General features: G+C 44.6%; 1 protein-coding gene across 3 annotated transcripts; it reads right to left on the reverse strand.

Moving 5' to 3' along the window:
- Positions 1 to 662: 662 nt before the first annotated feature.
- PARP11 (poly(ADP-ribose) polymerase family member 11) lies at positions 663 to 35267 on the reverse strand. 3 transcript variants are annotated; one of them, XM_024733210.1, is made up of 8 exons: positions 35082 to 35267; positions 17576 to 17704; positions 16571 to 16691; positions 14164 to 14239; positions 11052 to 11124; positions 10842 to 10972; positions 3146 to 3297; positions 663 to 1384 (listed from the first exon to the last, which is right to left on the reverse strand). In XM_024733210.1, exons 1-8 carry the CDS (start codon positions 35097 to 35099, stop codon positions 1068 to 1070), a joined length of 1017 nt encoding a protein of 338 aa, XP_024588978.1. In that variant the 5' UTR covers positions 35100 to 35267; the 3' UTR covers positions 663 to 1067. The 3 variants fall into 3 exon arrangements, with proteins under 3 accessions (XP_024588978.1, XP_024588980.1, XP_024588979.1); XM_024733212.1 differs by lacking the exons at positions 16571 to 16691; positions 35082 to 35267 and having other exon boundaries at positions 17576 to 17708; XM_024733211.1 differs by lacking the exons at positions 14164 to 14239; positions 16571 to 16691; positions 17576 to 17704.
- Between the last annotated feature and the right edge of the window lie 36822 nt (positions 35268 to 72089).

A 72089-nucleotide genomic window follows, 5' to 3' on the forward strand; every position in this document is an offset into this window, starting at 1 on the left:
CTTAGCCCTCCTTAAAACAGAATAGCCAAACAGATGCAGCAGGCAAACAAACTTCCACTGGGCGTGATTATGCATTCTACCTAACTTTTCAAGAGAGTTAGCAGATTGTCAACTGCTGCTCAAAAGAATAACCCAGATTTGTTCCAAGCATCCCAGGCTTTCTGCAGATGATTCAAAACGGGGAGATACAATTTATAAGTGTGAATTTTATAAATCATTGCTGAATAGCTGTGTGTGTGGGGGCGGCAGATAAAAAAATCTCTTAGAAGTAATCATTGTAGGGACCCCAAAACAAAGGGAAAGTATGTGTTTTAAATAATAAATAGAAGTTTCATTCCGAAGATGCAATAAAAGCCTCGTGCAGTAAGTCTTGGTACAAGAATTCAGGAGCGCTGGGGGATGACGCGCGGGCGGATCACAGTCAGTTCAGCAGAAGAGGAGGAGAAGGGCGAGGCCGGGTGTGCAGCCTGCCGCCCGAAGGCACCGGGAGCAGGGCGCCCTGTCCTGACCCTCCCCTTCTGGCTTGTCTGGCAGCACTGCCAACGATTCTCTTGTTTCTATTTCCCTCAAGGTACTCAGGCTGCTTCAGGGTTTTGAATTCCACCCCCCTTCGGAAGACTAACAAGGCAACACGCAGACCGGTGGACCATCATCTCTCAGAATTCGTTTACAAAGGCTCAGTTCCTCTGAAGGGACACCTTTATGCCTATATTTTTATTTTTTGAACATACATGTGAATCAGTCTATTTGAGCTGAAAACATTTACCCTGAAGACACGGATGTAAACGTTAAAGATGGAGGGACTCAGCTGATTGCGTTCTGAGCGCTGTCCTTCACCCCGGGTGTTAAAACGGCAATGGTTATCGATCTGTAACAAAGATGAGTAATGGACAAAAACAAACAACAAACCAACCCTAAAGTCAGCATGTCTTTTTATAGGGTGGCCCCTTTCTTTCATATCTGTTTCAAAACGATCAGACAATTAACATTGAGCAGCTAGGTGACCGGCAAGCAGATCTCCCTGCGAAAAATAAAACTTCTTCGACCATGGAAGCTTGGAAATGAAATCAATGAAAGTCTATCAAGTATTCGGGGTAGATCTGGTTGGCGTCGAACACCACGAAGACCCTGGGATTCCAGGTGTCATCCACACAGCTGTCATACAAATTCACGTAGCTCCCGTCTTTGGAAGGAGGGCGCACGTATTTGGAGTCTCCGTTTATGTAATCTCCAATCAGCACTCGGGCAAGAAACATAGATTTGTACGTTCTAAACAGATGCTGCTGTTGCAGGGTTACGCCGTGAATCTGGAATGTGTTTCCGTGCTTTACGTCATCCTTGCAGAAGCGGCTGGCATAAGCAGCATCTCGAGCAAAATAGGTTCCTTAAACAAAGAGGAGCCCGAAGAGCCAAGATTACTCCAAGGAGCGCAGGAAACACAAGCAAAAAAAAACACTGGGATTGTTGCAGGGGAGAGACACACAGAACTGTGTAACAGGAATAGACATGGAATTTCCTCGCCGGTAGGTTTTAAAGAAAAGAACAGAAATCCGTCTGTTGTGGACAGCTGTGATGCAGGCTGCCACTGGGATAGATCTGTTAGTACAGACCAGAGTCCCCACCACCACCACCATCCCTGTCCCCACCAAAACGTAGCAACCAGACTTGTGTTTTCAAAAAGAGCCTTATAAAGAAATCCAACACATAAGATGGATACAAATGGTTTCTGTGATTACAAGTGACAGGACCTGCCTTGTCACTGCTCAGACCTCCCTCCCACTTCTGTTTCCTTCCACCCTTTCCCCATCCACCACCCACTCATCTAAGCATCCACTGGAGAGCACAGTGAAACCATGGGTCTGCAGAGATGATTTCAAACCCCAAGAAACCACATTTCTGTGCTACCGGGTAACTGTTCAATAATATTTCTGGAGCTGAGAGAACCCCATATCCAGGAAAAGATTTCTGGAGAGTGTGATCCTATTCACACCTGAACGTTCCAAAAGGACAAGCTCACTTGTCCGCTGCCTAAAGAGGAAACCTCCACGAAGAATCCGACTCTTCCAAAGTGGTAGGCCTAGGAGGCTGACATCATGAAGGGAATACTTACCCTAAAACATTTCGGAAATGAACTGCAAAGTCTCCTATTACCCAAATCCGACGGGACTTAATGTAACACCTTTCTGATCCTCTTACAGTTAAATAAATGGGATGGCCTTTAAAGTCGTTATTTTAAAAATTAATTTACTCTTAAAAATGTAGCACCTCATGGGCTTCCCTGGTGGCGCAGTGGTTGAGAGTCCGTCTGCCGATGCAGGGGACGCGGGTTCGTGCCCCGGTCTGGGAGGATCCCACATGCCGCGGAGCGGCTGGGCCCGTGAGCCACGGCCGCTGAGCCTGCGCGTCCGGAGCCTGTGCTCCGCAACGGGAGAGGCCGCAGCAGTGAGAGGCCCGTGTACCACAAAAAAAAAAAAAAAAAAAAAAAAAAAAAAAAAAAAAGTAGCACCTCCTGATCCTGAGTGGTAGCCAGTTCTCTTGCTGGAGGAAAGGTACGAAATAAGGACCAAGCAAAGAAATGTCCGCCCCTTACCTTTCCCCTCCCCTCCCCTCTCTCCTTAATTGGCTTGAGTAGTGAGCACAAACTGGAGAACTTAGACTTTCACGACATTAGAAAAAAGGTGAGGATTTCCCCCACGCTCATTAATATTCCTACCTATCATTTTTTTAAAAACAAAACAAACAAAAAATAGACCTACGTACAAGGTACACATTAATTGATTTATTTTATAGTGCTCTGTGTACTTGACATAAAACAGTTCAGTGTATGGGTTTATCCATGGAAAGGACTTATGCATGGAAAGTAAACGTCATAATGCAAAAATCAGCTAATCTGGACACGATGCCCCATCTGATTGACTGGGACTTGGAGGGTTATCTAATCTGGTAGAGGTGTAAAAAGTCTTCCTTCCATCTTGCACACGCAGGAAGTGGCTTTTCGGTGTCTCAGAAACTCTGAGGGTGTGCCAGGAACCCAGTACAGTAACTTTTAACTTAGTGACTCTCAAGCCCCTGAGATACAAACAGTCAATCCTCTCTCAGGAGAGGAGATTCTCTTCTAGCGCTCCAACTGGATTCTGATAGTTACCTTTTCCAAAGAGAGCACCGTGTATACCATTGATTCTCCAATCGAAGTTATGAATGCAAATTGCTTCCACAAATTCACTGCTGGTGCCATGAAATAACATCTGTTCGTTAATCTGAGGCACACCTCGTTTTTTCTTGAGCTGAGCCTTTTTCCTAAAAACACAATACACACACACAAAACACACAGATATCTACCATAAGTGGCATTATTAATTTTTCAAGGAGCAAACCTCAATAGAAAGGGTAAAACAGAACACAGTTCTTTAACATACATCATAAGTGGGCAAATAGCTCTGGAAAAAAAAATAATCTCAAATGATCTTGGACACATAAATCATCTCATCAAAAATTATTAGTTAATATTGACACTGAATGTTGAAAATTATGCCAAAAACTATAGATATCCCAGACAATGCCCCATCATAGTAAAGTGACTGATCGCCTAAACCAGCCAAGCTTTACAGACACCTAAAAATGACACTACAAACAGTAAATAATACATAGTTCGCAGAGTCTTTAAACAGTGAACTCCTTGAGCACGGACCATGCCTTAATCTTTTTATCCCCACAGTAGGACATGTTGGTTAAATTGAACGGAACTTTGCATCTTAGGGCTGGAAGGGGCATGAAGCCATCCAGTTCAAGCCTCTTGCCAATGGACAATCCTCTTCCAACACATAAAATGCTATTCAATGTAGGACTTACTGTAATAGTAAAAAAACAAACAAACTGAAAACAGCCTAAAATTATTTCACAGCAGAATGAATAATTATATGTTTATACATGAAAGTTAAAATAATGAACTAGATCTATATGTATTAACATAGATACCTCTTGAAAAATAATGTTTAATGTAAAAAGAATGCTGTAAAAAGAGACCTCTATCTCAAAATAATAATGCAGATTGTAGAGGTATACAAACATAGGTAGTAACAAATATAAAAACATGGATAAGAAGGCATCACAGCAACTTGAGGGGGAAAGAAGGAGGAGAGGATGGGGATGGGGGAAACACTCCACCTTGATCTCTAATGCTGTGTATCTTAAAAAAAAAACAAAAAACCCAGACACAAAGATGAAGAAAATGTCACAAATATTAAAATGTCAAATCTGATTGGTAGGTACATGGGTGTCTGTAAACTGCTGGCTGCATTTGCATTTAAACATATTTCATTCAAAAGATGTCTTAAAGATGAAAAAGAACCCTCCCCCGTTAGCTCTGCAATGAGAGCTGCCCCGCCCCCGGCGCTCCCCGCCCTGCACAGTGGCCAATCTACTGGCCATCAGCTGTAATAGTGAGAAAGCCACCCCGACGGTGAACCAGAACCTGCCCCCCGGTCCTTCTACTGTCGTCTTAGTTACTCCCTTCCGAACACAGAACGACCAAACACTTAACACAAAACAACTCCAAGTATCCAGGAATAACTCTGGACACTGATAGGTTTCCTTCCCCCAGGTGAACAGACGCCACTGTCTCAACTATGCCTCCCATGGCACAGCTTCTAGGCCTTTCTCCACCCTGGACAGCCTTTAGTGGGCAGGAATCTGCTGGACACCTTCTAGTCCGAAAATGCTGGGAAGAAACAGAAACAGGGCCTAGAGGTCATGGAACGGCGCCCAGCTGAGCTCGCTCTGCACCAGGCATCATGCTACTGATGGAAGCTTGCAGTCGGTTAAAACTGCTGGGCCTTCTCAAAGCAGGCTTCTCTCCGCTCGCTGGATTTGTGCAACTGATTTCTAAATCTCATGCGATAGGTTTATTTCAATTAAGCTTTATCTTGATATAGCAATTTTAAAAGTATAGAATTTATAAAGAGCAGGCAGCTTAGGGACTGTTCGGGGTTGGGGGGAAGGACGCTTGCCCTTAAATGATGAGAGAATGGAAATGTATACGGTCCTTCTCAGAGCCCTCTGGCAGCAATGTATCAAAATTCAAATGCATACGCTTTCATCTACTGGAGACAGTCTTTTCAGACCATTGAGCATGACGTTAGGAGGATGTGCATTAAACAAACATTTATTTCAGAAAAAGCCAGCATGTTTTCACAAAGAACAAATTATGCCAACTTTCTTTTTAGACCTTCATGTACTGTCTGCCTTTTTTTACAATGCACATTTGTTGCTTTTCTAACTAAGAAAAACATCTTTTTAAGAGAAGATAATCACATTTGTTTAGACTCACTGTTTCAATCTTCAAGGTCTTTCTGACTCCTGATTAATTCACCCTACAAGTAAGCTTCCCCTTCTAGTTCTGAACCTTCCACAAGTGTGATAAGCAAGCCTCCTACATTTTCATCCAAGTTCCTGACAGAGATGTGGAAGGGCTCAAGAAGAAAGCATGCATGCCATTCAAGTTACGCTTTGATAAGACTTTTAACCAGATATTACTTATTCCCTTTGTATGGTCACCCGGCACCCATCTCTCCATCTCGCCTCCATCGTAAGGACCTTTCTCAACCACTCGTAGAAATCAAGTTACACCGTCTAAGGGGCTTATCCACCTACCACTATGGCAGTCCTCTTAGTTAGTGGAGCAGCAGTGAATTCGTTCGGGTTTTTTCTGAGTGAACATTGCTTTAACATACGTCCTTCAAATATTGAGCCTCACGGTCTGTAGCGACTAGAATCCACGCTATAATCAGGATATTCACTCATCACTACTTTTCAGGCGCAGATTAGAATGAACTTTGGTTTGAAAATTCACTCGAGTCTCTCTTAGATAAGATAAATGAAGTGCTGGTTAGTGAAAGAGCCGGAAGTGTGGGCAGTGAAACTCTGCTCAGTCACTGGATAGGTACAGCGTCTATGGGATGGGGTGATCACAGCTCTGCACCCCCCATGGTGTGCACGGTTTACTTTAGTGCCCATCGCCAAGGCAACCAGGACATGCGGAGACTCACACTATGACCTTGATCTAGAAAGGCTAACATTGGGTTCCAGGGCCTCTTGGGCTCCAGTTAAACCTTCAGGGAAAGTCACAGATTGAAACCAAACTAGGTTCTCCACCACGCTGCCCACCTTTGCACCCCACACTCATCTCTGAACTTACTGAAAATGCTGCTGCACCCACTTCTCAAAGATGTCTTAAAAGTACCCTCCCCCCCAGGGACTAGGGTGCCAACCGGGCCAGGCTGGGTGTGCCCCACATTCCAAATGCAGCAGGAAGAGCTTTGCGCTCTGGACTGAACTAGGTTCGTCCAGTTTAGACCAGCGGTTCTCCCTCCTGGCTGAACACCAGAATCGCTTGTAGACCTTTTTAAAGATAAAACTGTCAGAACGCAGAGGCTCTGATTCAGTGGCTCTGGGATGGGTGACAGATACCCATACAGGTTAAAGAGCTTCCCCAGGTGATTTTGACAGGCAGCCAGGATGGAGAGCCTCGCACCTAAATCAGCATTCTTAACAAAGCAGCAGCCTTCCCTGCTCTTATTTCCTGCTGCCTTATCCTTCCCAACCCTGGACCAATCCAACCATCTCCCCTCACTGCTCTAGAATTGGGAGTGCTGGAATCAATCAAACAACATCGCCACGGTTCCCACCCCATATCCGCACGCCCCCACGTCAGCTCAGCCCTCGACACTGATGGAGACCCCATGGTTCCCAGGTCAGCTCTTTCTCCCCTCCGTGTTCCACAGTGGCTGTTTCCTCTCTTCGCTTTTCCTCTCTCTCCCTCACATCCCCCTCCCTAGCACCTCATTCTCTGCAGGAGACCTCACTGCTTCCTTCCCCAAGGAAACAAAGTATCAGGAAGAACTCCCTGACCCACCTCATCTCTGATCCCCTCCCCATCCTCATCTGTAAATCTAACTGGACCACCCTGTCTCTCTCCTTCTGACCCGTGTTCTCTGAATCCCACCCCATTACCCCTCCCTCTCTCTGCTGTCTGGGCCTCTCACTGCCGCGGCTTCTCCCGTTGCGGAGCACAGTCTCTGGACGCGCAGGCTCAGCGGCCATGGCTCATGGGCCCAGCCGCTCCACGGCATGCGGGATCCTCCCGGACCGGGGCACGAACCCGCGCCCCCCCGCATCGGCAGACAGACTCTCAACCACTGCACCACCAGGGAAGCCCTCTGCTGTCTTTTAAACTCTCCCTCTGCATAGGTTCTTTCCTATAATAACGTAAATATCCTCAGGTCTCTCCCATCTTTAAATTTGAAAAACAAAACCAAGCACCCTTCCCACGCCCACATCACCATCTTCTCACATCTCTCACTCTTCACTGTCGAGCGCCTTGAAAGAGTTGTCAGCGTTTGCTGTACACACAGTATAGCATCTACCAACGTTGCTCTCGCCTAGGGTACCAAGGACATTTTATTGCAAAATCCAAAGGACATTTTCAACATTCATCTTTCTTGGCATCTCTGCCGTATGTGACCCTGAGGATGACACATACTTGTGTCAACCATGTTCTTCCTTTGGCTCCTGTGACTCCACATTCTATGGGTTTTCTTCCACTTTATGTGGTTACTTCTCAGTCTCCTCCCTGAGCTTTCTCTTCCTCTGTTCATCCCTTTCAGAGTTTGGCCCTTACCCCCTTCTTTTCCTAATCGACATAAAATACCTGGTCATCTTATCAATTCCTTTGGCTTCTACGACCCCACACTTTCCAGTAACTCCAAAACCTTTATCTCTGTCTACACTGCTCTCTTGAGCTCCCAACCCATGTATCAACTGCTAACCCCGCCCCGTCCTCCCCAGACCAAAACCCGTTCCTACCCATTTCCCTCAGTCAATGAGAACAAATAAGTCTGAATCCCTGGAGCTATCTTTCCCATCTCCCCCACCTCCCCTGATGTGCGTGTCCCTATCACGGACATTAAATCAAGTACCAGGCAATATCATCCTACATCTTTAATATCTCAGAACAGTCCTCTTCACTGCAGTGGTACCGAGAGCACCTTGGCTCAGGCCATCCAGTGTGTCACATTTGTAACGACTGAAACAGTTTCCTAAGTTGGCTGGTCACCCTTCTGTGATCCTTTTAAACCAGTTCTCAGCCTCAGCACCGCTGACTGTTTTGGGCTGGGGGGCTCTTTGTTGCGTGGCCTGTCTTGTGCATCGCAGGATGTTTAGCATCCCTGCCCTCCACCCCGCAGATGCAGTGGTAGCCCCCCACCCCACCCCACGACAATCAAAAACAGCTCCAGGCATTGCCAAACGCCCCTGGTGGGCAAAATCACCCCTGAGAACCACTGCTTTAAACGCCTCCTCCACAGTGCAGCCTGATAAGTCATTTTTCTAAAACGCACATCAGCTCCATCACTCTCTTGCTTAAAGTCCTGCAATGGCTTTCCACTATCTCAGGGAAAAAACCCAAACCCCTTAGTTTGTTTACAAGGCCCCGCGTGGCCTGGCCTGTGCCAACCCTCTGACCCAGACGCCAGGTCAGTCCAACTCATAAGGCTGATGGAGAAAATCACACGACCACCCAGTGGGTCTCCCACAAACCCCTGCGTGCTCTACCTCCTGAGTCCTTTTCTAGCATCTTCTCTCGCCATCCATCCTATCTTCTGTCCTATTTGAAATCCTCTCAATGTTCTACATTCCCTCTTGTCATCGATCTCTGGCCCATGCTGCTCCCGATGCCTGGGGTGCCCTCCCCTCTCCTCCCGCATCCAGCCTAGATGACACTGGCTTAGGAAGTGCTCCGTGACACCCCACACACAACCTACTTCTGTCCAAGCTCTGGTCCTGTGCACTCTTACATCCCGAGTGCCTAGAACGGTGCCTGGCACAAAACTGGCTCTGGAACATGTTTCTGGAAGAAGGGAGGAAGGAAGGAAGGCCTGGACAACATGCAAACTGACATCTATCTGCTGGACTCATGTGGGCTTCCCGCCTGTATAGTGAGTCACAGGTTACGTGACAGTGGGGTGGACGAGTTTATTTCCGTCCTTCAGGCAGAGATCAGAATGACAGGCTGTCCTTAAAATGCGACCCAGTGTTTTCTGCTGTCATGGCAGGTGGCAGGTTCATTTCCCATCACAGATTTCTATAGGCCGACCTCACATAACATCATGAATGGCATCTACAGAGTAAAAACAGCTCCACTGAGATTCTTAGCATATGATGTGTTGGGGATTCGCTGGAACATTTCTACCACGAGGAATTAATTGAGGTCTCAAATTACGAGGAAGACTGACAGGAATTCCACCTCAGAGGCCCGATTAAGAAGAAGGAATTAAGTCTTCCTCAGAACATTTTAGGAAAACTTACTTTATTCACTGAGAGAATAAGATCAAAGAAGACGGAGGTTTCCATCCTCCATTATCCCCTGAATAAAACCTAAACTCAGGGCTTCCCTGGTGGCGCAGTGGTTGAGAATCTGCCTGCCAATGCAGGGGACACGGGTTCGAGCCCTGGTCTGGGAAGATCCCACATGCCACGGAGCAACTAAGCCCGTGCACCACAGCTACTGAGCCTGCGCGTCTGGAGCCTGTGCTCCGCAACAAGAGAAGGCCGCGACAGTGAGAGGCCCGCGCACTGCGATGAAGAGTGGCCCCCGCTTGCCACAACTAGAGAAAGCCCTCGCACAGAAACGAAGACCCAACACAGCCCAAAATAAATTAAAACAAACAAACAAAAAAACGTAAACTCAGTTAAACTCAGTATTGTCAGAAATAAAAGTGGGCTGGGCCCAAAGACTCAAAATTACAAAGAATACAAGCTGAAAACCCTTATTTTATAATATAAACTATTATGAAAATAAAACCTGGAGTTTACTCAGGCTGTAGGAACTGACCTACCAGAAGCATCAAAGAATTCCGCATATTATCACCAAACAAAAGTCAGCCTGATTTTCAAGTATATGAGAATGAAATGAGTTAAGGCCTGGGATTTGCTTTAAAATACTTCAGCAACAACAATAACATGGCAAAAGAGGAGATAGATTATGATGGTAAATCGAGATAAATGTTAAATCAGGATGATGGATACACAGGGTTCATGACATTAGACTCTATTATTTGAAATTTTCCTGACTAAAGGTTAAATGCTTGTATTAAAAAATATTAGAAGTCAAACCTTGAACACAGATTTAATGAAAGTATTTCAGAAAATCACTTATTTTAAGTACTGCTTATTACTGCTATTACGTTACATTGTATTATCATGTTATTCAAAAAACTACAGCACAATGTGTTCACGTGGACAATACCTGTTAAGTTTCTCGTAATGGGCTTTACTTTTAGGTTAAGTGCACACCAAGCAATCCAATGGGTCATTTCCAACCTAAATTGAGTAACGAATGGAGATTTCAAATCTAGAACATAAACTCTGGGCTAAGTAGGGAATCTGAAGGTACGTTTTACAATGTCCTTCAAAACTAAAAACGAGCAAATGACTTACAGGCTGGGAAGTCTGAGCCAACAAAGTCATAGTGACACAACTAAACACCTCCCCAGACCCCCTGGTAATGCTGATTCAGCCACGATGCCCAGCCCGAACCTCTGAAAGCAGTGCAGAAGAGGCTGTCAGACAGTGTCGCACGGGATGCTGGTGCTGGCTTACAGAGCAGCTCTCCCTGAGGATGAGGAAGAGAGCTGAAAAACCAGGTCAAAACACGCACAGTGCGTCTACACAGCTCACGTGGTGGTGCCACTGACAATGAATATGATTAAACATTTGTGCTTCACTGTCTCTGAGACTGTAAAAGTCTCAGAGGCCAAGGAGGGGGTTCAGAGTAGAAACTGTCTCACCTGCAAAAGAACTCCCACAAGTCTAGGTTCTGAATTCTCTGAATTCTTTTAATTCTGTTGCGATCCACTGTTTTCCCAAAGAGACTAGCAACTTCATTGTATTCGTGTGTTTGACTGTGCAAAGGAATGAGCTGGAAAGAGAAGTTTGCACAGTTTTACTGGGGTCCTTTCCAATCTCTCCCACCTGCAGCTGGTCAGCGCTGCTCTCACCTGGTAGGGCAGGTCGGTATTCACATTCTCCCAGTGGAGTGGCATGGGGATGGCCTCGTTTTCACAGATATAACTTTAAACAGAAAAGACAAAACAAAATATTAGAAGCTGATTAGAATCACTGTCAGTGACTTAGACGTTTTCTCCCAAGCTGAATTTCCATGCTGCGCTATTGTGACAAATGCAATTAAGTGTAGTCCTTGGTTTCTTTATTTTAAAATATTTACTGAATATCCGCTCGTGTGCAGCTTTTTAGGGGCTGAATTAAGAAATCTGATGGGAAACGTCTAATCCTATATAACATTAAAATTTCAAAAAGAGTCGTTTAATTCGGTCTTGCTTTTCTTATTTTTTCAGAATTTCTTTTAAATGTAGGAAGATTTTAGGTGAAGAAAAGGAATTTCCAAGAAGAAAATCAAAAATTCTTGATTAAAAAAACAAACCTCTTTAACGGATGTATACTGCCTATTAAATACCATCCAAAACCCTCGGCCGCGCGCTCAACATCCTTCAAGATCGAACGCAAACCTAAAAACCTTTCTCTCTTTATTGTCCACTATGCCCCGGCACGGTCCGCATGAACTCACTCAGCGCAGAAGCCAGTAAAGTTATCCACCATGTGTAAGCCACTGGACGCGAACACAGAAAGAGACAATGATCTTGGCGAGCTGGATGGCAAAAGGCTGTGGCTGATAATATTGATATGAATCCTTTCTGGTGACTGCAGGCTATGGAAGACATTCAGAAGTTTCAAGCCTATCTTTAGCGTATGTTTTAACTCGTTTTAACTTTGGGAAGATCACACAATCGTATGATTTAAAGATGAATAGGTATAAAAAGGTGAAGGGTGGATGGTTTCCCTCCCACTCCAGTCCTTGGTCTTCTCACCTCTTGCTCTTCTCACTTCTCACCTCTGGCCTCCATTCCAAGTAATCACTGCTTTTAGTCTCTTGGGTATTCTTCCAGAACTTCTCTAGGTTGACACAAGCCTTTTTTTTTCCGGCACACACGAACGGTAACATAATCATGTGTCTTTTGCAGCTGCTCTTTTTTTCACTGACTATGTTCTTAGAGATCCTTGCGTATCAGTGGGTAAGAGAGCATCCTAGCACAGAGTCTGGCACACGGCAGACACTGTTGCATGGATGCTCTCTTACCTGCTGATATGCAAGGATACCACCCCTACTGATGACATTTAGCCTTTCTCAACTCTTTGCTACTGTTAAGGATGCTGCAAAGAACAAGTCTGTCCCTTTGTCACTGTACATGGCCACGTGTCAATTTTTAGGATAACATCTTTGAAAAGGCATTTCTGAGTCAAAGAATATATTTGTTCCTGATCTTGACAGAAACTGCCAAGGTGCCCCCCTCGAAGGCTACACTCATTGGCATTTCCCCCAGAAATGGAGAGAACGCCTATTTGCCAACAACCTCTCCAAAGGAGTGTGCTGTCAAACACGAGAATTTTTGTCAATCTGATGGTAAGAAATAATCTGGTATAATTTGTATTTCTCTTAGTACGAGTGAGGTTGCATGAACTGTTCAAAGAATTCTTCTGTTCTCATCCTTCTAAGGGGTTGCTGGTCTTCTGCTCAGAGATTCCAAAACGTACTTCAAATACTATACAGGTGAACCCTTTGGCTGTGATACCGAGTAACAATACGTTTCCCAGGTTTTCTTTGTATTTTTACTTTGCCTGATATATCTTTTAGCTATGGAAAATATTTTTGTTTGTTTGCTTAATGTTTGTAGCCTTTGTTAATTATAAATTCCTTGTCGATAGGAAACGTACTATTCACTTTGCATGTCAAAAAATGCCCAATGTATTCCTGTAATAAATAAACATTTGTATATCAATACCTCCTCATCTTCATCACTCTGCTGTATCCTACCTAACTGTTCTTCCTCTTTTATTATCTTGCTTTTTGTCCTCTGTTGTCGCTAATTCTCTCCCTCTCCTATCTTTGTTCTATGGCTTGTATAGTCTGTGAGGGAACAAAGTGCTTGACCCCATTAAGTGCTTCTCCCCACCAAAGGGTACCAGATATAATAACACACAGCTACAGTAACAATTTTCCATTATTATGTCTCATTTTTCTCCCAGATTCCATACCCTTTGAAGATAAGTAATTCCTTTATTAAAACGCTTACACTTAAGAATGAGGATGTGATGTAGCTGGTAAGGAAGTAAGATTCTCTCCCTTCCACAGAAGTACTAGAGCATTCATTATATAAGTACTTGAGTAACTTTTAAATCATGACCCTAAAATGTAAGCCAAAAGTCTCAAGAAGCTAACTGACAGAAACTTTAAAAATTTCTATCTTTAATCCTTTCAAAATATCTCCTTGAAAGGAACAAATGGGCAACTCCTACAATTCACATGCTAGCATTGTTTCTGTTTCATTTTAAATTCTTTGAACAACGGGAATTTCAATACTTGATTGAGGAATCGTTCCAGAAAACAGGAGACATGCCCTTCAACTCCATTCATGTGAATAACAAATATTTATTCTCTTCTGGCATTTATACTCTCTTTTCAGGCTATAGACGGCAGGAGACAGAAAAAGGAAGACTCGCCACCCAGATCCAGGGGGCAGGAGGCTGTGCCCTTGTCCCATGCACCCCCATCTTCCCAGGTCCCCTTTAGTCACTACAGATTTGAAATTACTTCTAGGAGCTGCCCAATGGGGTTCAGTGCAGGTGAAGACAAAGTGGGTAATTACCTAGGATTTATGGCCCAAATAACTGGATGGTCCTGGGAGAGTCTTTCCAAGCTAATTAAAACTTACCTCAGTAGGTTATGTTAAGGATTTATAGCAGAGAGCATAAAGCATTTTGTAACTACCATGCAAAGTGCTCTAAAGAATTGAAAAATACAAATATGTAAGGGGAAATGAAAAGGACAACAGGAAAGGAAATGCCAGCAGAAAATAACAACACTGCTCTTGCATCAATGAATGTGAAATTCAGTTGAGAAAAGATCGATATTAAGATTATTAAAAATAACCTACCGAAACATTTTCAGTTTATTTGTTCCTCTGTTAAATATTAAGGAAGACAAGAGAGAGAAAAAGCCCACTCTTGCTTTCCACCCCATTCTCTCCACAATACCTGAAAGCACTGATAGAAAAAGGGGCTCTTTTTATTAAGCGCTGTTTTCCAGTGGTGAGATTCATCTGCTTCATTTCTGTGCAAAAAGACCAAGATGTTAGATAAGTCACAGAAACACACTGTGCTATAAATTGTCATGAAAATTTCTAGCCACACTACATGATGGTCAGGGAATCATGGAGCTTTGGGAGTAGCTACTAAGCACAGTATATTAGGGATACTTGACCAACATCTGTCTATCATGGCATAAAAAGCAGCTTCATTGCTTGATCTAAGCTCACACAGGAGGAAGCTAACCTCATACACGGCTCAGTATGTAAGGTCTATCCCTTTCTGTACCATACTTGGGTTAAACTGACTTGAAAATAGGAGAGTTCTCAACTTAGGAAAATTAAGAGTACTAGAAAGAGAAAGGAATTACAGTACTGAATCTTCTGGTTGGCTTCTTAAGTGAAAAGCGTTACTCTGGTTTCTCCAAAAATTTTGGAAATGGGTAAAAAAGATACATTACCATGATAAAACATGTACAATTCACAGAGTTTCAAAAATTTGTACATTTCTTGCCTCCTCTTTAAATTGTACACCTAAACCAAAAAAACAGAAAACCTAGCTAGACTCAACACAGACTTGTATGAAAGATTCTAGTGATGAAAGACTAATGAACTAACTAAAGTATCATTTTCTTCTTTCCTCTGTTCCTCAGCTGTGGCAATAGTTACTAGGTCCCCCTCTTCATTCCCACAAAGTTAGGTGCTAAGTCTTAACGTGAGATCCTCGTCAGTCTACCTTGTCTCACTGGCATCATTCCACTCCAAGAGAAAGGGGTTCGTTCCCCATCCAGGCCAATGCTGTGTGAAGTGCGTTTGCCCTTTCCATATTCTCCTAGGCTCTGCACACACTGGCGTGACCACCGCGCAGGGAAAAAGAAAGGTCATCCCAGCACATGCGCTGAAGCCTGTGTTGCGTTCTTCTCATACTACCCCGTTTTGAGTTTGCTTTTCACCATTTTTATAGAGAAGCCGAGCTGGCTTGTGGCAGAACCATGGGGGCTAACTTTACAAGTGGTACACGGGGAATGCTAATACCTGTGCCTCTGAAACAGTGTCATTACACAGAGGAGCGGGAGCTGGCGCTATTATGTGTGACTCCAATTCTTTGATAAAGACTTAAATAAACTGCACCGTCTGAGAGAAAACTTCCAAAATATACAGCTTACTAGAAAATATTCTTTCAGAAAATGCAGCTTGCTGGGCTACCTACCAAAAGCTCTGACAAACTCCGTGCTCCGCATGAAGCTTGATGTCTGCACGTTGCGATGTCTCAGTAGGGCTTCAACACTGACAGGGGTACTCGAGACTGAAGTGTCTGCTGACACCTTCCGTCTGAGACAAATGTCGGGCCCCCTTAAAGGCAGCCTATTTGCCTAACGTCGTAAAATATGTTATGCTTAGTCAGGAGTAAGAATCTAATGGCTTTAACTCTTGATTTAAAAAAAAAAAAACTAACTCTGGAGGCACAACAGTCATTAGAGATCTGATTCCATCAGTGTCTTAGTGGACAAATCTCCTGCAGCACGACTGGGCCTTGGATCCTCCAAGGGAATCTCCTAGGGTTTCAACACCCTCCCTCACCACAGTATAGCACTGACTCTGTCATAAGGACTCTACTCACAGAAAATAGGAAAGAACATCTAGAGGCCTGAGCTGTGTGGCAGCCCAAAGGCGCTTTTGTTAAGAAAGCCTCCCCCTCCAGGTTCTGTTTGCCTCTGAGCAGTAAACAGCTGAGGCCGGCAGCTTGAAACTGCAGGGTGAGTCCAACAGGTTTCTCATGGGGTCCCTAAAAACACGCCCATGTATCATGGATGCAATATAAAGCGGGGCTGATTTCCAGATTAGCTGGTTAATCTGTGAAAGAGCCAACAAAACCAGAAAGTGGCAGGAGGCAATGTCCACTGAAGAGTAGTTTTCTAGGAGAGACACCAAGAGATGGGTCATTCAGCTGAACTGTGGCCTTAAAACTCAATCCAGCTACCTATGACTCTGCGTGTAACCTCTCTGATTGATCCTTAAAATCTGACTGATCCTACCTATTTCAAAAAGCTGAGAGGAGGATGAATAAAACAATGGCTTAGAGGTGTTTTGTGTTCCTTAGAAGAGAAGCATTACAGGAAAATACATGACAGTCTCCATACATGTTAGTATCTATAAGCATATAAATAACCTTTATAAAAGGCAATGTTGCTCAAAAAGATTTTAAATGTTGAATTTTTTTACAGGTATTTTTATGTGTTACAAAAAGGATTTACTCTGTTGTTTGCAAGTATGTCAACTAATCCTGATTTTCAGAACTGCAGATTTCACCATATCAACATACTAAGAACACACAACTATTAGGGAAAAAAACATACCTGCAAAGTCTATCTTGTAGCTGAATTTGGAAGTAGTAAAAGAAATGGAGCCACAAGGGTTTGTTTTGAAGCTTTTTTCGATATCTTCACTGCTAACTGAACACTGAATGTTGGTATCCGGCTTTAAGACAAACCAGAAAGTTCATTTACCAGCTGTTCACAGGAATGGCTTGGCCACAAAGGCAGTAATGGGGGACGGAGACAGAGTGGAGGGACAGAGGAAACTTACTAATCACCTGTTCTAGTTCCCAATACACGGGGAGAATCACAGCTAAGACAGCATATGGAAAATGGCTTAAGGATTTCCAGCAAAGAAACTTCGATAACTGGTTATAAGGACTTTTCCCAAAGTATTACAGTGTTTCCAAATTATTGCCAAAATTACACATCTTAAGTGGCTCAAATCAAATCTTCTTTAAGTAGCCTTGTAAGCAAAAAAAAAAAAAAAAAAAAAAAAAAACCAAAAAAAAAAAAAAAAAATCCACAAGCTCTTGAATATGGGTTCAAGTCTCAGCTTAACCGTTAACGAGCTGTGTGACTCAAGACCAATTACAGTAACTTTTCTGAGTTGCACCGTCTTTGGCTGTAAGACGGAGTGCTAGCATCTGCTTTCGGGTCGCTGTGAGGCTGGAGGAGAAGACAGCTCTACACCCTCTAACCTAACACCAGGAGCACAGAGGCGTTTAAGACCGGCTTGGTCGCTTCCCCTTCCCTTTGTCCACCAAAGCAGGCCTGGCCTTGCTCCCATGTGCCGAGACCACGTACCCCTCAGTCACGCTTGCACTCTGGACACACAGAAAACACACACCGTTTCTTCTAAGTAAACACTGTGAAAACCTGGGGAAAGGAAAAGGACCAGAAGAATTTCTGATTTTTCTTTTCGTTCCACCCTCTGACTTCCCTGAGGTTTGACTTCTTTCGGGTGCCGCCCGGACTCCCTTTTCACACCAGCACAACGGTGCTCGGTGAGTCTAAACCCCGCCTGCTCCGCCCGAGGGGCGCTACCTGAAACATGTGCCACTTCCCGCACTCTGCCAGGTAAAACCAGCCCCACTGCGTGTCCGACGTGTCCATCTCATCTGTCTCGCTGTTTGCAGTCTTGGATAAGAATTCTTCTGTTCTGTGAAACATCTCCTGAAGTGCCGGGAAGAGGGAGAGGAAGAAATCGTTCTTTTAATAACCAGTGTGCTTTTCACATATCATTTTTCTTCTCACAAAGAGCTGTATTCCAACAGTGATGTTGACAAATAGCATTCTATCTCGCATACTGGCTCTGAAGATAAACATTTTAAAATGTTAAATTATCACATCTGCACATCTTTCTTGGACATGGGCCTTAACATTCCAGTTTTTTAGCAGCAACTGCTACAGAAATGATTTGGGTCTTTTGGGTTAATTGCTTATAGGAAAAATTCCATAGTGGACTGTTTAGAAAGAAAAAGGAAAGATTCAGTTTGGGATTATGAAATAAACCACAAATTTAATTTTTTGTTTAAACTGTCCACGATCTGATTAAAAACTCTGGTCTTTATTTTAAAAAATGTTGAATATCCTCACACTTAACAAATAAGACAAACAATCAGACACTTAGGTGGATATATCAATGTCCACGCAACCACTTAAGCAAGCTGTATCAACACCTATAAGCACTCCAGATTCTCAGTTTAATGCCAAGAAATTTCTGTCTTATCAAATGTTCACATATTTGGTCAAAAGGATCCACTATCACAACTAATTAAGACCAAATACAACTGATTTTTGTTTTAAATATTCATATTTTGGGAATTCCCTGGCGGCCCAGGGGTTAGGACTCAGCGCTTTCACTGCCGGGGCCTGGGTTCAATCCCTTGTTGGGGAACTAAGATCCTGCAAGCCGCTCAGCGTGGCCAAATAAATAAAGTATTCATATTTCATTTAGTGGCACAGAAAGATGTTTATAACATATAGTGTTGAGTACAAAGAATGTTACGATAAATAGAAATAGTATGATCCGATTTTAATAAAAAATACATCTATATTTACCCACATGAAATATAGATGTGGGTATACGCATATGTACATACACACAGAAAAAGTCTGGATGGATACATAAACATTTATCATAGTTTTTCCTGAATATTAGGATCATAATAATAGTAATCCTTATAGGGCTCTTACTATGTGCCAGGTGCTGTCCTTACTATGTGCCAGGTACTGCACAAATAATAAGTCATTTGGGCCTCACAACAACCCTTTAAGATATGTACTATTAATACCTCAAATTTATAAATGAGGAGGTCACACAACGTGGAAGCCAGGATTCAAAGCCGGGCAGTCTGGATCCAGGGTCTGTCCATGTAAGCACCACAGAATACTACCTTATACTTCCTTATCAATGACTTTATGATCTTGCCTATATTATGTACACATTATCTTTGAAAAGTTTTAAACATTCTTGGGTGGAGACTGTGATGAAGAAAAGGCCATCAGAAAAGGGACGAAGAAGTTAGTCAAAGATTCAACTTTATCTGGAATGCGGCTTTCTGTCCTCATTCTTTAAGGGTTTTTAAATTACTAATTTAAATTTGCACAGCTGATACATGAAAATCTCTCCTTGCAAAACACCAGAACCTTTAAGATAAAGCTAGACTCTTTTTGACTATCACCTCCATTCCTGGCGCCTCTCGCCTTCCTTCGCCAGGTTAATCAGTACTGTTTGCTTTACTGTGCCACTGTCAGGCTTTGCTCTCTCTGCGTGCGTGCGTGCGTGTGTGCGCGTGTGCGCGTGTGCGTGTGTGCGCGTTTCATCATATACACACATATAAACTTACATGGTTTCTGATTTGTTAAAAATGTGATTTCCTATATCTCTGTGTTTTTTTTTTTTAACAAAGAATATGTACTATACTTGGGTAATTTGGAAAATATCTGCTTTAAATTTCATTGTTTAAAGTGTACAGAAGTGGTGTAACCTGGGATAAGCTTCCATGGCCTTGTTAAGGCCACAGCTTCCTCCTCACAGAACGTAGATGAAAGGCTCCTTCCTCCCGGCGCTGCTGGGAGAGGTGATGCTCGGTACTGCAGTGAAGTACCAGGCACAGTACCTGAGCTCAGGGAATGGGACTTGTTATTTTCTCATTCACGTTTGGAAACTCTCTCCAAGGGATGTTCTGTGATTATGTTCGGGATTTTTCCTTCATGTTTTAAAGTGGATTGGCCACTAAGAAATGAAAACCAGAACACCCTAGGAGCAAGAGCTGCAGATTTGGGGCCCACTATTTACCTTATCTATTTTAACCCAATAAAAAAGGCAGTGATTTAAAATTTAAGATCAGTTGTGTAGGTTAACTGTTCACAACACCTGCTCTTCCTTCTATTACTTATTGTTCACATAATTTGCTCATTTTGCTAAGAGACAAAGAAAGCGAGAGTGACTTAAATTTATTTTTCTTCTGAAAATAACCAGAAAACTTTGGAAGGATGAGATTCAAGGAAATAGTTAAATATGTGGCTTATGAGTTCCATCTAGGAGAAAAGGGAGTGGGAAATAGGAAAGCCCCCTTTACACAGCATACATGCAACATGTGTGCTTTGCTACGTCACGCTGTTCCCAAGACCACACCGTGAGCCAGGTTACAAGTGGACGTGTTTCACAAAAGTCCTTTCAGAGCGTCCTGTCATAAGCAGCTCTCGCAGGGGGAGGTGGGTAGGACAGACTCATGTCATATTCATCTCTATGCGGAGAGGGCAGCACCACAGACAGCTACCACTGCCCTGAAGTGCTTCAAATTTTATAAAATTCCTTGTCAGTTTACACTAATTTTTTCCTCTACAACCCAAAGCACAGGAGAAGTCATTCTCCAATTAACTTTAGGGAAATAAAACGAAGCAGAGAAGATACAATTATGTGTCTAGAGTCACGGAGCTGGCAGTTCAAAGAAGATTCTAGAAACACCCGAGGCCTCCGGACCGTCAGCTCTTCCCTAAGTTGTCGGTCCCCTGCCTCGTTTTCCTAGGTGGACAGTTGTTCCTTCTTTCCTCTGGGGCCAAAGCTTAATGTGACTGCTTTGCTTCACAGATGCTAGGGCTTTCTTTCCAAAGACTCAGACTCAGTTCATAAGACTGACTCATGGTTTTCTACAAGTTCATCCCCCAAAGGAATGGCTATTCTGTATAATTAGGCTCAAAGAGTTAAGTCAAGCTTCAACGCATAACTTCAAAATACTGTAACCAGAGTAGTAATGGATCTAGCATAGAATACATTTACAGGCAACAAAGAGAGTGTGCGCCAGGTGTCCACCAGGGAAAAGGCAGTGAATGAATGTTAGTGGAATGAATTAGATCAGCCACGACACCATAATCTGCCATGCTTTTCTGGTTTTTAATTGGCAGACGATGATAATTCCTGCACTTCAGGCTAAGGACAAAAAAGCTAGTATAAATTGGAAAAGCGTTTTGTAAATTTTCCAGTGCAATGGGTATGCTGGTGGAACCTGTCTACAATGCTAGCTATTCCAACCGGAATATTTATGGAGCCTGGGAGCAATCAATCTGGATCATCAAATTGAAAGGCCGGGTGGAAGATGGGCTTAAAATCAAAATCCTGCTCTATGGGAGAAAAATAATGCCACCTTCCAGATTGGTTAAAACCTTTCTGATGAGTTTATTAAAATAAACAGAATATAATTTATTTTGTTAGGATAAACGTAACACCTTGAGGAAATCATAGTTGTAATGCAAACTTCCTTGTCTCTTATAGGAAGAAGGTCCAAAACTGGATACTGAAAGCTTACAAACAGGGTGGAACTTTTGGAATGACAGAGTAAGGAGTGCGGTGGGCCGCTCCCCAGCAAAACTGCATTTTAACTGGTGGGCATTATTTAACGTCTCTGGAAACTGTCTTAAGATCTAGCAAATAGAGAAATATTTATTCAAGAAAATCGACTAAATCTCCAGAACAGGCATTTGGGGCAAGATCTGGTCCACCACTCCCCACCCCACCCGCTCAGTGTTGCAGACGAGAAGACAGGGGCTCCCTTTCCCTCCAGCTCCCTTTCCCTCCTGACCCTGGAAGGGTCAGGCTGCCCACAAGTGCAGAAGGTCTACTCTGGGCAGGCAACACAGAGGACCGATCTCCTTTCCTCTACCCGGTCCCCACTCATTTGGTGGAAGCTCCAGTCCAAGCCGAGCCAGCTGTGAATGCTGGGCCCTGATTGCTCCCACCCAGGTACAGGGTGGTTTCTAGGGTAGTGGTTTCATGGCAGGAGGGCTAAGTCAAGTAGACCAGGGGCTGCCACCACCCCTCCCGCCCAGGGTGTCACTCTGGGAAGAGTGGGCTCCCAACTCCAGCTCCAGTGACACAGGGGTTCTACTGCAGGAGGAAAAGCACATCCTAAGGACAAAGAGATCCATGACTCTGCCTGAGGGGACTGATTCTACGTGTAACCGAGTATAGAGAACCTCACGTCTAAGAGCATTATCGAAAAAAATGGAAATCTTTGATGAAAAACAATTAAGGAGAGGCCCGGAGCTCTGATACAAGCAGAAGGGCACAGTAGGCAGAAATTTAATAGAGAACCAGGGACAGCCAAGAAAGCCCTCCTGGGATTATAGTCAACGGTGGGAGTCGGGAAGGCTGTGCACAAGCTCTAGGCTGTATCTACCCAGGAGCGGTCAGAGCAGGTCACGGGGCAGACATGACAGCATTCCCAAGGCTGCACACAGATCCATCAACACAGGGGGGTAGCCTCACTGGCACAAGGGGGTTAAGCATAACCTCTGACCAAACACTGAGTGAACTATCCTTTCTCCACTGAGTCTTACTTTTATAGAAAATCAGTTGTCTGTTGGTTTGTGGGCCTATTTCTGGACCCTCTATTCTGTTCTAATCAACATTTTCTCTATCTTGATACCAATACTACACCGTAGTGTTAGCACTCCGAATTTCTTCTTCTTTTTCAGAACTGCTTTGGTTAGATCTTTTCAATTTTGATTGGGATTGCATAGCGACCTATCTGGAAGAACTGGCATCGCAACAATATGGAGTGCTCCAACCCATGAATGAGGTGCATCTCTTGACTTATTTAGGTCTTATTTAACTGTTTCAATGTTTTATGGTTTTCAGTGTACAGTCCTGCATATCACTTATGCAAGATTCACGACTAAGTATTTCATATTTTTGATACTATTGCAAATCGAATTGCATTTTCAATTTCAATTTCTGATTGAATGTTGCTAGTACATAGTGATACACTGATTTCTGGATATGGTTCCTGTATCCAGCAACCTTACTAAACTCACTTATTAGTTCTAGGAGATTTTTGGACATTCCATCAGATTTTCTACAGGCATTAGATAGCTAGCTAGCTAGCTTTACTTCCTTCTTCTAGCATATAGATGCCTGTTATTTTTTTTTTCATGCCTTACTGCACTGGTTGTAGTCACCAGTACAATGCTGAATAAAGAACAGGCATTATTTCCTTGTTCCTGATCTTAGTGGGGAAGCATTTGGCCTTTGACTACTAAGTTTGATATTAGATACAGGTATTTTGCAGATGCCCCTTGTGTCAGAGGTCCCCAAGACCACTCTCTAGTTCATAAGAGAAGAACTCAGAAATTGTTCTACTCATGGTTACAGTTTATTACAGTAAAAGTATACAAAGTGAAATAAACACAGGGGGAAAAGTAGGTGGGATGAAGTCCAGAGGAAACCATGTACAAGCGGCCCCTCCCAGTGGAGTCCCACAGGACACACTTAATTCTCCCAGCAACCATGTGTGACAACTGCAAAGTGTTGCCTATCAGGGGTGTTCACCTGAGCCTAGGTGTCCAGGGTTTCTATTGGGAGTTGGTCATGTAAGCCTATAGCGCCTGTGTGAATGTCCTCAGCTGCTGAAGTTCCAGATCTCCAGAGGGAAGGAACTCACCATAAATCACACTGCTAGTATAAACTTTCTGGACAGACTGGTGGAGCATGGCTGAAGTTCTCAGGCATGCAGATACACTCATGAGACAAAACATTCCAGGAGTTCAGTTCTCTGGAGCTAGGCAAAGGACAGTCATGGAAACAGGCCTTTCTGGAGAACGTGCAAGGTTTGAGCAACCCAGGCCTGCTGAGTTAACCTTTTCTGCACACCCCATATCAGGCTGAACAAGTTCTCTTCTTGTCCAAGGTTGCTGAGGGTCTGTTATCAGGAATAGATACTGGATTTTGTCAAATGTTTTTTCTGCATGCATTGAAATAATCACAGTTTTTCATTTTAGTTTGCTTATATAATGAGTTACACTGATGCTGTTCAAATATTAAAACAAACCTTGTATTTTGGGGATAAACATCATTTGATAATGATGCATTAACCTTCTTATATACTGTTAGGTTTGATTTGCAAAAATTTTGCAAATTTTTACATCTATGTTCATTAGGGATATTGGTCTGTAGTTGTCTTATAATGTCTTTGACTGGTTTTGGAGTTAGGGTAATGCCAGTTTCATAGAGTGAGGTGTGAAGTATTATCTTTGTTTCTATATTCTGAAAGTTTGTGCAGAATGGTATTATTTCTTCCTTAAATGTTTGTTAGAATTCACCAGTGAAACCACTGGGCCTAGAGTTTTCTTTGTGGGTAGGCTTTTTCTTTAAATTTAAATTCTTTGGTAGATACTGGGCCATTCATGTGATTTATTTCTTCTTGAGGGAGCTCTGGTAGTTTGTGTCTTAGAAAATATGGCCATTTCATCTCAGCTGTCACACTGACTGACATTAAGTTGTTCATAACATTCCATTATTATCCTTTAACGTTTGTAGACTGTGTAGTGATATTCTCTCTCTCATTCTCAGTATCGGTCATTTGTATCCCCTCTTTCCTTTTGGTTTCATTTTCTCTGTTGTTTTCACTTTAGTGCTTTGCACTCTAAACTTTACTTCTTTTCTCCTGCTTGAGCTTAACTTGCTCTTCTCTCATTTCTTAAGGAGGAAGCTGTGGTCATTGATTTGTGACATTTTTTTGACATAAGCATCAGTACAGCTATAAATTTCCTTCCAAGAACTGTTGTAGCAGCACACCACAAATTTGATATGCTTTCATATGTTCTATTTTCCCTTTTTATTCCTTTCATCAATGGGTTATTTTAGAGTGTGATATTTACCAATACTCGAGGATTTTACAGATCTTTCTTTTATTGAATTCTAATTTAATTCCATTTTAATCAGATAGTGTGCTTTATAAGACCTGAATTCTTTTAAATGTATTGGGACTCCTTTTATAGCCCAGAATACGGTCTATCTTGTTAAATATTCTCTGTGTAGTTGAAAAAAATGTGTACTCAGCTGTTGCTGGTGTACTGGTCTATAAATATTAATTAGGTCAAGTTGGTTGATGATGTTCAAGTCTTCTACATCCTTGCTTATTTCTACCTACTAATTCTATCAATTATTCAGAGAGGGGTATTAAAATCTCCAACTATAATGGGATTTGCCTATTTCTCCTTACAGCTCTATTAGTTTTGTTTCATGTATCTTGACACTCTATTATTAGGTGTATAAATGTTCAGGATTGTTACTGATTAACAGACCTCTTTATCATTAGGGAATGACATTCTTTATCACTAATATTATCTCTAAAAACCTACTTTAATATTAACATACCACACAAGCTTTCTCTCTAGTGTTAGCACTGTATATCTCTTTCTATTTATTCTACTTTTAAAAAAAAATAATTTATTTTATCTGTTATTTATTTATTTTTGGCTGCATTGGGTCTTCATTGTCCCACGCAGGCTTCCTCTAGTTGTGGGGAGCAGAGGCTACTCTTCATTGCAGTGCACAGGCTTCTCATTGCAGTGGCTTCTCTTGTTGCGGAGCACGGGCTCGAGGTACGCGGGCTCCAGTAGTTGAGGCACGCGGGCTCCAGTAGTTGAGGCACGCGGGCTCAGTACTTGTGGCTCGTGGGCTGTAGAGTGCAGGCTCAGTAGTTGTGGCGCACAGGCTTAGTTCCTCCGCGGCATGTGGCATCTTCCCGGACCAGTGCTCAAACCCGTGTCCCCTGCATTGGCAGGCGGATTCTTAACCACTGCACCACCAGGGAAGTCCCCCTACTTGTGTCTTTGCATTCACTGTCTGTTTCTTGTAGACAACTTATAGTTGGGTCCTGCTTTCTAATCCAATCTGACAATCTGCCTTCTAATTGGGGTGTTTAGAGCATTTATTTTGGTACATTATTGATATGGTTAGGTTTAAGTTTATCATCTTGCTTTGTCCCATCTGTTCTTTGCTCCCCTTATCATATACCTTCTTTTCAGGATTCCACTTTATCTCCTTTGGTGGCTTATAACTCTTTGTGTGTCTACACACACTGTTTATTTCTTCACTTTCCATGCATGCCAAAACCCACTCTAATTTAGCTTTTCTAGCTTCTGGGCTAATATCTCCCACCACCGTCTCTCTCTCTCTCTCTCTCTCTCTCTCTCTCTCTCACACACACACACACACACACACACAAGGAGGCACGTGCTAGGATCTCCAATGAGCTTCAAGTTACCAAATCCCATGCACTTTTATCAGACCTTGTCTTATTTGACCTCTCAGTAACATTTCACAGTTTACCCACTGTCCTGTATTAACTTTTTTCTTGGTTTCCATGAAATCACTCTCTCCAGATCATCTTAGATTTCTGGCCACAAACTCTCAATCCTCTGCAACTTTACTTCGGTTCAGCCTATAACTTGTAGGTTACTGGAGCTCTGTCTTGGCCCTTTTTTGTCTTTCTCGGCATCTTTAAAACATGGTCCTCAAGAATTAGGAAGTAGTTCAAAGGCATTTTTCACACAAAAAAAGTAATGAAATTTGATCACATACAGTTTGCAAAGCTGAAATGTAAGATTAATTACAATTTTCACAAAAATCCTTTTATTTTCATAGCATCTCAATATGTTCAGTCTGTTACTGAGTTCATATCAGCTAGTGTTCAGCAAATACAATGGTGTAAAACCAAATAAATTTTCACATAATCTTCTAACAGAGCCCCAAGTCAATTTGCTTTGTTGATAAGGATAGAGAAAGGACCAAGACTAAAGGGGCATCACCCAGCTAAAACCGGTAAAAATCTGAATATTGCTGAGAAGCTGTCAATCCAAATTGAATGCCCAATTTAATTGTTGTAACGAAAAAAAATAAACTACTGACAAAATTTCTTTATTAAATGACTCTGTTGGAAGTCACATCTTATCAACGGCACACGACATAGAAAAGCAATTATTACCACTTGAGTGTTTCAACATGTTTAGTTTTAAAACTGAACAAACTACCGGAGCAAAAATACAAATCTGTTCTTGCAGTACAGGTAGTATGTAACGGGGTAGAAATACTCGACAACTTTTTGTTCTGCTTGTGGGTGGAAGCTCACGGCACAAGGGAAGTCAGTTTTCATTCAGGCGATGGTATTTCTGTGAGGTGTGACACGGGCTGAAAAAGGTACAATCCATTCAAAACTGACAGAGCATGAGCTATACGAATAGCAAGGAAAGGTGCGGCCGGGTTCCTAAAAGATGTTTTAAACATCTGGGCCAGTCAGAAGGCACCAATGTGCCTCCTGATTGTAACCGAGTGTGGAAGGAAACAGTGAAAACCGAATACGAGCAAATCTTGGCAACTCAGAGCATGTGCTCTCAGATGCTGAGGAAAGCAACGGCAGTGTGTGCAAGATTACTCTTCCCACCTACGTTTACTAGCTGTCAAGGACAGAAGTGCTGACAAGAGTTTCTGAAAGGAGGGATGAGATAAAAACGTTTCTTCATGACGCTAATAATACCAATGGTCATTCTTGATTTCCAGAGGCCTACTGGAGTAGATGCTGAAATAGAGTCAGCAACATAAATAACTGGAACCTACTATTTCAAGGCCAAAATACCCCAAATTTTAACGCTGAGAGTAAGATACCAGATTTCTCCAAGTCAGCAAACGTGCTGCAAATTGCTCAATTGCTGGGCTGTGATTTCTTCCCAGAATCTGATGGTTTTCTTTACTCATCAGAGAGTGAGACTGACTTTACTACTGTGGCTGTATAAAGAGCACGGCCAACGGTACAAGAAAACAGGAACAGATATCTTCCGGAGACTGAAGTAGTCCCAGAATCCATTCACTCCCTGCTTCCAAACATTCCGGCTGGGTGAAACATCCACCCCTACAGTTATTTAATATTATAAGTGCATCAAGTTGGCAACTGCCACAGCTCTAGGTATAGCCCCAGAATTCCCACAATTTCTCAGTCTGTGTTTTATCTTGGTATTCCAAAACATCTAACAGGGCCAGCAAACGCTAGTTGCAAATCTTGACAATCTATAATTACAGCATGGGATTTCCTATTTTAATAGAAATATAGGGTAAAAAATTCAAGTGTCTGGGTCTAACCCGTATCTCAAGCTACCTATCAAGTTAGATACTTTGTAAGAGGCTGCAAAAATGTCATCTTTTTAACAATGAAAACATTATTCATTTTTAAAATACATAATATAAAATTAAAATAAACAATAAAATATTGTTTAAAATTGGTGATCTGCATGGGTGCTGAAAATTTGAGAAACACTGTCCTAGGGATCTCACTTGCTCCCAAGATTTTAAGCACCTTCTGTCTATACAGGCTGAGGCCATAAACAGCCATTTCTAGCCCGGCCTTCTCCTCTGAGCTCCACTCACTTATCCAACTGCCCCTTTGACTTTTTACTTGAATGCCTCACAGGCACGTTAAACCTATCAGAAGCCCCAAACCAAACTCCTGGTCCCCTCCACATCTTCCCCTTTCCCAGTCTCCCCATCTCAGTGGACATGGTCCTTCTTCCCGGCTGCCTGGGCCCGGAACCCAGCCTCCATCACTCGAAGTGCAGCCTGGGTTGATCCACTCCTGTCTCTCTCCCGCTTAGTCCAAGTCCCCTGCACCCTCACCCCGGACTACACTATAGGTTCCTAAGTGTCTTCGAACAGACCTTCTGATGCTCTCTGTGTACGCTTTGTTATTTTGTTTGTTTGTTTTTACATCTTGATTGGAGTATAATTGCTTTACAATGGTGTGTTTCTGCTGTATAACAAAGTGAATCAGCTATACATATACATGTTCCCATATCTCCTCCCTCCTGTATCTCCCTCCCTCTCTGTGTTAAGTTTTTAATCGCTGCTGGAACAAATTACCACCAACTTGGTGGCTTAAAGGAGCACAATTTCTTACCTTACAGCTCTGCTGAAGTCTGACGTGGGACTCACCGGACTAAAACCAACTAGTGATTCCTGTCTGGAGGCTGTCGGCGGGGGGCTGGGCGGGGGCAGGAATCTATTTCCTTGGCTTTTCCTGCTTCTAGAAGCTTATCACATTCCTTGGGAAGCTTCTAGAAGCTTATCACATTCCTTGCTTCGTGGTCCCCTTCATCTCCAAAGCCAGCAACCTTGTATATCTTTGTTTTTTAAATTCATTTTTATTGGATTAGAGTTGCTTTACAATGTTGTGTTAGTTTCTACTGTACAGCAAAGTGAATCAGCTGTACATATACATATATCCCCTCTTTTTCGGATTTCCTTCCCATTTAGGTCACCACAGAGCACCGGGGAGAGTTCCCTGTGCTCTACAGTAGGTTCTCGTTAGTTATCTATTTTATACATGGCATCAATAGTGTGTATATGTCAACCCAACCTCCCAATCCCCCCCCCCCACCGCCCTTGGTATTCTTGATTATCCTCACATCGACTCACTTCTGTCTGCATCTTCTATGGATACTTTTAAGGACCCAGCCTGGATAATCCAAGATAATCTCTCTGTCAGTAGTCAGGTGATCAGCAATCTTAACTCCCCTTTGCTCTGGGGCCGAACACATTCCCAGTTCCCGGTGACGCGGACACGGTTATCGGTGGTAGGCCATCATCTGCCTCGTACACTCTCTAATAAATAACTCGTGTTCCACACAGCAGCCAGAATGATCTTTTTCAAAACGCAAGTATGTTCATGTCACTTCCTGTGTGAAACACTTCGATGGCCCCCACTCCTCCGAGGATAAATTTCAAATCCTAAACATGTACCACAAAGCCACACACGGCTTGTCCCTACCTACCTGCTGGCCCTAACTCCTGGTTCACCGCATTCCAGCCACGCCGGCTTCTCTCACAAGCTCCTTTCTGCCCCGGGGCCTTTGCTCAGGCTGTCTCGGCTGTCTGAACAGCCCTCCCCGCCTCCCACCCAGCCTTTCCGTGGCTAACTCTTGCTCAATCCTTCAGATCTCTGTAGAAGTAACTTTCACTGGGTGGCCTGAGCTGATCTCCAAGTCCAGCACTAGCTCCTCCTATTACACGTCACCGTACTTTTTCTTTCAGAGCTTCTACTACAATTGGAGCTCAGTGGTACTGTGTGATTATCGGCTTAACAGGTGTCGCCACCCTGCACAGACTGCAAATCAGTGTGGGCTGGGCCTGTTCTGTTCTGCTCACCACTGTAAACCCTGGGATTTAGAGCTGACTGGCTTATAGTAGGTGCTAAATAAATACATGAGTATTGGATTGCCCCCGAGACGCTATTTCCAAAGCAGGCCTAACTCTTAGAGGGGGAGCTGCATGAGCCAAAGACCTCGGCACCCTGCTTGAGCATCAGACCAGGTGGGTCACAATGGGCAAACTGCCTCACCCCATCCCTCAGGCCTCGACCATAAACACGTGCCTCCAGCCTGCTTCCCAAACTCTGTTTTCTCCCCTGATACCAAAAACTATTAGACTCATTCCTTAGCCTGTGCAGCATCTGCCGTGCCATCCCTGGGAAGAGGCCACAGTACTTCTCTCCTGCTCATGGGCTGCGTCACTAGCAAAGGTCCAGGCGCACAGGAGCTAGTGTCCCAGAAACGTCAAAGTTTCCTGCAGTTCGAGAACCCTTCCTTTAGCTCTGAGTCCCTGTGAGACTCTCCCACAGGGTCTTTTCTACTCACTTTAAAGCCCAGATCCTAAGTTGGACTGGGAAGAGTACCTGTTCTGGAGCCAGAAAGTTCTGGGTTTAGAACCTGGCTGTCCTCATTCAGAAAGTGCACCAACTTTGAGCCTTAGTCTCATCACTAAAAAAGAGAACCATCATTTATAAATCCCCACCTCAGAGGTACTGGAAGACCCCATGCGCTATTTAGACTGCCCCCAGCCGCCAAACACTGGCACGCGACACTCTTCTGTCAGCTCAGCCCAACCCACTGCTAGAACAATTACAAAGAATGCCACGAAGATGAAGCTGTCGGTTATGAACCTGTGAGCGTACGCTGACCCTGAGAACACACCTTCATAGACACTACATTCTCTAGAACTTTCACTGCCAGGAACACATCCTACCTCTGTCCCCCTCCAGCCCGAAGGTACGTCTATAGCATATGCTGCCTCCTCAGCCAGGATGTCCCACAGATGCCAGCTGCTGTCCTCGCAACGCCCCACCCTCCTCTCGCGATGTCCTCACCGAGACGACCACAGGACATGCGCTTTGTCCACGTCACTCCCCCATCCAAGCTGTAGCGGCCATTCTCTCTCTCACTTCCGTGGCCTTTGGCCATGCTGCTTCCTCTGCCCTTCCCACAAGACCACTCCTGGGACTTGGACACCTAGCTCAAGTGTAACTTGCTTCAACAAACCTTCCCAGGCCCCCAGATGCCCTCTGGTAACACTGTCCCCACTCAAACTGTATCTCCAGGCCCTGGAGGGCAGGCTCTGACTTGGTCCAGGTTTGCCCTGCCCCTTCCTAGTGCCTGGAATGGTGTTTTCCAGACAACAGATGTTTATTCAGTGTTTGTTGACTGACTGCGTGAAATAATGACTCAGTGACTGAGGGAGCTGGATTTAGACATACTGACTTTGAACTCCCGGAGGGACAACCAGTAGAGCTGTCCATCACCCAGTTCAGAAAGGGGGTCAGGACTAAAGACATCCATTTGGCAGGTAGAGTCACTAAAGAGATATCTGAAGCCTTGGGGCTCACCAAAAAAGGATGTGCCAAGAGAAGAAAAAGGCTAAGGTGGCACATTTCAGGGGCAGAAGAAGGCAGTGCAGCTCACCCAAGATTATGATTCAGGGATGAATCATAGAAAGGAGAAATCCAAAGGAATACAGTCCCAGGAAATCAAAAAAAGAGAGTTCTGAGAAACACCTCCGGTGGCATTACTGTTGCAAAATGACAGAAGAGAGTGAGGTGTGCAGGTGGCCGCTGGGCGTGGTGATTCGGAAACTCTCGGTGACCCCCTAGCAAGTCAGGTGCTGGGGCAGAGGCGGGGCTGGGGGGGCTGAGGTCTGAGTACGAAGGACAAGAAGTATAAGACTATTCTCTCAAGAGGCTGGACAGAGGAAGGAGAGAATCACAGTGCCAAGCGAGCGTGGAAGCAGCTGTGAATATAAAATAACAGAGAAAAGGGAGGCTCAGCGGGTAAAGCGCTGGACCGATTTACAAACGTTATCACTGCCCCAACCGAGCGGCAGGGTGGTGGCAGAGAGGACACGGGTGCTAAACGACTCTGTGGCTCACCCACCTGCGAGATCTTGGGGAATTCACTTCCTTCTCCCTTAGCTAACTCATTAGATTGTTCTAATCGTATGAATTAATAAGCGAAAAGGAATTTTGAAGAGTTTATCACTCTTTACAAAGTAAGGTCCTATCACTGCAACAGATGATTTGTTATCGTAACAGATGTTTGTCATTTTTCATTTTCTGTCGTCAGAGAGAAATTGAAACTCCCTCCTATGTAATGCTGATACTGACTCCGTTTCCTGCAAAGAGGGGGAAGACAGCGGCAAAGATACAGAAAAAGGCAGGGCAAAGTCAGGGTACACAGAGTCAAGGCAGTGACGGCATCCCCTCCAACTCCTTCCTACAGATCTGCCATTTTCATACACTGGGGGACATCAGTCCAGGGCCATGCCCCGCCCCCCCGCCAGGTGGGTGGAGAACCGCCAGGATCTCACACCAAAACTGAGTGCCTGAGCCCTGTCAACCTGCTTCTGCCTCGGCAGGGACCTCAAGGGGCCTGGTCGGTGACAGGCTTGAACAGAATCATCACTGACCTCATGACTGTCTTGAAAAATAAAATAAAATGGTGTACTGAGATAAAGTTTATTTATAGCTCCTTGGTTATCCGCCCAAGAAAATGTTCCAAGTTCAACGGTGATTTTCCATACTCAAACCATGTCATGGAGACTTTCCACGTAGAAGGGGTGACTGCTTCTGAGCATTATCACGGCCAGAGTCAGTGTAGTATTTCCTCAAAACCCTTCGAGCGGAATACAGTATCACACTGAAGGCGTATTTGCAAGAGGAGATAAATTTGCAGATCACAGGTGGCATATCAAAGTCATGGAAGCTACTAAAAAAATACAGGGAGAAACTAGCAGAAGTCTTCAGTTAAAGCAGCTCTCTGGCCCTCCTCCACAAAGCAGAACTTATTGTATCATTCAATGGGAAGAAATGGTAAACAGTAATTTAAATTGGTGGGTAATACAAAAGTCATCTGTGTTCATCTTTAGGATGTACTGTGGGTTTTGTTTTCATCTTTCCAATTGTGTTTGGCTTAGAGAAACATTAAAATTAATTTCCATCCCACAAGCACAGCTGGACAGACTATTCAGATGCCTCTTCTAGTGAAAGAAACTAACAAATTACGAGAGGAAATCCATATGCAGAATGTTCACTGTCCTTACTGACAACATCCATATGCTCAGAGGAAGAAACACAGGAGCATTAAGATCTATCAGAGCAGCGTGATGAGGGTCAAAAGAAGAATGTGGGCTTGTAGGTGGAAGGTTCGCCACTATTAACAAAAGTCAGTCTGCTCTACTGAAATCAAGCAAAATCATTAGGGAGATTTCAGAGAAAACCAAGCCTTCCTTCCAAAGAAGTGAGATAATGCTGTAACAAAGCAAATATATGAGATACTCATTAATGCCTTTATAAACCTCACAAACACATGAGTGACCCAGTAGCCAGTTCTGATGTATATATATGTGATGGAGGAGGGAGAATGAACAACGGGAGCAAAGGACTCTTTCTAGTACTGATGCAACCACTTTGTTAATTCAGTGGATATTTACTGAGTGCCTACTATATGTCAGGCTCTGTTCCCTAGTCTGAGGATATCGCAGTAAACAAAACAGACAAAAGTCTCTGCCCATATGGAGCTTCTAACATGGTGAAGGATTTAAGACATGTGACTTCGGGCAAGACATGTACTTGGATGACTAAAGGGTATCTTATGGAGAAGCCAGGAAGGAGAAGGACTGCCAATAAAAACTGAATATAACACAAACACACATATAATAATAGAAAATGAAACTTATTGATGATAGGTAGTGACACTGAATATATAAGGAGAGAGCACATTCTCACAATTTGAAATTATCTTTGCTAAAATCGAAACCCAGCAATTACTTTCCTCTGACGTAGCCTTAAAGGATTGTACGTTTGAACCAAAAAAAAAAAAAAAAGGGGGGGGTCTTAGATAATGATCATCGCTATTCGATGGCCTGGGATGTAACCATGATACGCAACCAAAAATATCCAGACCAACAGACTAGTTTCTACCGGGTAAAAACGTAAAAACAGAAGCAAATTTACGGACAAACTCTCTAACTTATCTGGAAATATATGCCAGGAATGGGAAAAAAAAGAAGTAATGATTACAGCAAAGGAGTTACTGCAAATATGGAAACAGGGTTATTAAACTAAATTTAGGAAGTTATCTCAGCACGTGGGGTAGTTGCACATATTTAGGCCAACAATTTGCTGATACGTGATTCTGCCATTTTCCCAGTCAACTCAAAGGCGTATATAGTGTCTATTTGCCGTGTAACTAGGCGACTTCAATTCTAACAGATTAATGGAATACTCTTGGCAAGCGGATTCCACTCTTTGAGGGCGGCATATTAAATAAATAAATGTACAAAAGCAAGGTAAACAAAAACGCATGCAGACACAATGCAAATACCGGAGGGAGACACAAGACTTGCAGTGGAAAAGCTCCAGGTCATCAGTTTCTGTCCACTGGAAAAAAAAAAATCTAAGAACCTCACCATCTAGAGGCTTAGAACACACGCTCGACCACCCCAGTTTTCCATGGCTGTCCACCAGGAAGGGAAGAGGAGCCCCGGCGGTTCCCCTTAGGCCCGGAGGGCGAGTCCCCTCGCTTTGGACGGGGATGGGGGTGGGGCTGGCAGTACACCTGAGCCTAAGTCAGTCACAGGTCCGAAGCCCAGGAACTCCAGCCAGAGAGCAAAACGCCAAGTTTACAAAGACGGTGGAGGGACGGGGGCGGAGAAACCACAGCGAGTCCAATCAGTGGGACGGGACAGCCGCACGGCGCTGGGAACCCACCGAGCCGTCTCCACTGCTCGCAAGGCGACTGCCCGAGCCGCCGGGGCCGGGGCCTTCGCGTCCCAGGAACTCACCAGCCGGTCTGCGCGGCCTGGGGGGGAGGGCGTAGTTCCCGGGAAACCCTCCCGCCCTCTCCCATCAACCCCGCCCATCGGTCCGCCCCGTCCCGCCCGGCTACTCACCGGATTCGCTTCCCACATAACGGTGGCGAAATCGAGCGGAGAGAGCCTGGCGGAAGGGGCTGGCCACGGGGTCGGGGTGCTGGGTTTTTCCCGAGGGCCCAGGGAGCGAAAGAACGGAGAGACAACCTCCACGCAAGCCTCCCCGTCATAAGCCGGCGTCTTCGGACCCCCTCGAACCTCCCGACTTCCGGCCGAAGCCGGCCAACCAGCGCCAGCCCCGCCCCGCCCCCGGAAGCTCGCCCCCGCCAGTGCCTCTCCCTTCCGGCCTCGGCGCGGAGTGGGCGGGGTCTGTAATGCGGTTGTTAAAGGGCTACCAGCCCAGCCACCCTCCAGGGCTGCATCCCTTCAGCAAAGTCCCCTCCAAGTGATCCTCAAGCCTCGATATTTATTGATGACCTCCGATATTTATTGATCACCGTATAGGGAGTGTAGTGGCCAAGAGGCAGACAGGCCTGGGAATTAATAGCCTGTGGGACAAGCTTCCGACTCGGTTTCCTCGTGCTCAGGGGTGATAATAATAGTATCTAAGCGTGTAGTGTGCTCATTGAAGGCACCTAGCATGGTGTCTGGTATACAGTAAGTGCTCAATGAGTGACGGTTGTTTGCCAGATACTGACACTGTGCTAGGCTCTGCAATGAGCAAGTGACCCATATGCAGTCCTCATGGAGCTTAGAGTCTAGAGAAAAAAGTAAGAAGTAATTTAGATAAAATTAAAAGGTGCAGGATGGTCTACAGGTAGTATGGCAAGTACAGGGTTCTTTGAGAGGGTGCCTACCTAGGACAGGGTGTCTGCCACCCCCCAATCCAACCCCCCCACCAAGAGGTTTAAGCCAAAGCTTCAAGGATGCCCTCCTATTGAAGTTACCTGAGCTACAAGAGGGGAAGAATCTTCCATGCAAAGAAGCACCATCTACCCATAGGAAATGAAAAAGGAACAGTTTAAGCTCCTTCTGAATTTTTCTATGCCTCCACACATTAAAATATTTTTATTTGATCAAAGAATACCTACAGATTTTTTCACCTACTATGATATAGATATCCTTCATTCCAATATGTAGAGTAATTCTATTTCAAAGTAGTGGGGAAAGAAAGGATTATTCGAGAAGTGATACTGGGGAAACTGGTTTAGCATTTGGCAAAAATTAAAGAGGGGAAAAAAAAAAAGGTAAAGTGAAGATCCCTATCCCAATCCATTTACCAGAATAAATTAGAGAGTGCAAATTATTTTTCTTTAAAGATTTATTTTTGATTTATTTTTGGCTGTGTTGGGTCTTAGTTGCTCACATACTATTTTTTTTTTTTTTTTTTTTTTTTTTTTTTGGGTGTGGGGGACCCCTGCATCTGCAGGCGGACTCTCAACCACTGCGCCACCAGGGAAGCCCAACACACACTATTCTTGAGTCTAGTTTGGCATTATATATCAAAATTTGAAATTTCCATAATCTTTTATTAAACAATTCCATTTCTAGGAACTAATTTCAAGGAGGTAAATAGACAAATGTACACAATAATCTGTACAAGAATGTTTATTGCTGAATTGTTTGGAATAGTAAAAAATTGAAAACTACTTAACTGTCACAGTGGATTATTTCAAGTGTATATGTGTGTAACATGGGTACAAGCTATGAAATGCTATGTGTATGTATCTTACATCCTACCACGCTGAAAATGTCTTATTAGTTTTAATAGCTAGTCAGCCAATCTCTCTGCAATTTCTATGTTAGCAATCACATCACCTACAAATAATGCAGTTTTCACTCTTAGTATTGCATTGGCCAAAATTTCAGAAAATTTTTGAAGAATACAGGACAAGGTAATGAGCATTCAGTTTTTAGTTAGGTATGGCAAACGTTTGCCCCTGGTTGGTGCTAGATATATATATATATATATTTTTGGCTGTGTTGGGTCTTTTTTGCTGCGCGGGTTTTCTCTTGTTGCGGTGAGCCGGGGCTACTCTTCATTGCGCGGGCTTCTCATCGCTGTGGCTTCTCTTCTTGAAGAGCACAGGCTCTAGGCATGCGGGCTTCAGTAGTTGTGGCCACTAGGACTCAGTAGTCGTGGCTCGTGGGCTCTAGAGCACAGGCTCAGTAGTTGTGGCGCACAGGCTTAGTTGCTCCGCAGCATGTGGGATCTTCCCAGACCAGGGCTTGAACCCGTGTTCCCTGCATTGGCAGGCGGATTCTTAACCACTGCACCACCAGGGAAGCCCCTAGATATTCTTTAAATACACTATCATCTTTAAATAAATTCCTTTCTATTCCTAGTTCACTATAAGCTTTTAACTGGGAAAGGATGTTAAATTTATCAACTGTCTCTTGAGCTCTATCACTATATTCCTTTTTTATTCTGACTCATTAATATAATGAACTATACTAGTAGGTTTTCTAATGTTCAACCCATCCTTACCTTCTTGAAATAAACTCTGCTTAGTCACATATTCATTATTCTTTGAAAAAACTGCTGCATTCAATTTGTTAATCTTTTATTTAGGAATAAAATTTACTTATAAGTCATGAAATTGATCCATTGTTATCGGTGGGTTTTGGTGATTGTCTTTAAGTTTTGCAAAGTGAACAGTAGCAATTTAAATAATTGAGGAACTAGCTCTTCTTCGAAGGTGGAGTGGATTTCTACAAAGCAAGTTTAATTGGAAAGATTAGGATGAAGTCCTTAACTTTTTGGGGGGGTTGGAGCTATACTTCATTTCCTTGAAGCCTTGGGGTTGCCTGGGCTGGTGGTCAGAGAGGGAGATGGAGAGAACACAACTGACGTGGATATATATCTCAGGTGGCTATGTTTTTAAAATATACTGCCGTATCCCTAATATGAAGGGAACACATTTCATAAACTGAAAAGAGCTGTGAAAAGTCTGGTAATTATCTTTATTCTTATTATTCTGGATTTATGACCACTGTTAGAGAGCAAGTGTGGGAAGGGACCTTAGATCCTTTAGTCCAGGGGCCACAAACAGAGCTAATGAGCTTCAGCCCACAAAGTATTTTAAAAGTTTTGATAAGCGCCCACCATTTTAAAACTGGGAGATTTCACATTAAATAATGTGTTTCTCCAGCTTCCCTTACACACCATTCTCCTGTGCCAACGACTGGTCATACTGACCCCTTTGGACTGGGAACGGGTTCTTAGCTTTACCTGAGTTACCTGACCTGTATCTCTTTTCCTCGTTTAAATTACCTTCCTGGGCCCCTTAGGTATTTGGGTTCATAACTGATGATAATCCACCTCTTATTTTGCTGAAGAAGTGGAATGTTTCTGGGACTTTCTAAACTGTTCTCATAGGAAACAACGTTATACACTTTCCCATAACTTTTTCCAGGGAGGGTTCAGACATGGGGATCAGCCTCTCATGGTCTTCCAAGAGATGACTCTCTGTGACACGGTCTGGGGCTGGGACGGCTTCCCTCTGCATCATCGTTCCAGGCTAAGTGCCACAGCTGTAGAAACTATGCATCCTGACCACGGTCACTAGTTTTCTCAGGAAAGCCAGACAAATAGAAGACATTTTCCTTTATCTTTCATGTGTCCTATGTGTGTTCTGGGTGATGATATCTTAAACTACGCTAAACCCAGCCCAGGGATCCTGAGGGATGGCAGCCTCCCTCGCACCTGGTTGAGTTGATTAGATCTTGGAATGCTAGGAGAGCAGGGAGGAATTGCCCAAGGGGAAAGGGGGGGGGGGAAATGGAGCAGAGGAGACCTAGCTTATGTCTGGAAAGCAAGAAAATAATCAGATGGAGAAAACAGGCAGATGAAGGAAGAGAATGGCAAGGTCAATTTGTGGTGGGGGGGAATCTACCTCCCCTAAGACAACAGAAAGAGAAAAAAGAACCAAGTAACTGGTGAGATGCATTATATAGTATTATCTATTATTTAAATGTTATTTTCATAATTGTTTTTATTTTTGACGGCCACATGGACAGCCAGAAATGGAGGGGGCTAGCTAGGAATGTATATGGGGGACAGGCTGTTTTTGACAGAAAGGGGGAAGCAGGAGACGGGAAGAGGCACAGGGAGAGATGAGGGGCCGTGAGAGGGTCCAGGAGTGAGGGAGAAAAAGCTGCATTTGTGCCCATCGGCCCTGAATATAAAGACCCAGTCTCAGTCTGAAAAAGAGCCAACAGTGAGGCAGCGCCAGAATCAGCCCTGCTGCTGGAGTCTGACAGTTAACAACTCCAGCAGGAATTAAGAGGTGAGATAAGCAGATGAAACATTTGCTGAAGCCGAGATAAGCGTCCCTAGGAAGGAATTTTTTTTTTCAAAAAATCAGAATGAATCCTGTAAATCTTCCTAATTAGGAAACAGGACAAGGAATTAAATTCAACTGAAAAAAAAAATGAAGTGCTAAATAATTCACTCACACTGAACGGAAAGGCTCTCTTGCAAATACCACTGATGATTAGTTTTTGCTGCTGGGTGGTGGGGCAGGGGGGGGAAGATGTGGACATCAACATGCAGCTCACAGCACAGTCCAAAGCGGCAGCTGAGATGTGTGGCCATCCTAATTAGAGGACGCAGAATTCTGAAAAGGTTCTCGGGCTGTGACATTCCTGGCTGGTGCTTTCCTTCCAGGAATGCCACTCTAGGGTTTTGGTCATCGCATTGTCCAAAAGGACTTAATAGGAATGATCTGGAAAGAGAGAACAGAAACGACTTAGCGTGTGAGAAGCTTCAAGGTGAGAAGCGGGAAGCAGGAAAGCACGTCAATAGGATATCATTTTTAAAATTAGGAGAGAGGGAGGCAAGTACAAGCCCTGAGTGGTGGAAAGGGTGGCTGGAGGGTGTCCCGCTTGCGCTTGGGTCACTGCAGACATTCCTAAGAATCACATCCAGGGAGGTCAGGAAACCACAGCAGATTATCTAATATGAGCTGCTCTTTGGTTCTTCATTCAGCAAATATTTAGCAAGCTCCCTCAATGTTCCAGGCACTGTCCCTAGCTTCCTAGGCTGTATCAGTGAACAAAATAGAGGAAAATCCCTACCCTTGTGGAATTTACGTGCTGGGGAAGGTGAGGTGGGGCAGGCTTGGGGCTTGGGTGTGGGGGGATGGACACAGATAACGTGATGTAATAAACAAGCACATTGTATAGTATGCTGTAAGGTGATAAGAGCTATAGAAAAAGCACAGATACGGGTAAGGGACGTTGAGAGTATTCAAGATGGTCCTCATTGAGAAGCTAAGATTTGAGGAAGTAAGGGAGCAAGCTGAGTGATATCTGGGCAAAGAGGATTCCTTGCAGAGGGAACAGCTGGTTAGAGTTCCTGAGAGAGAGAGAGAGAGAGAGAGAGAGAGTGGGAGAGAGAGAGTATGTGTGTGTGTGTGTGTGTTTGTGTGTGTATGTGTTTGAGGAGAAGGTGTGCAGATGGAACAGGGCCTGGTATAACACGAACTTAGGGCCTGACACTGTTATAAGCTCTTTATGTAATTAACAAATAGAATTCTCACAGCAACCCTGTAAAGTAGGTACTCTCTTTAACCCCTTCTACCTGAAAAGAAACTGAGGCACAGAGATATGATTGAACCTGTCCAAACACAAGAATCTGAACCTCGGTTCCTGGCCTCAGAACCTGTGTTTCCAATCACGACTCTGCGTGGTTTCCAGCCAGCCCCTTCTACAACCAGCCCTGTCACCCAATCGCAATTGGAATTCAAGTACTCCGCTAGGACAAATTTATGTTCTTTTTAAAAAAGCAGTGTTGTTCCCTGCTTTATCACCTACAACCCTCTCCCTGGCCCTTTGCTCCCTTCCCTACCAACCCTAGAACTGCCTCTCCTGCAAGTTCATCACTGCGGTCCATTGCTTCTGCCCAGAAAATTAAATAATTGTCTATGGATAGAGCTTCCGTTCAGCTTGGGAAGGGGAGTTGGGGAGCAGTGAAGGGGTGCTTCTGTGGATTAAGAATGCCCTACAGATCTTGAGGAGGCAGGGTGGAGCGTAAATTGCATTTAAAAACTAGATCTCGCCTTTCCTTCTGCTCCATCAGGCACTGTGTGGGGATGTGTGTTTGTAGCTGTTCACTCAAGACAAAGCACCTTTATACCAAAACCCACTGAATTATGCAATTTAAATGGAGGAATTGTATGGTATGTGAGTTATAGCTCAATAAGCCTGTTAAAACAATCAATTTTTTAAAAAGATAGGATCTTGGCTTTCCCCTCCCTGGTTTCCCCTCCTCCTGACCTCTACCCTCAGGGACCCAGAGCCACACTCGGAAAGATGTTCACGGTTCCTCAGCTCCAAGCACAAAAGTTACAACTTTGTTTTGACTCTGAGGGTTACAGCTTTATGCCAAGGAAGACAAACGACTCTTTCCCATTATAACTTCAGTATCAATTTTCCTTAACGAGAAAAAATGATTCTAACATTTTAATGTTAAGAGAAACACGTACATATTATGGAGTAGAAGGCAATATTCACATACATGAGGGTTTGGAGCAGTTTCTTGCTCGTGGTTAGCTGCTCCCAGCTGGGGGTGGGGAGGCGTCCTGCCTCTCCGCCACTATGGGATGTGCCATGTTAATGTCTAGGACAGTCAGGAGATTCAGGGGCTGATCCAAGTTCTGGTTCTGATGAGCCGAATGGTGTTAAGTAAGTCACATCCCTTTTGGGGCCTGTGTTTCTCATCCGATGAGATAAGTGGACCAGGTAATCTCCAGGGTGGCTGCCAGCTCTCACAGCCCATGATTTGATGCCAAAAGGAGATGCTGGGGTCAGATACGTCAGGCAAGAGATACAGGAAGCAAAAGATACACTCTGTGCCTTTGAGGAACTTTTCATTTACTGGAGGACACTAAAAAGAGAGCCACATGTAAGACTTGACAAAGATATAAGATAAACCATGTAAAGAATGCAAGGGACAGGAAGTAGCTGAGAATCAGGAGTGATCAGGTCTCTGGTCCAGTTCACCTTGCTTTGACTCACCTGTGCGCCTAAAGCGACAAGGAGGCTCTTACCCTGCCGAGTCCTGGATCTCATGGGCTGGGTGTCCCTAATACAAAGGCACGCCTTATCGATCTTGTGGATGGCCTCAAATCACCAAAAAAGAAACTCTCAGAGGAGAAAAGGGATCTTAGCATCATCCAATCCAAACACCTCCATCTCCACTTAGCATTTGGGAGGATGCTTGCCTTGTGCTTATAATAATTTGATAGAATATCCTCAACATTATCCTCAATCCTGAAACAAGAACAGGGAGGCACATAATATCCTTCTCTTCAAAGCCCAGTGGGTTAAATAAGAAACGGTTTAAGGCGAGTCTTGTCATTGGCATAGACTTGAACAATATCTGTCCAGCAACCACTTCTCAAAAATCAGTTCCCTAAAAAAAAAATTAAGCTCTTACACCACTTTGTAGCATATTTGTGCATTTTCCTATCTAGTGCCACCTACTCTCCGGGGCGGTTTCTGCAACATCTCTGCAAGTCTCCGGTCACAAGCCTTTGCATCAAGTCTTAACCTGCCCTGAGTTCTAAAAAAATTGAAATGCAAAGGAAATAGATGAGAAAAATCACTATGATCTCTCCCATTCAATTTGTTCATTTTCACCCTTCCTGGGAGCTCTGGCCTCCTGGATTAATACTCATTCTGGAGACTAGACTAGAAATTGATATCTCTGGGTGGGATCTTGGGGAAGGCTTGCCTGGATGATACACGGGTATTAAACATTTGGCCCCAAGAGGTTTCTTCCAATCCAAATATTCTGGGGTCCAGAAAAGAAGGGTGGTCCCTCATAGATGATTCAAAACTGGGTTGTTACTCCCAGGCTGGAAAAATGTGCTCATTGCATCACTAGATGGCGCTGGCAGACAGGCAAGAATGGCTCTGAGGTTAAAATGTGAGCACCAACTTCCTGATAAACCAGAGAATTCCTTTGTTTCTGGATAACCAAGATCAGCTTTTGTCAGGCACATGTCAGAATAGCTTTCTGGAATAGCGATGATCTAACTGTACTGTTTTACCCTAAATCAGCGAAATGGTCCGGACTGAATGAAAGCAGTATAATATACTTCGGGGTAAAAGTATTAGTAAAGAACTATAAATCTCTTAACTAAGTAGTGTCCAAAAACGGAGTTGGTGATAAGGTTTAGATTCTTATTCTGATACGGATGGGTCTTTGCCAGTGAGATGATGCTGACCTGAATTCGGGCAGCCCCAAATGAAATCAGGGATTACAGTAGGAACTCTCCTACTTCCCAGGAAACCATATTGTTTTAACAAATCTGGAGCTGTGTGAGGATTATTTGAAGGGTCAGTTGATGAATAATTCACTATTTGAACTCTAACGACTAACCAAGTTCCGATAAGCGAACGTCTAAGCGGGGTCGGGATTTTGGGTTTGGAGGGAAGAATACGTGACCTCTGTCTCCCTCTCAGCTCCCACGGTAACCACTTCCGCATTAACGAGGGCTCTCCAGTCTGTTTAAACTCTCACGGTGACTGCAAACTGACCACTGTCTTATATTTCCAGACAGTTCCAACAGTTAGAAAGTTCGTCCTCAGATTGCGCCAAAGCCTGGCCCTTCATAACTTCTACTCCCGGATCCCGTTCTGCTGTTTTTTTTATAAGACTCCTCATTGAATATGTGATGATTTCGGCCTTCTCAGCCTAAAATAGTATCAGCTTCTTCAACCATTTTTCATACAACATAGTTTCTGCATCTTTCTTGGTTACTTTTCTCTGATTTATCTTCAAATATGTTTTGATCATATAGCCAGCAGGACCCTTAGCTGCCTTGATTTAAACACTATCAAAATTTGGTTAACTCTCTTCACTGTTTTTTTTTTTTTCCGATGGAGCCTGTGGGCAACTAAAACCCCCAGGTCATTCCCATGGGTGTGGTAGGTCAGATCGGCCCAATCCTTGGATATGCAATTGATTTTTAGAATTAAAATGCAGGTGTTAAGCTCTGTGATACAATGTGGATTTAAGCTCATAGCTGTGGTCTGTCCAAATTACACACGATCTTTTCATTCCGACTCTGGTGCCAGACAAAAACCTGGATTCAAAATTTTGTTCCCTCCCCTCCTGAGCTGTGTCATCTTAAGCAACCGATTCATCTCAAATCATCAATTTCCTCATCTCTAAAATGGAGATAACATTCCTACCTGCCTCCCAGGGCGGTACGATTTAAGCGTGATAATTTTGTGGGAAAAGTATATTTAACATAATTCACAGAACACAGCAAGGGTCCTTCATATTAGCTATTCCTCCTTGGCCATGTCATGTGAAAATCTGATAAGTATCCCCTGTAAGACAAAAATACTCTCAGGGAAGAGTAAAGAGAGACCTCCATGGCTTACCACCGTAGCGTCCTTTCAGGCTGATGTACGCACTGATCAGCAGTCTTTAGGTACAATTCTTACACCAGCCATGGCTGTTCCCACTGGCTGTGAGCCAGTTCACGTCTTAGCCACAAGGAGATTATGATGGATCTTGTCAAGCGCCGTGCTAAAAGCAAGTATGGTTTTGACGCCACTGCTTTCTACTAGTCCAACATCCCCATCAAAAAAGGAATAAATGAAGACGTGTTTTGTTTTCTGAGATTTCGGGTTGGCTCTGAGCGATCTCTGCTTTTCTAAAGACTTACAAAGAGTCTACTTAATAATCTGTTCAGTTGATGGGTTAAAGTGGTCAAATTGTGGGTTATTTCCCCCTTCGTTTCTATCATTATAATAATGGTCGTGGAGTAAATAGCTTTTTAAAATTCTGTTCTAGAATATTCTGCCAGGGATAATTGTCAAGCTGACTGGCTTTTCGTTTTTATAATGTGCCCCTTTCCCCCTTTTTTGAGAATCGGGACAACTTTGTTCTTCTCTTGTCTGTTAACAGTTCCGCTATTCTCCATGCTTTTTCAAACATTATTGACAAGGGTTCTGGGAGTTCTTTGAGCAACCTGGGATGTGATTTGTCTAAGTCTGGAGATTTGAATTTATTAAGGGGGCAGGGGCGGGGAAAAAACACCACACTAGTTTCTAGCTCTGGCTTTATCCGCTGAGCGCACGCGGGCAGGTTTTGATTTTATTTCAGCTGTAATTTCCCCATCTGGGAAATAGGCATTTGGACCAGATGAAGTTGAAGGCCCCTTCAAGGTCTGATGGTCTCTGTTCTACATCTTGAGCCAGCTAACATTTTCTAACTAACTGTTCTCATTTATCTTGGCTTTCAGTGTCCTCTCAGTAAAATTGTTCTACCTTTTTCTTTTAACTGAAGTATAGTCGATTTACAATGTCGTGTTAGTTTCAGGTGTACAGCGATTCAGAGATATATATACATGTGTATATATATGTATATACATATATATATTTTCAGATTCTTTCCCCTTATAGGTTATTACAAAATATTGAGTAGAGTTCCCTGTGCTGTAAGTAGGTCCTCCTTTTTTTGTTTTGAGGATACATTTTGGTTTAGGATCCAAACACCTCAGTGTGCCACTCAGTGCCAACATACCTGGCCTGACATTCCATCCCACCCATGTTCCCCAGGTACCAGCCTTCTCTCCATTCAGATGGACATGCCCACTTTTCAGTGTGTGTGGGCTCTTCCCCGTCCTAAGGTCACTTCCCCAAGGTGGACTATTACTCCCAGCCACCTCACTCTGTCAGATTCTACTCCTCCTTTAAGACCCAGTTCCCATTACCAATTCCCTTGGGAAGTGTTTCCGCATCACTCCCGGGGTGCTCAATAAACCCTCCTGGATGTTGAATGAATTCCAGGCCATTATCATCGCCAACAAACACAAGAAAGAATGCTCAACATCGCGAATCATTAGAGAAATGCAAATCAAAACTACAGTGAGGTATCACCTGACACCAGTCAGAATGGCCATCATCAAAAAATCTAGAAACAATAAATGCTGCAGAGGGTGTGGAGGAAAGGGAACCCTCCTGCACTGTTCTTGGGAATGTAAACTGATACAGCCACTATGGAGAACAGTATGGAGGTGCCTTAAAAAACTAAAAGTAGAACTACCATACAACCCAGCAATCTCACTACTGGGCATATACCCTGAGAAAACCATAATTCAAAAACAGTCATGTATCACAGTGTTCACTGCAGCTCTATTTACAGTAGCCAGGACATGGAAGCAACCTAAGTGTCCATCGACAGATGAATGGATAAAGAAGATGTGGCACATGTATACAATGGAATATTAGTCAGAAAAAGAAACAAAATTGAGTTGTGTGTAGTGAGGTGGATGGACCTAGAGTTTGTCATACAGAGTGAAGTAAGTCAGAAAGAAAAACAAATACCGTACGCTAACACATATATATGGAATCCAAAAAAATACTCCAATAAAGATGTTAAAAAAATTTTTTTAAACCAAAAAAATCTCTATGTTGTAAAACAAAAAAGAACATCGAGGTAGTTCCCTAACACCAGGAAGTGCCTTTTTCATCTTAGGAGTCAAGGAAAGGTGAGCTCCAGTAGTTGAACTCTTGACCTCTTGATATATTTCAAGACAAAAAAGGGACTCTAGCACAGTTGATAATGAAGCCCAAACTGGCTCACTTTCTTCCGGAAGCCAGTGCAGATTAGGGATTGGAGAAAAGTTGCTGAATGTACAAAATTACTAATTGGTTCAGGATGGAGCCTGACTCATTGGTGCCTATGCTAGTCCAACCTTTCCTATACCTAAAGCTTTGGGTCGGAGGCCAGGTTTATACCTACCTAATAAATAGTATAGTTACATTTCTTAGTAAGGGAGAACTACTTCTGTGTGTCCTACATCAGTACCAGGTGTACACCCGCAAAGACATTAGCACATGGAAAGGCAGGACGGGCTCTCCCCCGCACCCCATTTGTGAGATACTTGTCCGTAGTAAGTTGTAAACTGTAGTGAGTAATCTTAACAGAACACTTCAGGATCACACCACTGTCATAAAAGTACTAGAGTTGTGAGGAAAGACTTGTGATGAGACTGTAACAAAGGAAAAGTCAAGTCTTTCCAAAAATAAGCTACTCACATGCTTCCTGAGCATGTCAGAAACACATGCACTGGGCATTCCCCAGGGACCAGACCCTGCTGCAGACATGGCGCTAGGGATGCAGAGATACAGAAAAGATACAGAGACTTTGCTTACAAGAAGTTCACAGTCTTGGGGGAGAGGCTGCCAAAAAACTGTGATATGAGAAGAGCTGTGACAGTGATCAGTGAGGCTACAGCCCAGAACTTAGGAGGAAGTGAACATCTCTCTTCCTGTGGGGAGTGCCCTGGGCCACACTAGCAAACACCTTCTCCCCGCTCCTAAGACCTCCCCACACAGAGCAGAAGAGGCTCTCTCAGTTCCCTGGGGTCACTACCTCTGCCTTAGGGGGAGTCTTCCATCTCCAGGAGAAGTCAGGGACGGAGAGGCCGCATCGCTTACTTGCTATAATGGAGCTGCAGACTAGCAAGTCACTCCCAGCTTGTAAAGCAGTGTTTGTACAGCACTTTCATTGCCCTGGTTGGGGGTGATAAACGCAAATTTCCCAGGCAAAGAGAAGTGAAACCGGTGCTTAGTAAGCTCGTAATAGATGGGAGTGTTTATAACTGTTAAACATAATGATAACACTGGAACTCCTTCCAGGAAAGCAAAAGTAAAAGTGTGTGAAGGAACAGCCCAGCCACATGTGTTGCTGGATGGATCGTCAGACGTGGGAACATAAACTCCTGCACCCTGGCTCCCTTTCATGTAACGATCATCCAGAAATGACACCACCTAAGCCACAGCTCCTGCTGTTGCCAAACCTTGTCACTAGGAGCTAAGGAAGTACTTTCCCTGGGAAATCTTACGCCTGGGAAGCCAGCCTTATCCCTCCCGTGCCTGAACCCCTGACCCTCGTCCCCCCAGCATTCCAGGTTGCAAATTCCAGGCGGGTTATTGCCTGGACCCCTGCTGTGCCGGTCTTTCCCCTTCCCTTCCAGCTTGGTCTCTGATACTTCCCACTCCCCTGCTGGATCTTTCAAGGCAGGAGGGTAAGATCAGCCCCTCCTTCCTCCTGAGCAAGTGAAGGGCAAGGTCAGGCTTTCAGGGGCCCCGGGACAGGACGGGGCTGCTTTGTGAGCCCCTGAGCATCTGCACAGCCGGCCTCCCACCAGCAGGAGGCTCCATTCCTGCCTCTTTCCACCCCCAGAGGCTCTCCTGAGACAGGAATGGAGGTAGTCCAGGTCCTCTTGGAACCAGGGCATCACTAGTGCAGGATGAGAAGGGATGGGTTGCAGGATTTCCTCCCACGGGGAAGCCCCTCATCACCGCGGTGGTGAACAAATGCTCATTAAACCCCATCAGGGGATCCCAACGATGTAGAAACATGCGTTCAGAGGAGCAGATGGGGCATGGGACCCTGGCTCTGCCCTTTACCAGTTCTTGGGCCGGTGAATGTCTCTGAGCCTCCTTTTCCGCATTTATAAAATAGGGACAGTAATTACGTCCCTCATCAATTTGTTCTGAAGATTAAATCTGATCACACACATCAGACACGGGGCCCAGGATTGGCGTGTTTCACGTACTATCAGTAATGTCTGTTTTATTACATGAAAATGGCCGTTCCCTTAAGTGGAGAGGCGATCTTTTCTAAACTTTATTTTCTGCACTTTAACGTATTGATGAATAAATTAATCAATGCATCAAAAATAAGTACACGTATCTTTAAAATATAAGAAAAACAGAAGTTCTTTCCCAGGGTAAACATTTTCACTGGTGCGTTAGCTCTAAAAGGTCTAATAAGACCTTCTCTAAGAGCGTAAGAGGAGTACATAGCAGGAGGGGGGCGTGAAGCGGTCCTGCTCTTCTGTGGCTGAAGGTTTTGGCTATGCGTGTCCACGAAGGCCTTCGTAAGGTGGTTCTAGGAGGATGTTTTGGGACCCAAAGCACAGTGTGTTATTATTTCCCAAACGAGGCAGGGTCCAGCCCTGAAGTCACCATCCGCAAGAGGAAACCGTCGGACTTCTCATGATGAAGAGAGCTCTGTAGAACGCCCCCCGGAGACACACGTTTGCATCCAGACTTAGGGACAAGTGGGGAAATAAGTCAAAAAGAGAATGAGGAAAGCAACACAAGACCGATACCTACACCTTCTGCTTCACGCTATCTCGTGCCAGCCGTGGAGGCTCCCACCCAGACAGATCTGGGAGATGTTAGGACACCGTGCTTCTCCTTTTTCCCATGTCCTTGTTATGCACCATCTTGCCAGGAGGCTCGGAGACAAGTGAAGGGTCTGGACATGTCCTGCAGCTGCCGGATCTGCTGGGAGGAAGCCCAGACAGAAACACCCCGGGCCGCGTGTGGGCGTGGTGACCACCGTCCCCACCATCCCGCCCTCTCCAAGGGTCCCTTTCCTGATGTCATCCTCCAACTCCCTTAAAATGTCTTGCTTGGTCCTTGGAGGCACCGTATGGCTTTTCCTCTGTTTGTTCATTTGGTAGGGACACCACTTCAACATGTGGAACCTCCCACCCACGTACTGGCTCCACTTCATCCTTTAATCAACATCTTAAGCCCCCGCGACTGGCATCTGCCCACCTTCCTCTACTGCAGCTGTTCCCTCGAAAGCCGGAGACCTTCCTCTTCTCAGTCTGGAGACTTTCTAAGCCACCATCCCCCTCTGCGTGGCCTCCCGAGGCTGGTGGCCCGGCTGGCACCTCCTTCCTTCCTTCAAGCGATGCTCTCCACTCCTTTGCAGGTTCCGTTGTCTCCGCTTCTTCAGGCAAGAAAGTAGGTCTGAACCGACTGACAAAGCAAGGCTCTTTGCTTCCTCTTCCACCCCAGTGCATGCGCACACACACACACAAACACATACACACACACACACACACACACACACACACACGGCTCCCTGAGTGGGGGCTCCTGCAAGGCGCCCCCTTGGCCCAGGCTCCTCTCTCTGCTCCCCTCTTTCTTAGAGGGTTCACCCCTTCCCCGGTTTTCAGGCTCTGATGGAAGCTTCCACGGTCTTCATTTCCTTGTGACTCCCAGCTCTCCTGTGTCTCATGGTTTAAAGGTCTGTCCTCTAGATTCAGTTACTGGAACTAAAGACGTCTCCCCTTACCGACCTCTCCGTGGGCCTTTGGTCCCGGCTCCTGAGTTGTCCCCTCCCTTCAGGCCCCGTGTTCAGCCTGGTGACCAGCCTGGCTATAGAAGCTCCGGTCACCCCGTGTACCAGCCTATCTGTCTCTGCCTTTATACCATCCCCAGGGATGGGCTGGCCTGCTCCCCCACGCGTGTGCGGGGTCCCAGCCCTCAAATTCACTCACTGGCCCAGCAGTTCTCCCCTCCCCCGACCCCAGGCTCCACTGGATCTGCCTCACGAGCGTTCAGAAAAAGCTCCCTAACTCCCTTGCCCTGCTTGAGTTTTTCCACAGCCTTATCATCAACTGACATTATATATATTTCCTTTTTAGTCTTGTTTGTTTGGTTGTTTATGGTCTGTCTTTCCCTATAAAAAGGTAAGTTCCATGATGGCAGGAATTTCTGTCTGTCTCATTCACTTCTGAATCCTCACGGCCTAAAACGTGTCTGACATGTAGTAGACACGTAATACATATGTGTCAAATGACTGACTGAATGAATGAATCTCTCCCTTCAAAATGATTTTCATATTTCCCCCTGCACTTGTCATTCAAACTTACTAGCCCCAGTTTCGGACTTGCCTCTTCAGGTCTGTATCGCTGTAATGTCCTACGCTCTGGTGTCCTTATAAGAACAGGACCAAGAGCAGGAAACGGGTTCCTGATCCCCAGCCTGGTTCCCCACTGTCTGGCCTATTTAGCCTACGTACATTTTTACTGTTCTGTCCGTAGCATCCAGCTGTGGATGGAGAGATCTCTTAGCCAGAGATTCTGGGACAGCGCAGAGTTTGATCATGCCTGAGACCTCCGTTTAAACAGTCATAGGAACAAACTCTTTTGCCCATTGTCGGAGGTTACAAAGTCTTAAATGATACTCCTACTAGACGCTGTGGTTTAAGAAACAGTACAGAGAGTTGAGTACATAACTGGGAACAGAGGAGCCTGGGACAAACAAGCACATTCTTTTGGGGACATCTTGAGTTTCTGGGAGCCCCCTTTCCAGGGCAATAATGAGGCTGGATTGAGTGTAAGAGACATATCTGTGATTTTCGTATCCTTTGCTCCCTTCTTTTGCATACGGCAGCAGTCCTTCTTTCTGAAACCAGGAAAACCAGTAGAGCATCAGCATGGCCTAGGGCATTGCAAATGCAAATACCAGCAGGACCAAGTAGAGGATGGAAATGAGGATAGGATCGAAGATCATGGCAACCTGGAGGGGGCATGGTCTCTCTAAAGGGATCGCCATTATTCAGCTTGGCCAGTGGTCACCATGGGGAGAAATGTGGGTCCAGAGATTTTCAAAAGAAGCTGGAAATCTGGAATTTGATGCAAAATCGCCTACATTGTAAATGTTGGCAATATATTCAAAAATTTTAAAATACAGGGTGGTCCAAAAACACACATCTCTGGACTGGATTGTCCTGTGAGCTGCTTACCTACAACCTGTTATGTAGAAAAAAAGCGTGAACGGCAGAATCACACTGATTCTGAGTTCAACCCTTGGCTCTACCTTTTGGACCACAGACAAAGCTGTTTCAAGTTACGTAAGCCTGAGCTCCATTTTTTCCACCTTTAAAATTGGGACGGTGCTTCCAGGATTGATATGAAGATTAAATGAAACCACGTGGTTGGTACTCAATATAATTTCCCTTGTTTCTCCATCATTCCTCTCCCCTCTTTCCCACTGCACAATAAACAGGAAAGAATAGCTCCTCCACATTCGTATTTGAAGCAAGTTAAGCAACATTTTTCATCATTTGTCATATGTTTTTCGAAGAAAATGTACCACGAGGAGCCTAAATGCCCACTTCCAGCGTCTTATCAGACCTCGTTTGCATCCGTGATGAGAAGCAAGCCTAAAGAGGAGCTTTTTGGTTGCCGCTGTTATTGTGTTTTATTTTATTATGTTGGTGTTTTGTTGTTTAAAGGTAAGAGGACAGAGGATGTATTAAGGAAACATTCTTCCTGCAATCTAAAAATCCATCGACAGGTGAATGGATAAAGAAGATGTATATACAGTGGAATACTACCGTATATACATAAAAAAGAATGAAATAATGCCATTTGCAGCAACACGGATGGGCCTAGAGATTTTCATACTAAGTGATGCAAGTCAGAGAAAGACAAATATCGTATGATATTCACTTATATGTGGAATCTAAAACAGTGGTACAGGTGAACTTATTTATAGAACAGAAATAGACTCACAGACATAGAAAACAAATTTATGGTTACCAAAGGGGAAAGGGGATCCGGAAGGATAAATTAGGAGTTCGGGGTTAGCAGATACACACTGCTCTATATAAAATAAATAAACAACAAGGTCCTATTGCATAGCACAGGGAACTGTATTCAATAGCTTATAATAAACTATAATGGAAAAGAATCTGAAAAAGAATACATATATGTATATATATACATATATATATTATAACTGAATCACTTTGCTGTACACCTGAAACTAACACAGCATTGTAAATCAACTATCCTTCAACTTAAAAAAAAATTCTTCCCGAAGTTAAATTCTGACAGTACAATCTCCCACGATCTCGACAATGGAGCAAAGGGAAGACCCAGAGCCAGCGAAGGAAGCCCTCCAGCAGCCTCAGGTTCTCCAAGAGCCTTTATAACAGCGCAAGGGAGAAGCACAGAACGAGAGGAGAACAGCAAAGAGTGTCATGGGTTTGCAGCCATCGTGTTAGCAAGGCTGGGGCTCAGAATCTAGCTGAGACTTGCAAAAAAATGCTCCGGAACAGCTAACAGAGTTTTGCGTGAGCGTGCTTTGACCTGGGAGAATAGGGAAGGGCCAGGGGCAGACGGTGTTACGCTAGAAGATGACAGATACAAAGCAGAGTTGCTCCACTCCTAAGTAGCTGTCATCTCCTCTATCTCCAAGAAGGATCTTCAACATGGTTAAAAGGAAACTACAGCCCTAGGTGTGAAGCTCTGCAGGAAGTAAATACCTGGCCTCTTTAAATAAGCTCAGGTCTCCAGGTCCTGACAAATCTCATCCCCGGGGATGACAGAACTTGTAGGTTTCATCACAGAACCATTGTCGGTAATCTTTCAGGGATCTCAGGAGTGGTGCCAAAGGATTAGTGATGGGAAACGGTCTGAGTTATCAAAACGGGGAATATGTAGCTTCCGGAAAGTTTGCACCATTGAGTTTAACTTTGATCCCCAGCAAACCTTAACCTGGGTTATTAAAGAGTTAGATTGAAATCGCTTCAAAAAGGAAGCAGAAATCTCAAAAAGCCAGCACAACAAACCACATCATACTAACATCATTTCATATTCTTTTCTTTCTTGATAGGTTATCAAAAGTCACCAGGTTGTCCCAGAGGTACTGAATCTTTCAGCAGGGATTTGGGCAAAATTTCTCATGGTAAGATGAATAGATAAGGAAGAGATGATGCCCAGCTGGGTAAAGGCACAACTAGGCAACCCACTGTACCCAGAAAGCACTGAATGATTGAGCCAGGTCATCCAAAGAAAGGTGTACAGCACAAGATGCCTCTGGTCCTTCTGTGGGGACCGGTTCTGTTAAATATCTTTCAATGACGTGAACGGTAGGCCAACATATAGATGAGGGCTGACACACAATGGAAACGTATAAGTAATACACAGCATGGCAGAAACAGGATATGGTTTGCTAAGCAAGGAGCCAAAACAAACACATGGAATTTAATGGGGGAAAATGAAAGATTTTCATTTTGATTAAAAAAAAAAAGACTCAGTTATTCAAACTATTGACGAGAGTTCATGTGAAAAAAAAAAGTCTTGAGGATTTTAGTTAACAAAAAGCTCAATTTTCTGACAAATTTCTGACATGGCTCCAAAAAACTAATGCTTGTCATGGTCACACCAAGATGGTGAGCACCCCGTTGGCTGCCCGCATCAGAGCATCCGGGTCTGTTCCAGGCACCATGTTTCTCCTTCACATTCAGCTTTGTGGGCCTCTGTAATTTTTTTTTTTTTTAATTACAAAAGAAAAGTATAGTCATGGTAGAAAACCTACAAATGTAGAAAGGTGAAAAAAAGAAAATAAAAATGATCTAACTGTCACCATTTAGTGATAACTACTGGTATCGTTTTGGTATGTGTCCTTCAAGTCTTTTTTTTGTGTGAGACGGAGGAATATGGAGGGAAAATTTTTTTTTTTTTTGAAATTAACATCATATCCTGAATTCCTCCCCCCAACTCATTATATATTCTTTGAAAACACAGTTGTAATAGTCACACCATCCATTATCATACGCATATGCCTTAATTTGTTTAAAGTGACTCACTTGTGGACATTTAAGCTGTTTCCATTTGGAGGCGGTGGCAGGGAGGTACCACCAGCTTTGAAAAGGATATTGACCAAGGAGTGGGCACCCCGGGGAGGCCAGCCTGTTTAGGGAAAGGTCTTAGAGGGACAGTTAAAAAGCTGAGAATGTTTATCCCAGGGAAAGGCCCTGATGGCCTTCTTCAAACCCTTGATTTGCTGTCAAGGGTGGAAGGGAGTGAATTCGTTTTGTGTTGTTCCCGAAGGTTGAACTAAGACAAGTGGAAAAAGGTTGGAGGGAGTCTGATTTCAGCTCCATCTCTAACTGTCACTGCTGCCTGCCCGAGGACAGAGATGCTTTGAGAGGGAGTAACCCTTCCATCACAGAAAGTGTTCAAGCCAAGACAGGATGGCCACCTGGGGCCGGAATTTGTAGATAGGATTCCTCCGCTGAGTGGGAGACTGAAATAATAACCTCCAAGATTCCCTCCAACTGGAAGATTTCGTGCTCCTTTCTTACCCCCTTTGAGCCCACTCACAGGAAGAATTTATGGCAGGTAGGGAGTAAAGAAGTCGATGTCATTAATTTTACTGCTGGAGGAAGCGTTGTAGCTCAGAGATGCAATATACACCTTTGCCCTCTGTACCGTCTCACATCTAGACAGCATTTTACAGTCAACAAAGCCTTTTTCACGTAGGCCTTATAACGTGATTCTTGTAACAGTTTTGTGAAGTGGGTGTTGTCATAAGTGTTCTCACCTTTAGTTATTATGGCTTTACAAGGTATTTTGATCTCTAGTTGGGCACGTGTCCCCAATTTTGTTCCCTTCCAAAATTGTCTGAGCTATTCTTGGCCCTTTTTTCCCTCCCATATTAATTTTTGTATAAGCTTTTCAAGTGCCTGGGAAAAAAACTCATTTCCATTTTGATTGTAATTGCCCTGAATTCATAGACTTAAATTGGAGGAGCAGTAATGCTATCGGGTCTCTCCGTCCGTTTATTTGGGGGTGGCCTCTTCCTCAGTAACCTGCTCCACCCCACCCCCTTTCTTACTGGAAGAACACACTTCCCACGATAGAGACTGAAAATATGAGATGCTTTCTCAGCCTCCCTTGCCGGTAGGCATGACCTCACAACTTAATCCCGGGGAGTGCGACTAGAGGTGACATTCTATGAGAACAGTTTGATAAACACGGGTGTGTGAAGAGATACTTCTTTTACTTCCTTCAGAATGAGGCTGTACGAAGGGGACTTTACACGTAGACTGTAGCTAATACAACCAACCTACAGCCATGAGAGGACAAATCTGAGGGTAGAAGCCCTGCCGCAGAAAGACGGAAAGATCCTGAGCGTCTGATGACGTCTTTGCGTTGCAGGACTAACCCGCACCTGCCTGTGCTGGACTTCTTGTTACACCAAATGATAAATATTCTCATAGTTAAGGCATTTCTGGTGGGCATGCGTTACTTGCATGTGAAAGCATCCTAATTAATATACCGTGTCTTTTATCATTTCCTTCAATAATATTCCATCTGCTTCTCCACAAGCACCTTCTTCAGTTTTGTGAATAAGACATTTTAAAAAAATTACATTCCTAATCGTCTAAGACTGGTGATTAAGGAAGGCTACTGCTTTGTTTCTTGGTCTTACATCCAGCTTAGCGATCACTCTTATTCATTCCAAAAGTTTATCTATAACATTTCTTAAGACTATCACATCATCTGCTAATAAAGACCGTTTTCCTTTTGCTTTTAAATTCTTTATCTGATTGTGTTAGCTAAGACTTCTGGCACAGGGCTGAAAAGAAGCAGTTAGAGTGAGCGGTTCTGTTTCCTCCTGACTTGGACATGGGTGCTTACTGAGTTTCACTTCTCAGGACCCCCGCAAGGCAAAACTCCAGGGGCCCAGCTCACATTACTTTGTCACTAGATGCGATTTTGTAACATATTTTAATAAATTTTCTTTACCAGGTTAACGTGTTCCTTTTTCCTATCAGTTAGGATCAGGCTTGGCTGAGAGTAACGCAAAACGACTAAATGGCAGTGGGTTAAACAAGATAGAAATTTATTTTTCATGCTCAAGAAACCCAGTCCGTTGGGGACATCTCAGAGATCCAGGTTCTCCTTATTATGCTGTACCGCCGTCTGAATGTAAAGGGTAAAATTGTATGCTTTTCTCAAGGGATGAAGAAAAAACATTCAATAAAATTTATCGTTGACTTAACGAATTTTTTAAAAACTTAATAAACTAGGCCTAGAAAGTATGGCTGAGACTGCTAATTTCACCCTGGTATTCATTCTCCCTTTATTCCATTGTAAAAAAAATCTTAATCCTTTCTTCTTAATTTTCAATTTTATTTGCATAAATGTATCATTTTCTCTTACGATCTGTTTAATCTCCCTTCTAAGGCAAAATAGTTCTGTTCCCCTTTTTGTTCTTGGTATTGTTTATTCGTGCCTTTTTCTTTATTATGCGTACTAGACCTTTTTCTTTTATTCAAAAGATCAAATTTTAATTTTATCGAGCTTTTTGTATTGTTAGTTTTCCAGCTCACCCTTATTTTTTCCTTCCTTCTCTTTTTAGGGTCTTCCTGTTTTTTACCCCCCTTGCTTCTTGGATTGACTGTAGACTCATTTACTTTTTACCTTTCTTTCTTTTTATAAATTAAATTTAGGTCTCAATTGAACCTTATAAGTCTACGCTAACTGCATCACATGTGTTTATGTAATCCTTTCCCTTTTTCTTAGTTTAAATTATTTTGGACTTTATGATTTCTTCTTGAACCCAAAAGTTATTTAGGAGAGCATTTTTAAGCTACCAGACATGCTTTTTTCTCCACTTACTAAAAACAAAAACAAAAACATAACAGAAACCTCTTTCCCTGGCTTGTAATTGCACAGTGATCAGAAAACATGTATGATATAAATTCTTGGAAAATTGTTAAACTCTTCTTTGTGACGTGGTCAAGTCTGCAAATGTTCCACGTTAACATGAAAATCAATTATTATCTTTATTTACTGTGTGTGGGTATTCTGTATAAAGCTGTTAAACAAATTTACATATATTTTCTTCAAATATTCTACAGTCTTACAAGGCTCTTTTTACAATTCATCATTTTCTATTGGAAGAATGTTAAAAATCTATTATTTGTATAAAATGATCAGTTTCCCCCGTTTGTATCATTCGAAGTCATGTTGCTCAGTGTATGCAAAGTCATGGCTGCTACATCGTCTTGGCAGATGACTCATTTTGTACTATACGGTGTCTCTCTTTTTCCTTATTTTTTTGGCTATAAACTCCATTTTGTCTAATATTAATATTGCTGCTCAACATTCTTTTGGAATTTGAACGATCTATCTTCTCTCTTGCCCACTCTTTGTTTTCAGTCTTTTGGACGGATACTGTTTTAGGTGTATTTTTCCAGTCACTAGTGTATGGTTGGATCTCTTTCTCTTTCTCTCTCATTCATTTTGATAATCTCTGCATTCAGTTGTTGCCTTTAATCCAACTGCAAGTACAGAATTATGAATTCTTATTATCTTAACTTGTTTATTTTTAATGAACGAAATTTCTTTTTCGTCTCTTTGATTATCTTAAACTTTCTGTTTAAGCCTTCATCAGGCTGCTTTGTAAAATTATTTTCAGTTGGCGTGAATTATTGATTGCTTTTCTTAGCACTCACTTCCTATGTATATTCTGGAAAGTTTGCAGGCTCACTTTATACGGGAGGCTTTTTTTTTGTTCCCTCTCTCTTGCAACCAGTTGAAAAGCTTTGTGGGTGCTTCCACCCAGCACCCTGCGCCCTCAGTCCACAGCCAGGTTTATGATGGTTTCCTGGAGTCTCCTGCCCCACAGTGAGAATAAGAACATTGCAGAGTCACTCACAGAACCTGGATCAGTTCCTTGTTGGGAGCTGGGTCCCACCTCCCTCATTCTACAGCCAGGTTTATGATGGTTTCCTGGAGTCTCCTGCCCCACAGTGAGAATAAGAACATTGCAGAGTCACTCACAGAACCTGGATCAGTTCCTTGTTGGGAGCTGGGTCCCACCTCCCTCATCCTACACCTTCTGGGAGAGTCAGACCCTGTCTTCGGACAGTTAGCCTGCTTCCACCATCCTTTGCGTGGACACTTAGCTTCTGTTACCCCAAAAGAGCCAGGCTCCTTTCTGCTGTGGCCTGCAAGGCCATGGCTTCCTCCCTCCTCACTGCTTTGAGTGATCCATAAAGATATTTTTTCTTCTTTTTGAGTTTGGCGATATCTTTTTAGGCTTGTTTTTTCTTTTCATACTTTGTCTTTCATTGCTTTGTACTTAGAGCACAGGGAATATGGAGAAATATGAGATGAAGGGGAGCCTACTTGACTGGAGGTCCATTTCATATCATCTTTTTCTTATAAAGTAAAATATAAACCCCTTGGGCTGGCACTCAAGGCCTTTTGCAATCCAGGTGCAGCCCACCCACTGCGGGCATCCTGGCCTCTCTCACCTGAAGTTAATTGCTGCCCCCTGAACATAGCATGTGCTCTCATTCTTCCGTGTATTTATATGTGCTGTTTCTTCTGTCAGGATGGCCATTCTGCCACACGTGTAATCTCCAAGACTTTGATCAAAAACCTCTTCAGCTGGGAAGTTGGCTTCAGATCCTTTAGGCTAAGTTATTTCTTCTCCATGCAATGCACTCAACACATGTGTACTGAGTGAATGAACGAATGAATGAATGAATCACATGGTGTAAAAGATTGAGTAGACACAAGTACATGTGGTTTACAGCCATAATGTTACCTCCATGGTCAATTGTTTATCTAAAGGTCTGCTCTGATCAACTGTAGTATATCATATTGATCAAGTGCATTTAGAAATAAGGGGAAAAGAGTAGAGACAGTTTTTCCATGACGCTTGTCTTATATCACGGCCATTATGCTAACTCTAAATGAAGCTGGTTAAGAAAACCTATATCCCTTTTGTAAAAGTGTGACTTTTACAACTATTAAGGCAACATGATTAGGGACCAACTGTCTCATTTCCTTCCTCAATAACAGGGTATCCTTTTAAAGAACAGATGTTACCCTGAGCTCAATTTTTTTATTTTTAGAAAAGTTTAAAATATGATGGAAAAAGCTTAATGACTTCAAGCTCTAGTATGCTTAACTGCTGCAACACTATAAAAACCCGATTGTATCTTTCTATTCTTTATGATTTCATCTCAGGAGAAAGGTTCCTTTTTTTTTTTTTTTTTTTTTTTTTTGCTCCCTTTTTGACAGGGGAAAGAATTTATCAAGGAAAGTGGTACCAAATGGCATGTTTTTTGAGCAAAAATATTTACCTAATTGTCCAGCTTTTCGGGAATCCTTCAGGATACTATTTCTTCCTCAGGAACAGAATAAAGGCTCTGTGACATGCGAGAAACAAAAAGGGTTTCAGTCTGGTGGGGGTTCCTCGCGCTTTCTTTTCCTCCAGCTTGGTCGCACAGCTACGGCAAAAACAGAAGATTCAAAAATGAGCAACATTTTTGTTCTAAAAACATCTAAAATTCATCTCAAACCTGTACCTCTTCTGGGCAAAGAAATGCAATCCATTCTAACAAGTAATTAAACAAACAAACAAACAAATGCCTAAAACCACAGTCTCCTCTGGCACCGTCTACACCCGCTTCTTGCCTGTAACTCTTCCCGCAAATCCCAGCTACGGTGATCCCCTCTCCCACAAGCCCACCTTCCCCTGGTCCAGCACCATCACGGCAGGGCTCCTGTGTCTGGCCCAGGCATGTGTTGGGTAAAACTACATATGCAAAACATGGGGAAGAGAATTCGGAAGCGAAGGTGAACTTATCATCCCATTGAACTCCAGAACTTTGCTCCCTGTTGCCAGGAGTCGTCACAGACTTCTGAAAACCTGAAATTTAATTTATGTGAGATTTTTTCTTCTTCCTAGTGATTCAGAAAAAAAAGAAACGCTAAATTTTCCCCCAGATTGCTATTTCCTCTGCATTCCTAATCTGACCTCAAAGCTTTATTCATTTAACGTTATTTAACAGAAGACGGTTAACTACCTACTCTGCTCCTTGCACTACTTCTCATAGATACTTTGAAGCCGTCGTGGGGCTTCAAAGGGAAGGATTTGGAGTTTCGACAACTGAGAATTCTGAATCGATTTCAACGTCTACAGAAAGGATCGAAATTCGATAAACTGTCTTTTCTCCTTGTATAACCAGCCATCTCACTGTACTTGAGAGGTCGTAGTCCCTCCCAGAGAAGGGTATGAGGGAGTGGGACATGGGGATTTTTTCTACTTAAAGAAAAAATATCTGGAAATATTTTTTGCTTATTGGCTTGATCTTTTGTGCTAAGCAACTATGATTTTTTTTTTTTTTTTTTTTTGCGGTACGCGGGCGTCTCACTGTTGTGGCCTCTCCCGTTGCGGAGCACAGGCTCCGGACGCGCAGGCTCAGCGGCCATGGCTCACGGGCCCAGCCGCTCCGCGGCATGTGGGATCCTCCCGGACCGGGGCACGAACCTGCATCCCCGGCATCGGCAGGCGGATTCTCAACCACTGCGCCACCGGGGAAGCCCGCAACTATGAATTTTTGAAGAGGAGAACAAAATTCACGATATCTGTACGTCCAGCCATTATGTCGTGCACCTTCAGTTCACACAGTGACGCATGTCAATTACATCTCAATCAAACTCTGGGGAAAAATGACAGAGGAGAGCGAACAATAGCCGCGAAGCAAAAGCAGAACTGTCTAAAGAGGACGCATCCGTCAGCTCTGAGACAGGTACCTGTGGTACATTTCATCTCTTTTCATTTCCAACCACATTTACGAGCATCTGCTAAGTGCCAGGAGCTGAGCGGAGTTCTAGACCCGTATAGAGATATGACGCAAGCCACATATGTAATTTGGAAGTTTCTAGTAGCCACATTAAAATGATTAAAAGGAAATAAGTTTTGCAAATTTTCAAATATTGGAAAAAATATAAAGATTAAAAAAGGGCTTCCCTGGTGGCGCAGTGGTTGAGAGTCTGCCTGCCGATTCAGGGGACACGGGTTCGTGCTCCGGTGCGGGAAGATCCCACATGCCGCGGAGCGGCTGGGCCCGTGAGCCATGGCCGCTGAGCCTGCGCGTCCGGAGCCTGTGCTCTGCAACGGGAGAGGCCGCAACAGTAAGAGGCCCACGTACTGCAAAAACAACAACAACAAAAAGATTAAAAAATAACATTTCAAACTTTGGAAAGATTTATTAAAAAAAAAGAAATAGGTGAATGTGGTCTGGCCCTGCTGACCTTCCCCCCAGCCCACTGCTCCCAGCCTCTTTCCTGAACTTCGGCCTCCCTGGCCTTCCAGGGCCTCCCACAAACCAGTCTTTTCCCCTGGGATCTTCCACAGCTCAGGTCTCCGCCTGGTGTCCCCTCCCCATCTCTGCCACTACTTCTTGTCGTTTGGTAAACAGAATGCGGTGATAGGTGGCCGACAGGAGCTGGATGGGTACCCAGTATCTGGGGGTGTTCACACGTGATGACGTGGGGAACGATGCTTTCATCCAGGTACGTAGAATGGATCCTCGTGATGGAATTTTGGACTCCATGACGATGGGAGTTTCATTTACGATTGTGTAGATTGTTCTTGACGTAGAACTTGAAGCTGAGGGGTGAGTGAGACGGCAAACCCATCTGCACTCTGCTCACCAAGCCACGCCCCCCGGCTCAGAGCCGTGTCCTCTTGAAGGAAGGGCCGACTTTTCTCCTTTTCACAAAGCCACTGACCTAGCCAGGGGCAGCTTTGTGCTGAAGGGGGATCTGGGGGCTAGGGAGAGGTCTTGCCAGCCCCTCTTAAGATGCATCTCACAAGTGGCCCCCCTGCACTGTCTTCGTATAAGTTCTGTGGAGTTGAGGAGATACATATTTGTGTATTTGTGATCATTCTTAGGTCTTGACCTTGAGATTCTCTCAGGGAGAAACAGAAAAATCAATCATTTCAATAAATCTTATTTTGGGCCCAACATGAATCATCTCTCCTCAAGACTCTGGTTCCCTGGAATCCAGATGGGGTTTCCATAACAACAGGGGACATGAGAGTCTCAGACTCTCTCAGAGGGAGTATTACTAAGAATTAGGGGAGGACAGAGTCCCATCCAGATGAAGGAGGCCTTCTGGAGAAAGGTCCGAGGGACATAGCCATTGGATATCACTGTCCTGATGGTATAAAACCTCCCCTACGATATCATACCCACTGGTGTATAAGCTCACACCATTCATTTAAAAACCACTACCCGTTTAAGCAACATTAGAAAATTTCCAAAACATCCCCTTCCCTTCTTCCTTCTTCACATCTGCCAATAATCAACCATTTAAAAAAAAAAAAAAATTAGTGCCTGCTATGTGCCAGCAGGTACAAGGGGCCACAGTCAGTCTCTGGTCTCATAGGTCTTAACAGAAGTTTCCGAGGTGGTTTCTCCAAACAGAAGATTTTAGGTCTGAGATGATCTCTAGGAATTTGATGCTCCGATTTCCAGAATCCCCAGATCCCCCTTCACGCTCTGTTGATGTGTTGCCAAATGCTGAAAGCACTTAGTTCTAAGTCACTGATTATGTGTCAAGGAGAACAAGGTGCCCAGCCCCTCCCCAAAAAGGATGAAGCTACTCCTTCCCTGGGCTCGCTCACCACTTGGGAAGTGCGTGCAGATTTCCCAAACGCCAAGTCGGTGACACTGACCTCCAGGACAGGACTCCTCTCCAGGCCTCGGTTGCTAAGCACACCATTTAGGTTTTCTTCACTCGCTCTCCTTCATCAAAGCTTTTAGGCCATCTGTAGCCTCCAATTTATTGCTTTAATGTCAGACATTGGTTGAGCTTCTGTGTTAATTTTGCAATAAGTTTGGATAAACAACGAAAATGATAAGACACAATCCCTAGCACGTTTGAACTCATGGGCCAGTTGGGGAGGAAGAAAGTATGTAAACCATTTCAGTTCAGGGTGATAAAAAGCCACAGCAAATCCTACAGAAAGACAGAAACATAACTCTTAACTTTAGCTGATGAAACTGGCAAGGCTTCGTGGAGTGGTCATTTTGAGCTGAGTCTTAAGAGTACAAATAAGAATTAACCAGGAGGGGAGGTGAGGGAAGACAAGTCTAGGCAGAGGGAACAGTGTGTGCAAAGTGCCAAGGAGGTTGTGCTGGACGGTCCAAGGCGACACACCCTCCCTCCAGGGCAGCCTTCTCTATCTGAGCACCCGGGAACTAACGAGACAAGTTATCTGCCCTCTCCCCTACACCCAACACACAGTGGTGGGACGGGCATGGAATAACCACTAGAGACACTCCCATTCAAAAAGGGGGGAAACAGGAGACATACGGGAGTCCCTGGTCTAAAGCAACTCTGAAATCTGATGGGAACATGTGGTCTGTTCCCTGATTAGAGACCAAGCCCTGGAAATTACCTGCTGCGGTCTTGGTTCTGTCCTAACAGCCATTCTTCCTTTTCCTGAAAAGGTAACCTATATTTGCAGCTGAGACATTTTCTCAGACTATTTTCAGCCTGTAAAAGTTTGGGGGTCCAAAGACCTTTTTCTTTTTCTTTTTTTTTGGTATGTTCTCTGTCTCTTTCAGTCCAAGCTAGTGGTGTTTCTGCTTGTACAATTTTCTTAAAACCTTTGGAAACCTCCTATGAATCTTACTGCGGTTCATGCCATTAGAAAAATAAAAAGTCACATCCACAAACCTCTTGGGGATAAATCATTCTCTCCCTTTGGCTTCTGCCAAAGCTACCAAGGATTCTTAAAAGTCCTGGATTTTGTTTTTGCTTTCATTTTTGTTTTTGAATGAACAAAATGCTCTAAGGCATTACATTGAATTTTTCCAAGGGCTTATCAAAGGACTTTACAGTCATACTCTCAATTTTGTCATTACACCATGTTTTTCTGCCCATTCCCTGAATTTTATTTTTTTCCAGAAGCTATTCTTGATTTAACATTGATTTCCATCTGGAGAAGCAGGAGACCTTCCAAACTGCTGTGCAGAGTCTGTGTCCTTTATATTTAACTTTTTTGTTCCCTTGAGCTTCTCTCTCTCCTCTCAAATTTTACAGCAAGAAGACGTCAGGGTGACCTTTAACCCTGCCTGGAAATCTTAGCTGGATCACCCAACTCAAAGGGTGCACTTTCTATTCTCCCCATTACTGCAGACAGGAGTGTGGCTCAACTTCCCACCTCTGCATAATGGATCCTCTTCTGTCTCGTTGCCAATAACAGTTCCCTCATTTTTCTTTAATCCTGATAGCTAGCTTTCTCGAGGGACACCAGGCTTCTGCTAACAGCCTCTTTGAGACCCTTTAGATTTTTACTAATACTGTCCTCGAGGTCTTTCCAGCTGCCATCCTCCACTGTCCCAAAGCCACTCTCATATTTTGAGGTGTTTGGTGACAGCAGCCACTCCACTTGTCCCTCACCTTCTGCACACTGACTTTGGACTCCCTTGTCTATTTCCACCTCCGGCTGCCGCCCATGAAGCCTGCTTCCAATCCCCTTCCATGCAGTGGGTAGACAATTTTCTTCCAGAACTTCGACTACTTCTGAAGGTCCTGGGAAATCCTTCCAACATATCCCTCCAAAGATCGGTTCCCCAGAGGAGCTGTCTTGGGAAAGAGCTGAAAGACAGGCCTAGTCAAAGTTTTTATTGGAGGCTCTCTTCAAAAAAACAAACAAACAAATACCTTTTCAGGATACCAAATATTTCATCTGGAGAAAAGCATCAAAATTCTGTGGGAAACATTTTTAATTCTCTGTTTGAAAGCAAAACCCAGACAGTGAGATCCATTTCTAACATCTCAGGAGAGAGAAAGAAAAAATGTGGGCTTAAATTTATGTTAGGCTAAGGTAGGTTGTTATTGGTTTACTTTTGTTTTCAAACATTAGCTTGACAGTAGAAGCAGTGCATGGCCAAGTGGGGAAGGCTGAGGACTCATGCAGACCTGGGCAAGTTTCCTAAGGCCACAAACCTCAGTTTCTCCATCTCTAAAGTGGAATTATAATTACACTTACCTCCAAAGGTTGATGTGAGGGTTAGAGGAGATACAAAGTATGGAAAGTAGCAGAGCAGAACATCCAGCAGATGATCACTAACCCCCTCTGGCCTCATTAATACGGAGACTACAGAAATGACTCCTCATGGCTCCTCTGAAACCTCCACTGGTCGCTCCTGAAGCTTCCGGAATCAGGAGTCTATGTTTCCACTCCCCGGGGAGGATGCTTTGCTGGGGAGGAGTTGGGGGAAGGCAGCTTCCCTCTTGCCCTCTTAGGAATTAGGATCTCTCCCATACTAAAAAAAAATCCCAAGTTTAGGACTATGGAATGTGGACATCTCCACGGACCACACTGAATCTGTTCCCAAAGGACTATTTCAGGGAAGAAACAAGACCCATTTAGTTTTATGTCTGCCTTAAATCCACCCTTGATGTCATCTTTCTGGGTTTCTCTCCTCCACAGCCCAAATCTCCTCCATGCTGCTTCCTAGGAGAAGCCTTCAACTCTGTCTCCCAAGCAGCCCTGAAGCAAGAGCCTGGAAGCCAGTCTAGCCCCTGCAACCAGCAGCAGGTCCCGGCTCCCACTGTGGCGTGGCATCAAGCTGGGAAAAGCACGGGACTGGGAAAAGGGGAGAATGACAAAGGTGAAAATGAGACTCAGAGAAGGAATTTTAGGAGAGTAGAGAGGGAACATTGTTTGGAAGCACGGTGATGTACCCAGGTGGGAGGAAGTTCTTGGGGGGAGATGTGAACAAAAGCAGAGACACAGGAGAGGAATCTGAAGGGGAGGAGTATGGAATACACTCGAGGGAAAAGCTGCGGAAGGCGGGAGTCGGACGGGGAGTTAGTTAGACTTGCTGGGATTCTGGCAGGTTCCTCTCCCTGCTTCTCCCCACCTTCCTCTGGGTGATTCCACCTTTTTAGACACTCTGTCTTCTTCGCCCCCTTCTGGCTTTAGCTCAGCTCGGGTTGTCTCTCTCTGGAGATGACGCGGCCTCTTGGCCAACCGGTCCCTCCCCAGGCCCCGGCCCCTACCCATGCAGCTCACAGCCCCAGTGGCCTCTCTTTAGTCTGATCTAGTCCCCTTGGTGGATCCCACACCCTCAGGATCAGGTCCGAGCCCCTCATCATGGTGCATCAGTCTTTTGTGAACTGACCTCCCAGCCTAACCTCTCTCCATCGTGTGCTCCAGCCTCTCTGGGGAGCCCATCACCCAGAGCCTGCCTGGCCCCCCTCCCCTGTCCTGCATTGGTTCTGCCTCTCACTCTGTCTTTTCTCTCTCTCTGGCCGACTTACATGCATCTGAGCACACGGGGCGTTTCCCCTTCATGTCAGATCCATTTGCCCTGCTTCCCCAGCGAGTTCCTGTTTGGTTTTCACGTTTCGGCTCAGACACCCACTTCTCCTTGACGCCTTCCGTGCTGGTACCACCCCTCACCCCCGCCGAAGCTGACCCAGGCACACCCACGCTGGCTTGTTTTCCTGCTTGCTCGGAACTAGCTTGCCTCTGATGCTTCCGGACGGACACGCTGCCTTATTCTCATCTAGGATGGTTTCTGGAAGGAGTCCCACACTGACAGAGTGAACGGATTGATGGACGCTCACCTGGTGGCAAAGGAGAGGTGGTCGGTGGGGAAAGAAGAGGTGGCGGGGGGGAACCAGTGAAGGAAGGAGGTTAGGTGAGGAGGAAGGTGAGAGGAAATACAGAGAAGAAAACAAAGGGTTTGGGTAAAAGCAACACGTGTATTTTTGCGGGGGCTGGTAACTCCTATTTTAGGGGAGAAAAGTCCTGCATCCAAACGGCACCTTGGGCTGTTTCTGCTGCTTCTAAATGAAGGATGAGGGTGGGAGGGGGTCCCAGACCCTAGAACCAGCACCACTTAGGAATCACCTGCCTCCCCCTTCAGGCCTCACTTCCTGGGCCTCCAGGTGCCTGACTTCCTTCCCTTGGTACTAACGCCGTCCCTGCCCTGCCCTTCACTGCACCCCCAAACCATCACACCCCACCAGGGACAAACCCCCCAGTCTTCTCTCTTACTCAGGGTCCCCACCTTCCTCCTCTACTTCCTCCTGACTTACTTCCCACGCTGATCCCTCCCCCAATTCATCTCCCTTTTCCACACCCTAGGAGCGCACGTCATTCAGCCATTGGTCGGAACCCCCAACCAAAGGCGTGCTGCCTCGACTGCTCAGCTTCCTAAAAGCCCCCCAAGTTCTGTTAGGACAATAGGAACATTTAGGGACAGTCATTTTCTAAAACCTCCAAGGCGCTCCATTGCCTCTGCTCGAGATACCACTTGACTCAATGTCTTGGACGTTGCAGGGCCCGGCCCGAGCTGAAGATTAACGTCTCTGCATGTCCAGGGTCAACGGCTCGTGGGGTTTTATCAGCGTCGGCAGAGTGGGAAAGGTAATGGAGAACCAGTTCAAGGGACGCCACTCCCCCTACGTCTGACCCTCACTCCTTTGGGGCAAACGCCGTCTACAGAGCCTGTGCACCACGGTTTATTTTTATCTGTTGATTTTGCGGTTAACAAAGAGAAGTTGCCTCTCTCTGATGCGCTGGTTCAGGGGTTCAAAGCGCCTAGCTACCTTGACCTCCTTACCAGCCTCCGACATCGCGGTGTGGCTGCCCAACTGGGCGAGATTTATACTTATTTTTCTATAATGGAAAACTCATTGCCGGACATCGAGTGACTCACTTTGATTTGTTTTCTTTGGAAGAAGCGGCCGGCGGCGGCGGCGGCAGCAGTGCCCCAAGCTGGGTCATTAATATGGCAGCAACAACAACAAAGACCTTTACAGCCGCTGCCTGTAAACCGTGGATAAAGTTCAAGCATTTATTCTGTCTGAGGCCTCCCAGTGTCTATAAAAGCCCAGCACGATTATATGATCAGTGTCAAGACCCACTTTCCTTCTTTGTGCTCCGGGGTGCTTTTCCTTGCCCTGTCCCTCCGTGTGGCCACCGCAGCTGCTCTGGTGCTATTAGCAACCCCAGGCACAGACGACTGGAGTGTTCCTTGGGCTTTGTTTTAAACATGGTGTTTGCTTGTGTTAACTACCGCCTGGCTCCCTGACACCCGTGAATGGAGCTATGCGGAGCTGTCAATCAACAACAATAATAATGCCATCTGGGTTTGAATAATACTAACGAGAAGAAGAAGAAGACGGATACTGTGTATTAACACAGCACCTTTGTCCCAGAAGCTCAGAGGGCGTTTGGGATAATAATTCATTCATGCTCGGAGCACTGCTTGGCGGTAGATATTATGATCCCACCACGGGGGACTGAGACACAGAGAGGGCAAGTGGCTGGCCCCGAGGTCACACAGTAAGTCAGGGGTGGCATAGAACTTAGCTGCTGCGGGTCCCCCAAAGCACTGGCCCTACAGGGTCACACTGATCGACGCCTGTGTACCTCTGGTTTTAAGCTCTGGTTATACGAGGAGCTCTAAGACCTAGTTTTTCCATACCTTGTGGGATGAAGGAAAGGAAGAAGTGAAAAGAATGTTCTAGGGTGGAGGACGCCTCAGAGATCCTCAGCCTTTTAAGAGAGCCCATTCAAGCCAGGGGCAAGGAGGGGAGGGTGACCGGATGTAGGGGTACCACGCCGAGAGACATCTAGGATTTCCAAAGGGGTGGGAGGATGGTGGAAGGATGTTAAAGCGAGATGGATAAAGAGAAAGAGAGATTTCCCAAGTAGGGGAAAAGGTGAGCTCAGCACAGAGCCAGAAAGCTCTCAGAAAGCCAAACAAGGAGCAATGGCCGGCCAGAAGGAAGGATAAGGCTGGAGATGCCAAGAATTTCCTGGTTTGGTCTAAAATCCCATTCTGCGCTTTGCAGGTCCCACTGAGGTCCCTCCCTTCCCAAACCCCTTAGCACCCGGGGGGTTCAAACCTGTCACTTTAAATCAGTAGATTCTCTCCTAACTTCTCTGTGCCTCAGTTTCCACCTCTGCAAAACCGGTTAATAACATCGTCCCATTGGGTTGCCTAGCACAACGCAATAACTTCCAAATTAATTTCTCCGACTCCAGCCTCTCTCCGATCCCTGTCGTTGGGCCGTGATGAGGATGAAATAAGCTAATATATAAAATGTGGAGAACTGTGTGTGACACACAGTGGTGTCAGCTGCTCTTATCACAAGCGGTAACAGGACTGTGACTGTCACCATAGTCATCTTCCTCTGGTCTGCTGGCCTCTTCCTCGACAGCTAAGGAGTGGAAAAAGCACCATGGAGAAAGTGTCCAGCCATATAAGGCCATATGATGAAAGCGCCCGGGGCCTCCACCCTCGGCTGTGTCGCTGTGTCGCTGTCAGGAACAACACTGCAGACCGGCACTGCGCTATCCTCATGCGCTGTGTGCTTTAATCCTGTCTCCTCTGATAGACTCTGAACCACGCACGGTAACACATCTAATTCTCCTCCATTCCCCAGGGCACCCAACGCCACTTGACAGGCAGCCTTTGCTCGGAAGACACATGTCACTTTTCCATGATTTCTTGACCACCTGCCATGCGCCGGCCTCTGAGCGGATGTATTAGAGAGGCTCTTCCCCCGGGAGATCAACTTCCTTGGTAGAAGAGATAAGCCATATAAGGAATAATTCACAAACCTTAGCGGGCCTCAGAATTCCTTGGACGGCTTGTTAAAAAGAATCTCAAATGACTTGGAATGCCCATCGAAATTTTATTTTTATTCTTTTCCAGTGGAACTTGTGAAAGTTTGTAACAAAAGAAACGACGAGATCAAAGAGATAGCCCAGAAAATCAACCTTGCAATGCTGTAGAGCGTGGATGAGACCAAGGAGAGATTGAAGTTGGGGAAATCGATTCGGGAGTAGCTGTCGTATTCTAGGGAGGTGTGAAAAGTGCTGAAGAAATAACGAACTGATGGATTGGTTTCGAAGCCTTCTTAAAGCGCTCATCAAATCCTTACTCTCCTGGTTCCCTCTCCCTCGCAGAGCTGGAGCTGACACCTTCTGCCCTATAAGTTCGTTATTTACGGTCTCGTCTGTCCTTTGCTTTTGTCCCTGACCCAGTTTAGAGACGCTTTACCACTGGGACTGCCTCTGCGGCCCTCTAGTTTCCAAGGCAAGCATTCTTGGCAATCAATAAACAGATTTACAATTCCTCCCCAGACTTTCCAGGCAGAAAGCCCCTGTGTCACATGTCTCCAGGGCCTCTTCTCCATCCCTCACCCCATGCGAGGACTTTGACCTTGAGTGGATTTGGGCTCCCGTTTTCTCGTTTCCTCTAGACTCTGAGCTCCTTGAGGACAGACCCCAACCTCTATCCCGCCTTTTTTCAGTGTAGGGGCTGCCATAGTGTAGGTGCTGGAGAAATCTGTCTTGAAAATAATTAAGGACACATTTTATTAAAACTATCTGTCATTCTTTGTGTATTAGATATGGAATGCCACATCCCCTGTAGATATCCTTGTGAAAGCATATGGCTTACGGGATTTCTGTTTCAGACAGAATTTGTTAGATCCACACAAGAAGGCAGTGTCTGTGAGGACGGCCCTCAAGAACAAGAAATCACCTCCGTAACAGAGGAGTCTTCACAAAAATATATGACTTCTTCCCTCCTTCCCTCCATCCTTCCCTCTCTCCCTTCCCTCTTCCCTCCCTCCCTCCCTTCCATCCTTCCTCCCTCCCGCCAAACACGCGGTGACTGTGTGAGATTCTTATACAAGGCACTGTGGGAGACTGGTTCCTGCCCTTAAGAAGTTCAAAATCCAATGAAACACACACCCCCACTCATCTTTTTATTGGATAAACTGAATTTTTTTTTAAACCAAGGCACAAAGCACACAGGTCCGCCTGTGCAGGAAGGAGAAACAGGATCGCGGTGCTGGAGCTAGAATCTGGGGAGCCAGCTGGACCGCTGGGCTGCTTTTCCGCAGAGGAGCTGTAGGCACGGCCTGGTGGGGTGCGGCCCAGGGAGCCAGAACCACAGCGATAATGTGGCAGGTGAGCTGCGAGGGGATGGAGAAAGATATTGATGGACCTAAATGAGCCGCAGTGAGGACACGGGGTCCTACTCACAGGCAAGGACAGGGATGGAAGCTTTGGGAACAGTGACACGGACCCCAAGTCCAATAGCGCTGGCCCTGGTGGTCAGCCGGCCTTGGCCCTGTGTCTTGAGGCTGCGGTGCTTTCTACACTTTCCCCCGCGGCTGCAGGACACGCTGGACACTTCCCTCTGGGGCCTGGGTCAGGGGATTCATCTGGCCTGGGGCTGGATCTGTCTGTCCTTGGAGCGTTTTTCTTGAGAACCCTCACTCCCTTCCCTCTCCTCAACCAGGCCATGGTCTTGACCTTCAGCCTGAGACGGCGCTCTCAAGCTGAAGGTCTCAGTCTTTGAAGCTCTGTGCTCCCCCCAGGAGACAGACCACCGCGCTGGGCAAAGGGGCCCCGGGCGCCGGCCCCCTGCTCTGGCTGCCCAGTCTTCACCACGTCACGGATTTTCCTGGAGGGAAACAGAGGAACCCACACGCTCCCGGCTTGAAAAGATTCCATATGAGGTCTGCACAAACAGAGCCTAGCGTGTCCCGGAACTGCCTTGCTCTCACCTCACCCCCAGAAAGGCTCCCTTCCCAGCCCTCGCAGGCAGGCTGTGAACTGTGGCTCTGATTGCTACACACTGATGTACTATGG

This window comes from Neophocaena asiaeorientalis, unplaced genomic scaffold, assembly GCF_003031525.2.
Source record: "Neophocaena asiaeorientalis asiaeorientalis breed wild unplaced genomic scaffold, Neophocaena_asiaeorientalis_V1.1 scaffold150, whole genome shotgun sequence".
Classification (NCBI taxonomy): Eukaryota; Metazoa; Chordata; class Mammalia; order Artiodactyla; family Phocoenidae; genus Neophocaena; species Neophocaena asiaeorientalis.

Excerpts from the sequence above, each read along its gene's own strand:
- PARP11 (XM_024733210.1), bottom strand. Across the intron at positions 14,240-16,570 it reads CTACAAGATAGACTTTGCAG|AAATGAAGCAGATGAATCTC; the intron begins GTATGTTTTTTT and ends CTTTTTGCACAG. Across the intron at positions 11,125-14,163 it reads TTTTCTATCAGTGCTTTCAG|TTATATCTGTGAAAACGAGG; the intron begins GTATTGTGGAGA and ends TTCTGTTTAAAG.